The sequence below is a fragment of the Pan troglodytes genome, chromosome 9 (assembly GCF_028858775.2).
Source record: "Pan troglodytes isolate AG18354 chromosome 9, NHGRI_mPanTro3-v2.0_pri, whole genome shotgun sequence".
NCBI classification, from domain to species: domain Eukaryota; kingdom Metazoa; phylum Chordata; class Mammalia; order Primates; family Hominidae; genus Pan; species Pan troglodytes.
The window spans coordinates 57496794-57568882 of record NC_072407.2 but is presented as its reverse complement, the minus strand read 5'-3'; the positions used below and the strand labels follow the sequence as shown (position 1 = coordinate 57568882).

The 72089-nt window shown below is 36.8% G+C and overlaps 1 protein-coding gene and 3 pseudogenes across 1 annotated transcript; all 4 read right to left on the bottom strand.

Moving 5' to 3' along the window:
- Window positions 1–5426: 5426 nt before the first annotated feature.
- On the bottom strand, window positions 5427–6411 carry LOC100614880 (olfactory receptor 4A16-like). Its single transcript, XM_009440394.1, is given in 3 exon segments — window positions 5427–5452; window positions 5455–5670; window positions 5673–6411. Coding segments are annotated over 3 exon segments (981 nt in total).
- Window positions 6412–26496: 20085 nt separating this feature from the next.
- Window positions 26497–37757, bottom strand: LOC100613703 (olfactory receptor 4A5-like; annotated as a pseudogene).
- Window positions 37758–54163: 16406 nt separating this feature from the next.
- LOC746740 (olfactory receptor 4A5-like) lies at window positions 54164–55076 on the bottom strand (annotated as a pseudogene).
- Window positions 55077–62693: 7617 nt separating this feature from the next.
- On the bottom strand, window positions 62694–71974 carry LOC100613533 (olfactory receptor 4A5-like; annotated as a pseudogene).
- Between the last annotated feature and the right edge of the window lie 115 nt (window positions 71975–72089).

Sequence of the window (72089 nt, the reverse complement as noted above, 5' to 3'; positions counted from 1 at the left end):
CCAAATCAAAGGGGCTACACAGCCAATGCAAGTCCGAAATCCAGCAGGGCAGTCAAATCTTACAGCTCCAAAATGATCATCTCTTTTGACTCCATGTCTCACATCCAGGTCATGCTGATGCAAGAGGTGGGTTACCATGTTCTTGGGCAGCTCCACCATGTGGTTTTGCCCTCTTCTCACAGTTCCAAAGCTCCCCTATGCAGGGACTCTGTGTCAGGGTTCCAACCCCACATTTTCCTTCTACCCTGCCCTAGCCAAGGTACTCCATGAGTGCCCCAGCCCTGCAGCAAACTTCTGCCTGGACATCCAGACGTTTCCATTCATTCTCTGAAATCTAGGCAGAGGTTGCCAAACCCCAATTCTTGACTTCTGTGCACCTACAGGCTCAATGCCATGTGGAAGCTGCCAAGGCTTAGGGCTTGCACCCTCTGAAAACATGGTCTGAACTGTACCTTGGCCCCTTTTAGTCACAGCTGGAGCAGCTGAGATGCAGGGCACAAACTCCCTAGACTGCACACACCAGAGGAACCCTGGGCCAGGCCCATGAAAACTTTTTTTTTCTTCTAAGCCTCCAGGCCTGTGTTGGGAGGGGCTGCTGCAGAGTTCTCTGATATGCCTAGGAGACATTTTCTACAGTGTCTTGATGATTAACATTTGGCTTGTGACTTATGCAAATTTCTGCAGCTGGTTTAAATTTCTTCTTGGAAAATGGAATTTTCTTTTCTATCACTATTGTATAGAAAGGCTGCAAATTTCTTTTCTATCACTATTGTAAGGCGGCAAATTTTCCAAACTTTTATGCTCTGCTTCCCTTATAAAACTATTGCTTTCAACATCACCCAAGTCATCCTTTGAATGCTTTGCAGATTAAAAATTTCTTCTGCCAGATACCATAAATCATCTCTCTCAAATTCACAGTTCCACAGATCTCTAGGGCAGGTGCAAAATGCCACCAGTGTCTTTGCTAAAATGTAACAAGAGTCACCTTTGCTCCAGTTCCCAAGAAGTTCCTCATCTCCATCTGAGACCACCTCAGCCTGGATTTCATTGTCTACACCATTATCAGCATCTTGGTCAAAGCCATTCAACAAGTCTCTAGAGAGTTTTAAACTTTCCCATGTTTTTCTGTCTTTTTCTGAGCCCTCCAAACTGTCCCAACCTCTTCCTGTTACCCAGTTCCAAAGTCACTTCCTTATTTTCGGGTATCTTTTCAGCAGTGCCCCACTCTCGGTACTAATTTACTGTATTAGTTTATTTTCACACTGCTGATAAAGATGTACCCAAGACTGGGCAATTTACAAAAGAAAGAGGTTTAATAGACTTACAGTTCCACATAACTATGGAGGCCTCCCAGTCATGGCAAAAGGCAACTAGGAACAAGAGATGTCTTATATGAATGGCAGCAGACAAGCTTTCTGACAGCTTGTGCAGGGAAAGTCCTCTTTATAAAACCATCAGATCTCATGAGACTTACTCACCATCATGGGAACAGCAGGAGAAAGACTTGCCCCCATGATTCAATTACCTTCCACCAGGTCCCTCCTACAACACGTGGGAATTCAAGATGAGATCTGAGTAGGGACACAGCCAAACCATATCAGATTTGAGTAAGCATTTCTCTAAACACGACATAAAAATGACCAATATGTGTATAAAAATGCTCAAAATCACTAATCATCAGAGGAATGCAAAATAAAACCACAATTAAATGTTACCTCACACCTATTAGACTGGCTATTATCAAAAAGACAAATGACAACAAGTGTTGGTGAGGATGTGGAGAACAGAGAACCCTTGCACACTGTTACTAGTAATGTAAATTAGTACAGCTATTATGGAAAACAGCATGAAGCGTTCTCAAAAATTAAAGCTATCATATGACCCAGCCATCCCATTGCTAGGTATATATTATTTTTTAAAAAGAAAATCACTATGGTGGGCGCACTGGTTCACACCTGTAATTTCAGCACTCTAGGGGGCTGTGGCAGGCGGATCACTTGAGGTCAGGTGTTCCAGATCAGCCTGGCCAACTTGGCCAAATTCCATCTTTACTAAAAATGCAAACAAAAATTAGTCAGGTGTTCTGCTACATGCCTGTAATCCCAGCTACATGGGAGGCTGAAGCAGGAGCATTGTTTGAACCCAGGAGGCAGAGGTTGCAGTGAGTTGAGGTCACGCCATTGCACTCCAGCCTGGATGGCAAGAGTGAAACTCAGTCTCAAATTAAAAACAAAGAAAAATTAAATTAAAAACTCAGTCTCAAATTAAAAACTGAGAAAAATAAAGAAAATCAGTATGTCAAAGAGATATCTGCACAACTACATTCATTGCAGCATTATTCACAATAGCCAAGATACAGAATCAACTGAAGTGTCCACCGGTGGATGAATGGATAAAGAAAATGTGGTACATATACACAATGAATACTATTTAACCTTTAAAAGGAAGGAAATCTTGTCATTTGTGGCAATGTGGATGAAACTGGAGGACATTGCATTAAGCGATAACCCAGGCATAGGAAGACAAATATCACATAATCTCACTTATATGTGAAATCCAAACAAGTTGAACTAATAACAGTAGAAAGTAGAATCGTGGTTACCAGGTGTGTTGGGGAGATTTTGGTCAAAGAATACAAAATTTCAATTGTATAGAAGGAATGAATTCAAGAGATCTATTGTACAACATGGTGACTATAGTTAGTAACAACCTATTCTTGAAAATTGCTAAGACAGTAGATTTTAAGTGTTTTCATCACAAAAATGTGATGACTATGTAAGGCAATGCATATGCTAAATAGCTCAATTTAATCCTTCCCCAATGTATACATGTTTTAAGACAACATATTGTATATAATAAATACATGCAATTTTTGTTTGTTTAATAAATAAAGAAAAAATGAAATCATGAGGCTTTTATTCATCAAATGAAATGAGAAGTGTAAAAAAGGAAATCACAAACTGAGAAAATGTTTGCAATACATATAAACAATAAGGATTCAATACACAGGTTTCCTAAAGAAGTCCAATAAATTAAAAATAATAGAAAACAACCAGTAGAAAAGTTGGTAAGATATATAAATACACATTTCATAGAAAATTAGAAAAAAATGAGATTCAATAAACACGTTAAGAATATACTCAACTTCAGTGGCAATAAAGACTGCAAATTAAAACCACAATGAACTTACAGCCTTAAAGCTATTACATTAGCAAAAATATCAAACATCTCACTATAGTGAGGTGTTGGTAAGGATGTAGAGCAATGGAACTGTTATGCACTGTTGGTAGAAGTAACTTAACTGGTTAAGGCGGTGATTAATAATACATTAGAAAAAAATGCAGTAATCTGTAAAAGTGTATAAGCATTATTTTTAACACAAAATAATTTTTTCAGGATGTCCATAGCAGCATATTGTGCAACATGAATTAAAAAAAAAAACATAAACACTGCAAATGGCCTCTGATTGAACTGATGCATAATTGGTGGTATATTCACACATGGAATAATATACAGCAGGGAAAATTAAGAGACTAAAGCAACATACAGTAATATAATCAAATCTTAGAATGTTTACATTGTGAAAGAAAGTAAAATTCAGAAAGCTATGGACAATATAATTTTAATAAAGGCAAGGAATATGAAAATCTAAACAATATCTTTTAAGGAAAAGTACATATGTAGTTAAACTATTTTAACTATGATTAACAAAAACTTTAGTGTTTGGTTTATCCCTGGGGAGAAAAAGAGGAATGGCATCAGGGTGGTAGACACAGGTAGTTTCAATTACATTGATAATATTCTGAATTTCACATATCATTTGATGTGCATACAAATTATAAAATTTTCAAGTAATTTAAGTTATAAAATATGTTTTCATTTAGAAAAGTAAATTCTTGTACATGAGGTCTCTAGACTTGCTCATTCTTCATTTCTTCTTCTGTTACATTATATCCTCTGACTAATGTACAACATGAGGACTATAGGTAATAAAATTTTACTGTATTTGGTATTCATGCTAAAAGAGTAGATGTTATCTGCTTTTCCACAAAAAGTGAGTATTTTAGATGATGCATATATTAATTTGCTTCACAACAGTAACCTTTTTACTCTCTACATGTATCCCATAACATCATGTTGTATATTCAACATACAAAAAAATTAATTTTAAAAAACTAACTCTTACAAAGCATAGATAATGTTCTATATTATAATGAAAACAATTCAACCTTCTTGTTTTCTAATGTCCTAAGGTGGCTGCACACTGAGAAAAACTTGTTTTTTATCATGAAATTGAAAACCAAAATTTTGCTTACACAACAAATCTATTTAAGTCTATTAGCAGTTTAAATTAAATACAACATTTAGAAAACATGTTGCTTATGCTAAATAACACTTTTCCTTATCCATATTTTCAGCATCATGAATATAAGAAGCTTTGCCTTTTCTTCAGAGAGTGGCAAAAAAGCACATGAGAACAAGCAAGGAAAATCATAAAAATGTGTTTATAACTTGAATTAGTATGATTCTAAAAACTAAAGTATTTTTTTCCTGCAGGAAAGAACTAGCATCTGTTTTCATCATTATCTACATTACATCTTACAAAATTGGTCACTAAGAGTGCCTTTTTTTTTTTTTTTGATGGAGTCTCACTCTGTCACACAGGCTGAAGTGCCGTGGCACAATCTTGCCTCACTGAAAGCTCCACCTCCCGGGTTCAAGCAGTTCTCTGCCTCAGCCTCCCAAATAGCTGGGATTACAGATGCCTGCCACCAATCCCCAGTAATTTTTGTATTTTTAGTACAGATGGGGTTTCATCATCGTGGCTGGGCTGGTCTTGAACTCCTAACCTTGTGATCCACCTGCCTCGGCCTCCCAAAGACCTACGATTGCAAGTGTGAGCCACTGCACCTAGCCAATCCTGTCTTTCATTAAAGACAATATCATCTGTCATCCAAATATCCTGAACTGGAAATGAATAGACATGACCTGCGGAATGGAAGCAACCTTAAAACAAAATTAATAACACAGAAAACTGCTTTACTAATAGAATAATAAAAAATAAGATTTAAAAACAACTCTCTTTGCCCCAGAAATTTGTTTTAAGTATTAGCCAAATTGCTTTCTCATGAATTTGGGTAAAAGTACATCTACAGAAATGGCTTGTGTTTTCTCTTTTGAAAATAATCAATAACTTTAAGTCCTATTTCAATATAAACTGAGAAAAATAAAGTTACAAGGTGAGCTTGGTTTTATTTTTACTTGTACCAAGACCTTTTATTCAGTACCTATGATTTTATTCATTCTCCAAATTTCTCTATTAGATTTATTCTAGTCTCAGTGGATAATTTATACTACTTTTCTGATGGCTTTATGTAGATAGAGAGAAGCATCCCTACAGAATCTGTTGAATTGACTGCAGTATTTTACTGCCTATTTGTTGCCTTAGAACTGGAACAAATATGTTCAGTGTGGGAGATACTCTTTTTCTAACTATACTTAACTTTTCACACCAGAGATTTTTCATAGCATTTTTCATCTCTGATTTTCTCAACGAGTATATTAAAGGATTCAACATGAGTGTGATAATTGTATAAAACACAGTCATGAATTTATCAAAGGGAAAGTTGGAAACGGGTCTAACATACATAAAAATACAGGGAACAAAAAGAGGGCAACCACAATGATGTGGGAGATGCCGGTAGACAGGGCTTTATGCCTCCCTTCCTGACTGTAAGTTTTAAGGAAGTTTAGGATGACTCCACAGGAGATTAGCAGAAAGGTAAAGATGACCACACAAATTATTCCACCATTGGCAACCACAGTGAGTCCTATAAAGTAGGTGTCAAGGCACACCAGTTCCAATAATGGGTACATGTCACAGACAAAGTGGTCAATAACATTGGGGCCACAGAATGGTAGACTGTACAGAAAGACAATTTGAACCACAGAGTGCACAAAACCTCCAATCATGGCTACCACCAGCAGAAGGATGCAAACCAGTCGATTCATGATGTTCAAATAGTGCAGTGGCTTAGAGATGGCCACATAGCGATCATAGGCCATCACCACCAAAAGGAAGACCTCTGCACCACCAAGTAAGTGTTCTATGAAGAGCTGACCCATGCAAGCTGACAAGGAAATAGTGATTTTATCACAGAGTAAGTCTATCATCAATTTGGGTGACATGGCAGTGGAATATATGGCATCCATAAGTGACAAGTAGGCAAGGAAGAAGTACATTAGGGAGCCCAAGGAGGGGCTGCCAATAGTAGTCACCCAAATGAGGAGGTTTCCCACCATTGTCACAACGTATATGAGTAAAAACATGACAAATAATGCTTTTTTTACATCAGGATCCTGAGTGAGGCCCAGGAGGACAAATTCTGTAACATTGCTGCTTGGTCTCATTTACTCTTCTTTCAAGCTTATATCAGAAATGAGAGCTCAGGAGAACAGGGACTGTAATGAAATAGTGAAGAGAAAAATAAATACATCCATTATGTCACAGAGCACATCTACATCGTTATATCTTCCACGGTCATTTATACTAAATAAACGTTTACTAAGTCTCTATTGAGTTCCTCATCCAAACTGTCCAATAGGCCTTCCCTTGAAAATTCTATATCCCTCAGAAGATTTTGTTTTCAGCCAACAGGTAAATGATCTAACTCTAAGTCTTAGTGGGTATTCTGTACAGGAAAATAGTTAAAAGTGCAACTATCATTCATACTTTAATAACTTCTTATTTAAAACATATTACTTTTTTGCACCCCAATCAGCTTTGATGGACAGGGAACTGTTTCCCACTCTCAAGAAACTTACTCTTATAAACTTGTTATGAGTTAATGAGTGCAGCACACCAACATGGCACATGTATACATATGTAGCTAACCTGCACGTTGTGCACATGTACCCTGAAACTTAAAGTATAATAAAAAAAATTATAAACTTGCAATAACTAAATTAGCATAGATTCAGTCCTTCACATTTGTAGTAGTTGCAGGGACTTTACAATATGACCTGTGTAGCAACAAAATTAACCATCTTCTGAAATATCTCACATAGTACTATAACATTCCACTGTTAAACATTCAGACCTCCATGTCTCAAAAAAATAAACAGTTTTCTTTAATCTCTCATTAAATTTCAAGAGACTGGACTTTTACCAGTATAAATAACCACAAAATCTCTGACTGTTCGAGTTCTAGGGAGTTGCAATTCTTTCCATTACATCCTTGCCTATACCACAATCCAAACACATTTACTATTCTAATTTCAGCATAGTTTAAACTGAACTAAACTAACTCATCCCTGTCACCAGCCACTACATCAGCAACTAGAGGGTTTTTTTGTTTGCTTTTTTGGCAGAACTCATGCAGTGAGCTGGATAGTGAGAGAGGAGAAAATGTACAATGAAGAGAGAGGTAAAAAATGGTGAAACATAGTTTTATTTATAATGTTGTTCAGGTACTAAGAGTGCTCAGAAATACAACCTCAGCATCCAGACTAAAAAAGAAAAAATACTGAAGGAGAAATTCCAAGTTCAATGTAAGAAAGCATGGGTTCAGTCATTTTCTTTCCTTTGTTTTTTTTGAGATGGAGTCTCGCTCTGTCATCCAGGCTGGAGTGCAGTGGTATGATCTTGGCTCACTACAACCTCCACCTCGTGGGTTCAAGTGATTTTCCTGCCTCAGCCTCCTGAGTAGCTAGGACTACAGGTGCGTGCCACCACACTCAGCTAATTTTTGTATCTTTAGTAGAGACAGGGTTTCATCATGTTAGTCAGGATGGTCTTGATCTCCTGACCTCGTGATCCACCTGTCTCCATCTCCCAAAGTGTTTGAGTCATTTTCTATGTGTAATTACACATTTGTCTCAATTTGCTCACTGGAAAGCGATGGGATTGAACTAGATGAACTCAGAATCCTTTCCAGTCAAACTACCTATGATAGTGCAGCCCTACCTTATACTTATTAATTATAATAATTATAATTAAGTCTGTACTTATTAGTGCAGCCTTACCTTATACTATTCTGCTGACAATTTTTTATTTTTCATATTTTTATAATGAAGTAATTACAAAGCATATTATACTTACTTGAAAAATGTTAGCCTGTGGTACATGGGATTTCATAAATACAATGAGCAAATAATGACTATAAGTTTTCTGCTCAGTGTGTCCCTATTTAAGAACCAAGACTTATTTGGAGAGAGGGTGCAGCACTGTGGTTAATAATGTGGACCCTGGAGCCACACTGCCTCTGCTGCAATCCCAGCTTCACCACTACCGCTTACCATGTGACTTTGGGGCACTTACTAAAACTCTCTGTGCCTTAGTTTTATCATTTTTAGAATGGAGATAACAACAGTCCTTACCTCTTAGAGTTGTTGTTTTATTACAACAAAGCAAAGTGCCAAGAACACTGGCTGGCACCTGATAAGGGCTCAATAAATGATAGCTATTATTAGTGTTCTTCAGTGATTCACTGTGAACATAGAATCAGAACAAATATGCAGATCTTTGTCAACTTGAAAAGATTTATAGACATAGCCCAGGAAAAAAGGGATAGGATACCTATATTTCAGGAAAGCCTTTTGGAATCACACAATAAAATTGTATGTCTTACAAAATAATGATTTAATTATTTGAGTAGTAATTTTACCTGTGATGGAATGTAGCTTGACAAGAAACAAGCAGAATTATAGTAAAAAAAAAAAAAAAAAAATGGACCCACCATTTGGGAGAGCTCAGGAAATGAAAAGAAGGCTAAAATCAGAGAACAGAGAACTGTAGTTAATAAATGAGTATCCACAAGCTGTAAGAAGGTTAATGGGATAGTTAAGTGAGGCTGGTATTCTTTTACAATCTTCTTCAGAAAGATTCTTTAGTGATGAAATACAGGAAGTGCAACCTCCTGTGGGTCCCTGGGGTGACTTAGTCACAGTTTTATAAATCTATTTAAATGACAGTAGACTAGATACTTTCCTGAGCATATTTATCTATGAGTATGTTTGCTGGGATTATTTTTAGATTTATAAGTAGAAACCCATATTGCGCTTCCAGAACATAACAGGCATTGGTTCCTTCACACTCTAACACACTTGACATAATCTGCAATTTTAAACTCTCTAATCAATATATTTGAGCAATTGTACACTTTTATTAACATATTATATAAATTATAACATCCCATAAACTAAGATTATGATTATAAATCTATTGGTCTATTATACATGAAATATAAAACATGTTTTTCTTTTTATTTGGCAAATAGAAAAGGAAAACAAATTGGGCTATGTATTATAAAACCAAATATACATTGCATATTCTGAAAAATTTTCAGGTTTGCTAGCTTTATTTTCCCAATTAGAATTCCTGCAAAAAAATCATATGGTATTTAAGACATTAGCTGCATTTCAACATATCACAGGATTTTTTTTTTTTTTTTTTTGAGAGGGAGTCTCACTCTGTCTCCCAGGCTGGAGTGCAGTGGCACGATCTCGGCTCACCGCAAGCTCCGCCTTCCGGGTTCACGCCATTCTCCTGCCTCAGCCTCCCGAACAGCTGGAACTACAGACGCCCATCACCACACCCGGCTAATTTTTTCTACTTTTTAGTAGAGACAGGGTTTCACTGTGTTAATCAGGATGGTCTCCATCTTCTGACCTCGTGATCCACCCGCCTTGGCCTCCCAAAGTGCTGGGATTACAGGCGTGAGCCACTGCGCCCGGACAGGAATTTTCAATCTATATCTCTTGTCAGTGATTTCAAATACTCACATTTTGGTCCAGAAAAGCAACGCTTCTTTCAGTGAACGTTAAAGTAGATGCCTCAGGCATCTATGTGTGATCATAAAGCACAGGAATATACATGGCTGATCCATGAATTTTGAACTAGTTCCTGCTGGCTACAGTTTCCACAGTTCCACGCAGGCTTCTCATTATCTCAGTTGTTAGAGAAGTATGGCACTATCCAAAGCAGAAGATGAAAATGTAAAGATGCTTAAATATAATGTACAAATGTAGTTGAATACTCTCACCTCCTGGAAAATTTCTTCATAGAAAAACAAAGCTATTATATTTCCCTGACTATGTAAAATTTGACCTAATTGGTGGAAATTAACCTGGAAAAGCCCCTTATTTTGTGACACAACCAAACAAACATGTACCAACGCTAAAATTTGTTACGTGAAAGTTTCCTCAATTATGGCAAAGCAACCATAAGTACTTTACTGTGATTGAGGACTTATGATAACATTCATGTCCCCAGCTATTATGCTTTGTACCTAGCAAAGAAAATGCTGAAATTTAACTCCATGGAAAAACCGATGACAGAGCTTTCTCACAGGCAGAAGCCAAACTCTTCAGTCTTTTGGTCATTCAAATATCATTCAAACAGCATACCCCGAAGTTCACTTCTTTCGTAATTAAAAACATGTCCCTGTATCTCCCCTACCTCATCCCAGTTACTTGACCCTACCTCATCCCAGTTACTTGACAACTTTCACAAATTTTTGCAAATAAATGGAGAATATGACAAGAAAACATCACACCTAGAGGACTAGATACCAACTGAAGTCATACTCTACCTTGGGCAGAAATTTAACTCTTCAGATACCTGCTGGGTTATTCTATCAGGAAAATAATTATTCCATTTATGGGTAGAAATGATATATGACTTTTACATCATCAGTATTTTAAATAAAAGAGTCAGTAAGGCTGTTATAGATTAGTTAATTTGAATATTTGGAATAAATTCAAATGAAGTAATCTCTCTGAACACTTTTCTTCCCCTTAGAAAATCCCTAGAGGAAAAAGACTTGTGTCTCACCACGGAAGAGTAGCTAAATGCCAAATAATGTGAAAAGCCTTTAATGTGAAAAAAAAATTCTAAAATAAATTCAACAATAATCTATGAGTTTCACATCATGAAATACTGAGCTAAAGCAAGTAATATTTCATCCAGAATGAAGGGGGAACCAGCCCCATGTCCTCTTCCCTAAGCATATTTCATGAAATTCTATGCCCAAGTAGTGCTGAGGCTCAGAGGCAGAGAGACTAAGAAAGGAAGCTGACATTCTGATTCTTGAAAAAGTAGGTAATCATAGTTCTGCAGTTTCAGGTTAGAATACAGGCTTTGATCAAGTCCTGAATCGATGTCACATATAACCATAATGATCTGTAGGATTCATTCAATCCATTATCAATTCCAATGATATTGGAATTCCAATATCAATTCCAATATCAATTCAATAACTACTTCTACAATAAAGAAATTTGTATTAGCCTGCAAGGGAGCAGTGCTTTGGGCTTCCACTGCTATTTCTGATGACTCAGCTTACCATTGGCTCCATGGAACACCTTCATTGCATCACATGTTTAGTTAAATATTGGATCTTCTGTATCATAAAAGCCTTAGATAAAGAGTCACATAAACACTTATCTGAACCAGCTAAGGAGTTTATCATGTAATGGGCTACACTAAAATTGGTCATTTTCAACTTACCTAATAAATTGATTAAATTCATCTACCCCAAATGTATTATGTATCACTTCTAAAATTTGAAAATCATGTCTATAAGTATTGTGCTCTCCTACTGGTAAGTGGTAAAGGATGCACAAACATATACTTAATTCTGAAAAACTATCAGATATGACCAAATGTACTGTGAATTAAATTGTGACCTCAAGATGGAGAACTAATATAAAAATAAGCCATAATTATCTATGTCCCTTCTAGCTTAATTCAAATAACTACTAACGCTTTCCACTTCTCTGAGTGATGTACAAGCATTTTTCAGATCAGATGATGCCTACGACAGCCCAGAATCTGAATTTATTTGCTTCAATAATAAAAAGTACATAAAAATATTAACTAATGTTAATATGCCATAGTCCATAGCAATTCATTGCAATCCATAGCTATTACCAAACTAGAAAGTTACATATAGATACAATATATATATATTTATTTATTTAAAAGGAGAAATACATGTTTCTTAGTTCATTCTCACATTGCTATAAGGAAATACCTGAGACTGGGTAATTTATAGAGAAAAGAGGCTTAATTGACTCACAGATCTACATGGCTGGGGAGGCCTCAAGGAATTTACAATCATGCCTCTTCACAGGGCAGCAGGAGAGAGAATGAGTGCCAGCAGGGGAAATGCCAGACACTTATAAAACCATCAGAACTCATGGGAACTCAGTCAGGATTATGAGAACAGCATGGGGGGAAACCATCCCCATAATTCAATTACCTCAATTACCTCCCACCTACCTGGTCCCTCCCACGACATGTGGGCATTACAGGGATTACAATTTAAGATGAGACTTGGGAAGGGACACAGCAAAACCATATCAGCATATTATGTAGTCCCAGCTATTTTTAAGACTGAGGTGGGAGAATCCCTTGAGCCCAGTAGTTTGAGTCCAGCTTGGGCAACATAGAAAGACCCTGTCTCAAAAAAGAAAAGGAAAGCTGAAGAGCAGAAACCCAAATTTGGAGTCCCTTCCTCCAAAAGCATGAAATACTTCTAAAAGTCATAAATGAAAGCCTGAAAAGTTGGGTGAAACTTTCCATAGATGCTTTACCCTAAAGGACATCATGTAACATTGAAGGTCTACCAAGGAAAAGAGTCTTTTGTAAATAGCAAGGCTTTCTTTTGAGACCACAAGAGAATTTACTCTTGGATTAGGAATGCACAGACAATGGGGCAGTCTTCAAAGGAACTGAAGTCCAGCTTGCATCATCTAATACCTTGAGTAGATTAAGACTATCTAAGAATTTTTTTACTTCTCCAATCTCAACTCTCGAGTAGAAATACAGGAAATTCTCTCTTAGAGAAAAAAAAGGAATTGCTCCCTTAACTTTTCATATGCAAAATTAGGCACTCAAAAAAAGTAACAAAGTATAGAAGACATGGCCTGATGGAAAGGCAAGTGCAATAAAAACAAACGTAGCTTTTCCAGATAATGAAAAATAAGCATTTTAAAATAAGCTTAGTATGTACAAATATTAAAACACTAGATAGATCATAAAATAAACCAAGTAAATTGAAGAACTAAAATACATAATAAAAAGTTAAAAATTCAATGGTTGGATTTAACATCAAATTAGAGACAAAAAAATAGAGAATTAATAAATTGCAAGAAATATTAGAAGAAAATATGCAGACCAAAGTGGAGTGCAAAAAAAAGCAAATGCAGAAAGTAGTATAAAAGAGATATAAAGGACACAATGCAAAACTCTGACATACTTTTAATTAAATTACAATTCCAGAAAAAGAAGAGAAAGAGAATCAGGTAGGCAAAATATTTGAAGAGACATAGCTCAAAATTCTCTAAAACTACTGAAAGATATTAAGCTGTGAATTTATAAAGTGTTAAGAATTTAATGAAGAATGAATTTTAAAAAGAATAATTTGTTTAAGAAGGATAAACAGAAAAGATATAGCAGAATAAAAGCAAAATACAGACAAAAATTTTAAAAACATACCTCATTCAAGAAAATAATAATAAGGCCGGGCACAGTGCCTCATGCCTGTAATCCCAGCATATTGGGAGGCCAAGGTGGGTGGATCACTTGAGGCCAAGAGTTTGAGAACAGACTGACCAACATAGTGAAATCCCATCTCTACTAAAAATACAAAAATTAGCCAGGTGTGGTGGCAGGCGCCTGTAATCTCAACTACTCAGGAGGCTGAGGCATGAGAATTGCTTGAACTTGGGTGGTGGAGGTTGCAGTGAGGGGAGATATTACCACTGTCCTATAGCCTGGGTGACAGAGCATGTCCCTGCCCCCTCATCCCCTCAAAAAAGAAAAGAAGAAAGAAAGAAAAGAAAATAATAAGACTGACAAACTATTTCTTAAAGAAGCAGTGAAAACAGAAGACAAAGGAAATACATCTCCACAGTGCTAAATGAATATAAATGTCAACACAGAATCCATTTAAAATCTCACAGAAGTGAATGTAAAATGCAGAGTTTTCTGACTAATTAAAAAAAGAATACTTAGAGACTCTGGAACCAACCACAAACTATAGAATCAGAACTCTAAAGAATGATCTTCCGAAAGAAGGAAAAAGCTCTGATATGGAAAAAAGGAAATGCAGGAAAGAAGGAAGACTAACTAAAAGAAGAAATACAGGATTAAATTATATGAATATTAATTATACATAACATAAACAAACACAAAACCAAGAGGAAGTGGTGGATTTAAATCCAATACATAATTAGTTTTATTTTTTGAATGAGCAAATTTCAACTATTTAAGAGTAATTACCAATATGTCTCAGTTTGCTAATTGGAAAACAGTGGGATTGAACTAGATGAACGCAGTATCCTCCCAGTCAAATTACCTAGGACACTATTAGTGCAGCCCTACATTATTCTATTCTTCTGACATTTTTTCATTTTTCATATTTTTATTATTAAATAACAATTTTCAAGCTTATGACAGTTACATGAAAGATGTTAGCCTTTATATGTGAGATTTGACAAATACAGTGAGCAAATAATGATTATATGTTTCTCATGCACTGTGTAGCTATTTAAGATTCAAGGCTTCTTTGGAGAGAGAACAGAGCACTGTGGTAAATACTGTGGACCCTGGAGCCACACTGCCTCTGCTGCAATCCCAGCTTCACCAATTACTATGTGACTTTGGGCCACTTAGTGAAACTCTTTGTGCCTCACTTTCATCATTTATAGAATGGGGATACCAATAGTCCTTACCTCTTATAGTTTTTATTGTATTACGACAAATAAAGTGTCTAGATCACTGGCTGGCACCTGATAAAGGCTCAATGAACTGATAGCTATTACTAGTGACATTGAACGCTCTACTGTGAACACTGGATCAGAATAAAACATTCAGATCTTTGTCAACTTGATATGATTTATAGACATAGTCCAGGATTAAATGAATAAGACAATTGACCTCATGAACACTTTGAGGGGCATACATGCAATAAAATTGTATGTCTTAGGAATTATTGATTTAATTATACATGAGTAATAATTTAACTGTAATGTAATGTATCTTGATGGGCAATAGCTGGAAACATTACCTTTGAAAACAGGCACAAGACAGGGATGTCCTCTTTCACCACTCCTATTCAACATAGTGTTGGAAGTTCTGGCCAGGGCAATCAGGCAACAGAAAGAAATAAAAGATATTCAATTAGGAAAAGAGGAAGTCAAATAGTCCCTGTTTACAGATGACATGATTGTATATTTAGAAAACCCCATTGTCTCAGCCCAAAATCTCCTTAAGCTGAACAGCAACTTCAGCAAAGTCTCAGGATAAAAAATCAATGTGTGAAAATCACAAGCATTCTTATACACCAATAACAGACTCCCATTCACATTTGCTACAAAGATAATAAAATACCTAGGAATCCAAGTTATCAGTGATGTGAAGGACCTCTTCAAGGAGAACTACAATCCACTGCTCAATGAAATAAAAGAGGACACAAACAAATGGAAGAACATTCCATGCTCATGGATAGGAAGAATCAATATTGTGAAAATGGCTATGCTGCCCAAGGTAATTTATATATTCAATGCCATCCCCATCAAGCTACCAATGACTTTCTTCACAGAATTGGAAAAAGTTCATATGGAGCCAAAAAACAGCCTGCATTGCCAAGACAATCCTAAGCAAAAACCACAAAGCTGGAGGCATCATTCTACCTGACTTCAAACTATACTACAAGCCTACAGTAACCAAAACAGCATGGTACTGGTATGAAAACAGAGATATAGACCAATTGAACACAACAGAGACCTCAGAAATAACTCCTCACATCTACAACCATCTGATCTTTGGCAAATCTGACAAAAACAAGAGATGGAGAAAGGATTCCCTAGTTAATAAATGGTGCTGGGAAAACTGGCTAGCCATATGTAGAAAGCTGAAACTGGATCCCTTCCTTACACCTTATACAAAAATTAATTCAAGATGGATTAAAGACTTAAATGTTAGACCTAAAACCATAAAAACCCTAGAAGAAAACCTAGGCAGTACCATTCAGGCCATAGGCATGGGCAAGGACTTCATGACTAAAACACCAAAAGCAATGGCAACAAAAGCCAAAATTGACAAATGGGATCTAATTAAACTCAAGAGCTTCTGCACAGCAAAAGAAACTGCCATCAGATTTAACAGGCAACCTACAGAATGGGAGAAAATTTTTATGATCTACCTATCTGACCAAGGGCTAATATCCAGAATCTACAAAGAACTTAAACAAATTTACAAGAAAAAAACAGACAACCCCATTAAAGTGGGCAAAGGATATGAACAGACAATTTTCAAAAGAAGACATTTATGCAGACAACAGACACATGAAAAAATGCTTATCATCACTGGTCATGAGAAAAATGCAAATCAAAACCACAATGAGATACCTTCTCACACCAGTTAGAATGGTGATCATTAAAAAGTCAGGAAACAACAGGTGCTAGAGAGGATGTGGAGAAATAGGAACACTTTTACACTGTTGGTGGGACTGTAAACTAGTTCAACCACTGTGGAAGACAGTGTGGTGATTCCTCAATGATCTAGAACTAGAAATACCACTTGACCCAAGGATACCATTACTGAGTGTATACCAAAGGGATTATAAATCATGCTACTATAAAGACACATACACACGTATGTTTACTGTGGCACTATTCACAATAGCAAAGACTTGGACCCAAACCAAATGTCCGTTAATGATAGGCTTGATTAAGAAAATGTGGCACATATACACCATGGAATACTAGGCAGCCATAAAAAGATCAGTTCATGTCCTTTGTAGGGACATGGATGTAGCTGGAAACCATCATTCTGAACAAACTATCTCAAGGACAAAAAACCAAACACTGCATGTTCTCACTCATAGGTGGGAATTGAACAATGAGAACACTTGGACACAGGGTGGGGAACATCACACATTGGGGCCTGTCATGGGGTGGGCAGATGGGGGAGGGATGGCATTAGGAGAAATACCTAATGTAAATAATGAATTAATGGGTGCAGCAAACCAACATGGCACATGTATACATATGTAACAAACCTGCATGTTGTGCACATGTACCCTAGAACTTAAAGTATGATAAAGAAAAGAAAAGGATATGAATGGAAAGTTCATTAAAAAACAGAAATCGTATTATGCTTCCAGAACCTAATAGTCACTGATTCCTTTACACACTAACACATTTGTCATGATATGCAATTTTAAATTATTTAATCAAATATATCTAAAAGTAATTCTTTATTAACATTTCATGTAAAATATTATATCCTATAAATTAAGATGATAAATCTGTCTATTTATTACGGATGTAACATGGAACATATTTCTCTACTTAATGGCAAAATGGAAAATAAATGCCTATCAGACTGCATTCTAAAACCAAATATACTTTGTATACTCCCTTAAGGTCTGTGTTTTGCTAGCTTAATTTTCTCAATTAGAATTCCTCCAATGAAAACATGTAATAGTTAAAACATTAGCTGCATTTAAACATATCAAAGGAATTTTTAATGAATATCCCTGTCGGTGATTTCAAGAATTCACATCATGAGCTTTGTCCTTGGTCAAAAAAATCAATGCATCTTTTACTGAGGGTTACTGTAGATATTTCCTGCATCTATGAGTGATCATAAAACATGAAAATCAATGGTTTATCCATGGATCTAAAAATAGATTTAGTTTCTAGTTTCTGTATTTTCACACAGGTTTCTCATTATTTCAGTCTTTCAGAAAAGTATAAAAGTATTCAAAGCAGGTGCCAAAAATATAAAGATGCTTAAACATAATCTCAATATTTACTGTATAAAGGTAGTTGAATATTCTCACCTGCTGAAAAAATTTCTTCATAGAAAAACAAATATTCAGCATTTGCATGACTTACAAAAATTGACATAACAGGTGGAAATTAACCTGGATGAGTTCATTATTTAGTGGCACAAATAAACACAATATTTAGCAACACTAAAATTCATTACCTGAATGTTTCTCTTCTCATTCAATTATAGTGAAGCACCCATAAGTACATTACTATGATTGAGGATTTATGATAACTCTCATGTGCCTAGCTATTAAGCTCTGTAGCTAGCAAGGAAAATGCAGGGAATTAACTTTGCAAAAAAGTCAATGACAGAGTTTTCTCCTGCTTTTAAATAGGAAAGAAGTGGTCTTCGAAATAAGCTCTTTGAATGACTAAAAGGTTGAAGAGTTCTGCTTAAATTAAACCTTTCAGTCATTCAAATAGCACATCCCTAAGACACTTCTTTCCTAATTAAATGCAGTTTTCCATATCTACCCAATCTCATTCCAGGAAATTGAGACCTTTCATAAATTACTACAAGCAATGGTGGATATAACAAGAAAACATCACACCTAAAGAACTAGATACCAAGTGAAGGCATACTTTATCTTTGCAGGGAGTTTAACTCTTCAGATATCAGTTGAATTTTCCTACCAGGAAAATAATTCTTCAATTTATGTGTGTAGACACAGTCTATGACATTTACATCATCACTATTTTAAATTAAAGAGGTCAATATAGATTACTTAGAATATTCAGAACAAATTCAAATGAAGTTATCTCTCCAAACACATTTTTCCCTACAACAATCTCTAAGAAAAAGGACTTGGCTCTTGCCAAGGAAGACTAGCTGAATGCCAAGTAATGTGTAAAGTCTGTAATGTAAATAAGCAAATTCTAATGTAAATGGAAAAATAAATATGACTTTCATATTATGAAATATTTATGGAAAGCAAATCATTCATTCAGCCAGAATGAACCAGACTGATATTTACTTACCCAATTATAAAACCAGCAAAGAGCCGCCTTCCCTTTGCTATTAGGAGTCTGTGCCCAAGAAGCCCTGAAGCTCAAAGGCAGAGATCCTTGGAATAAAGTTGATGTTCTACTTATTGGAAAAACAGGTAGTCACAGTTCTGCAATTTTAGTTAGACTACAGGATTTTGATCATGGCCTGAATTTGTGTCAGATGAAACCATAATGATATGTAGTCCATTAATTAGATCCCTTAATTTTAGTCCAATATTAATTCAATAACTATTTTTACAAGAAAGAAATTGTAATTTTCCAACAAGAACATCATTCCCTAAGGATTTACATTGCTCTTTCCATAAATTGGCTTGTCATTGGCTCCACTGAGTACATTTACTTCACTATATTTTTAGTTAAATACTGGAACTTCTGTGTCATAAGGGCCTTACATATAGAGTCTCATAAATACTTACCTGAACCAGCTAAAGATATTTATCATGTAATAGGCACCACTTAACTTGATTTATCATGTAATGGCCTCCATTAAAAGTTGGCAGTTTTCAACTTGCCTAATAAATTGATTAAATCTAGCCACCCAAAATGCAATTTGGATCACTTCTAAGATTTAAAGGGCACATCAAGATGCTATTTTCTCCTATTAGTAAGTGGTAAAAGATGCACAAACATATCTTTAATTGTGAATAATGATCTGATGTGAGCAAAGGTACTATGCACTAAATTATGACTCCAAGATGGAGAACTAATATACAAGGAAGGCATAATCCTCTATGTCCCTTCCAGCTGAAGTCAAAGAACTACTAATGCTTTCCATTTTCCTGAATGAGGCAAAAGTGTTTGCTAGCTCAGATGATGATTACAACAGTCCAGAATTTGAATTTATATGCTCTATTGAAAAAATACATTAAACACATTAACTGATTAACTGATGCAGATGTTGCCTCAAAATATGCCATAGTCTACAGTAATTCACTATAACCCACATTTATTTCCAAAGCAGACAGTAAAATATAGATACAATATATATTCATCTTCTAAAAAAAGCAGAAGTCGCTTGTTTTACACCAAATTTAAAATTAGAAAAAGTAGAAGAGCTAGAAAAATATGAAATACATGCACTTTAAAGCATTTAAATATTTTAATAAGTAAAGAATTTTTGGTGATAACATTTCAAAGAAAAGCCAGAGTGCTAAACCCTGCCTTTGGGTTCTTTAAGAGTGCAGAGTAAACCTAAAGCCACAAATGAAAGCCTGAAAAGTGGGGTGAACTTTATATTGTTGCTGTTCCCTGAAGAATAAGTGAAATTCAAAGTCTACCAACGAAAAGAGTCCTTTGTAAACAACGAGGCTTTCATTTGAGACTACAGAGGACTTTAATCTTGGAGTAGTGATGAATAGACAAAGGAGTAGGGATGAATCGACAATGGAATAGTATGCAAAGCAACTCAAGCCCAGCTTAGGTTATCTCATTTCTTCATTGGATTAATATTGTCTGGGATTTTTATATCTTCAATCTTAGCTGCTGGCTAGAAAAATATTCAATCCTCTTTTAAAGAAAACCAACAAAATAAAAGTCTTAATATGCCTTACAATTTTTATATGCAAAATGCAGCACTAAAAAATAACAAAGTATAGGAGAAGACAAGGCCTGATCATAAGGCAAAAGCAAAATAAAATGAATATAGATTATTCAAATAATGAAAAACAAGCATTTAAAAATATGCCTCGTGTATGGAAATAATTAAAACACAAGATGCATAATACATTGAACCAACTAAATTTGAAAACTAAAACATAAAATAAACACAATTTAGAACTCAATGGTTGGATGTAACAGAAGATCAGAAACAGTTAATGAGAGAAATAGTCAATTAGAGGAAAGATTATAAGAAAATATGCAGAACAAAGCAGAGAGCAATAAAGTAAATGCAGAAAATGGCATTAAAAGAACTATAAAGTTCACAGTGCAAAATTCTAACATACATTGAATTATAATTGCAGAAAGATGATAGGCAAAGATGATAGGTTCTTCTGGTTTAGCCTGAACAACCAGTCTTATCTCCCACTTATAAGTAAGAACATGTAGTATTTGTTCTAGTTTGCTTATGATAATGGCCTCTGGGTCTATCCATGGTGCTTTGCACACGGGTCCATCATGTGCAAAGGACATGATCTCAATGTTTTTATTACTGCATAGCATTCTGTGGTGTACATGTACCAAATTTTAAAAATCCAGTCTACTGTTGGTGAGCATTTAGTTTGATTCTACATCTTTGCTACTGTAAATATTGCTATAATGAAAATATGTGATATGGTTTGTCTGTGACCCCACACGGATCTCATCTTGAATTCATAGGTGTTGTGGGACAAATGAGTGAAAGGTAACTGAATGATTGACTAGGTCTTCCCATGCTGTTTTCTTGATTGTGAATAAGACTCACAATTTTTGATGGTATTATAAGGGGAGTTTGCCTGCACAAGCTCTCTCTTTCCCTGCTACCATTCATGTAAGACATGACTTGTTTCTCTTTGCCTTCTACCATGATTGTGAGGCCTCCCCAGCCACTGGAAACTGTAAGTCCATTAAACCTTTCTTTAGTAAATTGCCCAGTCTTGGGTATGTCTTTATCAGCAGTGTGAAAATTGACTAATACAGTAAATTGGTACCAGTAGAGTGGGGCACTGCTGAAAAGATACCAGAAAATAAGGAAGGGACTTTCAAACTGGGTAACGGACAGAGGTTGAAAGAGTTTTGAAGGTTTGGAAGAAGACAGGAAAATGTGGACAAGATTGGAATTTTTCTAAAGACTTGTTGAATGGCTTTGACTAAAATATGGATAATGGTATGGCCAATGAAATCCATGCTGAGGTGGTCACAGATGGAGATGAGGAACTTGTTGGGAACTGGAGCAATGGCAACCCTTGTTATGTTTTCTTTTTTTTTATTTTAATTTTTAATTATACTTTAAGTTTTAGGGTACATGTGCACATTGTGCAGGTTAGTTACATATGTATACATGTGCCATGCTGGTGCGCTGCACCCACTAACTCATCATCTAGCATTAGGTATATCTCCCAATGCTATCCCCCCCCTCCCCCCTCCCCACCACAGTCCCCAGAGTGCGATATTCCCCTTCCTGTGTCCATGTGATCTCATTGTTCAATTCCCACCTATGAGTGAGAATATGCGGTGTTTGGTTTTTTGTTCTTGCGATAGTTTACTGAGAATGATGGTTTCCAATTTCATCCATGTCCCTACAAAGGACATGAACTCATCATTTTTTATGGCTGCATAGTATTCCATGGTGTATATGTGCCACATTTTCTTAATCCAGTCTATCATTGTTGGACATTTGGGTTGCTTCCAAGTCTTTGCTATTGTGAATAATGCCGCAATAAACTTACGTGTGCATGTGTCTTTATAGCAGCATGATTTATAGTCATTTGGGTATATACCCAGTAATGGGATGGCTGGGTCAAATGGTATTTCTAGTTCTAGATCCCTGAGGAATCGCCACACTGACTTCCACAATGGTTGAACTAGTTTACAGTCCCACCAACAGTGTAAAAGTGTTCCTATTTCTCCACATCCTCTCCAGCACCTGTTGTTTCCTGACTTTTTAATGATTGCCATTCTAACTGGTGTGAGATGATATCTCATAGTGGTTTTGATTTGCATTTTTCTGATGGCCAGTGATGATGAGCATTTTTTCATGTGTTTTTTGGCTGCATAAATGTCTTCTTTTGAGAAGTGTCTGTTCATGTCCTTCGCCCACTTTTTGATGGGGTTGTTTGTTTTTTTCTTGTAAATTTGTTTGAGTTCATTGTAGATTCTGGATATTAGTCCTTTGTCAGATGAGTAGGTTGCGAAAATTTTCTCCCATGTTGTAGGTTGCCTGTTCACTCTGATGGTAGTTTCTTTTGTTCTGCAGAAGCTCTTTAGTTTAATTAGATCCCATTTGTCAATTTTGTCTTTTGTTGTCATTGCTTTTGGTGTTTTGGACATGAAGTCCTTGCCCACGCCTATGTCCTGAATGGTAATGCCTAGGTTTTCTTCTAGGGTTCTTATGGTTTTAGGTCTAACGTTTAAATCTTTAATCCATCTTGAATTGATTTTTGTATAAGGGGTAAGGAAGGGATCCAGTTTCAGCTTTCTACATATGGCTAGCCAGTTTTCCCATCACCATTTATTAAATAGGGAATCCTTTCCCCATTGCTTGTTTTTCTCAGGTTTGTCAAAGATCAGATAGTTGTAGGTAAGCGGCATTATTTCTGAGGGCTCTGTTCTGTTCCATTGATCTGTATCTCTGTTTTGGTACCAGTACCATGCTGTTTTGGTTACTGTAGCCTTGTAGTATAGTTTGAAGTCAGGTAGTGTGATGCCTCCAGCTTTGTTCTTTTGGCTTAGGATTGACTTGGCAATGTGGGCTCTTTTTTGGTTCCATATGAACTTTAAAGTAGTTTTTTCCAATTCTGTGAAGAAAGTCATTGGTAGCTTGATGGGGATGGCATTGAATCTGTAAATTACCTTGGGCAGTATGGCCATTTTCACGATATTGATTTTTCCTACCCATGAGCATGGAATGTTCTTCCATTTGTTTGTGTCCTCTTTTATTTCCTTGAGTAGTGGTTTGTAGTTCTCCTTGAAGAGGTCCTTCACATCCCTTGTAAGTTGGATTCCTAGGTATTTTATTATCTTTGAAGCAATTGTGAATGGGAGTTCACTCATGATTTGGCTCTCTGTTTGTCTGTTGTTGGTGTATAGGAATGCTTCTGATTTTTGTACATTGATTTTGTATCCTGAGACTTTGCGGAAGTTGCTTATCAGCTTAAGGAGATTTTGGGCTGAGACGATGGGGTTTTCTAGATAAACAATCATGTCGTCTGCAAACAGGGACAATTTGACTTCTTTTCCTAATTGAATACCCTTTATTTCCTTCTCCTGCCTCATTGTCCTGGCCAGAACTTCCAACACTATGTTGAATAGGAGTGGTGAGAGAGGGCATCCCTGTCTTGTGCCAGTTTTCAAAGGGAATGCTTCCAGTTTTTGCCCATTCAGTAGGATATTGGCTGTGGGTTTGTCATAGATAGCTCTTATTATTTTGAAATACGTCCCATCAATACCTAATTTATTGAGTTTTTAGCATGAAGGTTGTTGAATTTTGTCAAAGGCTTTTTCTGCATCTATTGAGATAATCATGTGGTTTTTGTCTTTGGTTCTGTTTATATGCTGGATTACATTTATTGATTTGCATATATTGAACCAGCCTTGCATCCCAGGGATGAACCCCACTTGATCATGGTGGATAAGCTTTTTGATGTGCTGCTGGATTCGTTTTGCCAGTATTTTATTGAGGATTTTTGCATCAATGTTCATCAAGGATATTGGTCTAAAATTCTCTTTTTTGGTTGTGTCTCTGCCAGGCTTTGGTTTCAGAATGATGCTGGCCTCATAAAATGAGTTAGGGAGGATTCCCTCTTTTTCTATTGATTGGAATAATTTCAGAAGGAATGGTACCAGTTCCTCCTTGTACCTCTGGTAGAATTCGGCTGTGAATCCATCTGGTCCTGGACTCTTTTTGGTGGGTAAACTATTGATTATTGCCACAATTTCAGCTCCTGTTATTGGTCTATTCAGAGATTCAACTTCTTCCTGGTTTAGTCTTGGGAGAGTGTATGTGTCGAGGAATGTATCCATTTCTTCTAGATTTTCTAGTTTATTTAAGTAGAGGTGTTTGTAGTATTCTCTGATGGTAGTTTGTATTTCTGTGGGATCGGTGGTGATATACCCTTTATCATTTTTTATTGTGTCTATTTGATTCTTCTCTCTTTTTTTCTTTATTAGTCTTGCTAGCGGTCTATCAATTTTGTTGATCCTTTCAAAAAACCAGCTCCTGGATTCATTGATTTTTTGAAGGGTTTTTTGTGTCTCTATTTCCTTCAGTTCTGCTCTGATTTTAGTTATTTCTTGCCTTCTGCTAGCTTTTGAATGTGTTTGCTCTTGCTTTTCTAGTTCTTTTAATTGTGATGTTAAGGTGTCAATTTTGGATCTTTCCTGCTTTCCCTTGTGGGCATTTAGTGCTATAAATTTCCCTCTACACACTGCTTTGAATGCGTCCCAGAGATTCTGGTATGTTGTTTGTTCTCATTGGTTTCAAGGAACATCTTTATTTCTGCCTTCATTTCGTTATGTACCCAGTAGTCATTCAGGAGCAGGTTGTTCAGTTTCCATGTAGTTGAGTGGCTTTGAGTGAGATTCTTAATCCTGAGTTCTAGTTTAATTGCACTGTGATCTGAGAGATAGTTTGTTATAATTTCTGTTCTTTTACATTTGCTGAGGGGAGCTTTACTTCCAACTATGTGGTCAATTTTGGAATAGGTGTGGTGTGGGGCTGAAAAAAATGTATATTCTGTTGATTTGGGGTGGAGAGTTCTGTAGATGTCTATTAGGTCCGCTTGGTGCAGAGCTGAGTTCAATTCCTGGATATCCTTGTTGACTTTCTGTCTCATTGATCTGTCGAATGTTGACAGTGTGGTGTTAAAGTCTCCCATTATTATTGTGTGGGAGTCTAAGTCTCTTTGTAGGTCACTCAGGACTTGCTTTATGAATCTGGGTCCTCCTGTATTGGGTGCATATATATTTAGGATAGTTAGCTCCTCTTGTTGAATTGATCCCTTTACCATCATGTAATGGCCTTCTTTGTCTCTTTTGATCTTTTTTGGTTTAAAGTCTGTTTTATCAGAGACTAGGATTGCAACCCCTGCCTTTTTTGTTTTCCATTTGCTTGGTAGATCTTCCTCCATCCTTTTATTTTGAGCCTATGTGTGTCTCTGCACGTGAGATGGATTTCCTGAATACAGCACACTGATGGGTCTTGACTCTTTATCCAACTTGCCAGTCTGTGTCTTTTAATTGGAGCATTTAGTCCATTTACATTTAAAGTTAATATTGTTATGTGTGAATTTGATCCTGTCATTATGATGTTAGCTGGTGATTTTGCTCATTAGTTGATGCAGTTTCTTCCTAGTCTCGATGGTCTTTACATTTTGGCATGATTTTGCAGCAGCTGGTAGTGGTTGTTCCTTTCCATGTTTAGCGCTTCCTTCAGGAGCTCTTTTAGGGCAGGCCTGGTGGTGACAAAATCTTTCAGCATTTGCTTGTCTGTAAAGTATTTTATTTCTCCTTCACTTATGAAGCTTAGCTTGGCTGGATATGAAATTCTGGGTTGAAAATTCTTTTCTTTAAGAATGTTGAATATTGGCCCCCACTCTCTTCTGGCTTGTAGGGTTTCTGCCGAGAGATCCGCTGTTAGTCTGATGGGCTTCCCTTTGAGGGTAACCCGACCTTTCTCTCTGGCTGCCATTAACATTTTTTCCTTCATTTCCACTTTGGTGATTCTGACAATTATGTGTCTTGGAGTTGCTCTTCTCGAGGAGTATCTTTGTGGCATTCTCTGTATTTCCTGAATCTGTATGTTGGCCTGCCTTGCTAGATTGGGGAAGTTCTCCTGGATAATATCCTGCAGAGTGTTTTCCAACTTGGTTCCATTCTCTGCATCACTTTCAGGTACACCAATCAGACGTAGATTTGGTCTTTTCACATAGTCCCATATTTCTTGGAGGCTTTGCTCATTTCTTTTTATTCTTTTTTCTCTAAACTTCGCTTCTCGCTTCATTTCATTCATTTCATCTTCCATTGCTGATACCCTTTCTTCCAGTTGAGGCTCCTGAGGCTTCTGCATTCTTCACGTCGTTCTCGAACCTTGGTTTTCAGCTCCATCAGCTCCTTTAAGCACTTCTCCGTATTGGTTTTTCTAGTTATACATTATTCTAAATTTTTTTCAAAGTTTTCAACTTCTTTGCCTTTGGTTTGAATGTCCTCCCGTAGCTCAGAGTAATTTGATTGTCTGAAACCTTCTCTCAGCTCGTCAAAATCATTCTCCATCCAGCTTTGTTCCGTTGCTGGTGAGGAACTGCGTTCCTTTGGAGGTGGAGAGGTGCTCTGCGTTTTAGAGTTTCCAGTTTTTCTGTTCTGTTTTTTCCCCATCTTTGTGGTTTTATCTACTTTTGGTCTTTGATGATGGTGATGTCCAGAAGGGTTTTCGGTGTGGATGTCCTTTCTGTTTGTTAGTTTTCCTTCTAACAGACAGGACCCTCAGCTGCAGGTCTGTTGGAATACCCTGCAGTGTGAGGTGTCAGTGTGCCCCTGCTGGGGGGTGCCTCCCAGTTAGGCTGCTCGGGGATCAGGGGTCAGGGACCCACTTGAGGAGGCAGTCTGCCTGTTCTCAGTTCTCCAGCTGCGTGCTGGGAGAACCACTGCTCTCTTCAAAGCTGTCAGACAGGGACATTTAAGTCTGCAGAGGTTACTGCTGTCTTTTTGTTTGTCTGTGCCCTGCCCCCAGAGGTGGAGCCTACAGAGGCAGGCAGGCCTCCTTGAACTGTGGTGGGCTCCACCCAGTTCGAGCTTCCCGGCTGCTTTGTTTACCTAATCAAGCCTGGGCAATGGCGGGCGCCCCTCCCCTAGCCTCGCTGCCGCCTTGCAGTTTGATCTCAGACTGCTGTGCTAGCAATCAGCGAGACTCCGTGGGCGTAGGACCCTCCAAGCCAGGTGTGGGATATAGTCTCGTGGTGCGCCGTTTTTTTAAGCCGGTCTGAAAAGCTCAATATTCGGGTGGGAGTGACCTGATTTTCCAGGTGCGTCCGTCACCCCTTTCTTTGACTCAGAAAGGGAACTCCCTGACCCCTTGCGCTTCCCAGGTGAGGCAATGCCTCGCCCTGCTTTGGCTCGCACACGGTGCGCGCACCCACTGGCCTGCGCCCACTGTCTGGCACTCCCTAGTGAGATGAACCCGGTACCTCAGATGGAAATGCAGAAATCACCCGTCTTCTGCGTCGCTCACGCTGGGAGCTGTAGACCGGAGCTGTTCCTATTCGGCCATCTTCCCCTTGTTATGTTTTAAGAAAGAGTCTGGCAGCATTTTGCCCCTGCCCTAGAGATTTGTGGAATTTTCAACTTGAGAGAAGTGATTTAGAGTATCAGTTGGAAGAAAGATTTTAAGCAGCAAAATATTCAAGAGGTGGCATAGGTGCTGTTAAAGGCATTCAGTTTTATAACGGAAGCAGAGCATTAAAGTTTGAAAAATTTGCAATGTGACAATGTGATAGAAAAGTAAATCCCATTTTCTGAGGAGAAATTCAAGCAGCCTGCAGATATTTGCCTAAGTAATGAGGGGTGAATATTAATGCCCAAAACAATGTGCAAAATGTCTCCAGGGCATGTCTGAGAATTTTTTGCCAGCCTCTCCCATCTCTGGCCCTGAGACCAAGAAGGAAAAATGGTTTCATGGGTCTGACCCAGCATCCCTCTGCTGTGTGCAGTCTAAGGATTTGGTGCACTGGATCACAGCTGCTCCAGCCATGACTAAAAGGGGGCAAGGTACAGTTCAGTCTGTAGCTTCATAGGCTGCAAACCCCAAGCCTTGGCAGCTTCTTTGGGTGTTGAGCCTGTGGGTGCACAGAAGTCAAGAATTTAGGTCTGGAAACCTCCACTTAGGTTTCAGAGGATGTAAGAAAATACCTGGATGTCCATGCAGAAGTTTTCTGCAGGGCAGGGAATTAATGGAGAAGCTCTGCTAAGGTAGTGTGGAAAGGAAAAGTGTGGTCAGAGCCCCCACAGGGAGTCACAACTGGGGTGCAGTCCTTGAAGCTGTGAGAAGAGGGCCACCGACCTCCAGACTCCAGAATAATAGATACACTGACAGCTTGCACCATGCACCTGGAAAAGCCATAGACACACCAGCCCATGAAGCCAGCCAGGAGGAAAGCTATGCCGTGCAAAGCCACAGGAAGAGAGCCATAGAAGACCATGGGAATCCACCTCTTCCATCAGCATGACCTGACTGTATTTACCCAATGCCTGTACCCCCATTGTATCTAGAAAGTAACTAACTTGCTTTTGATCTTACAGGCTCATAGGCAGAAGGGACTAGCCTTGTTTCAGATGGGACTTTGGGCTATGGACTTCAGAGTTAATGCTGAAATGAGTTAAGACTTTGGGGGACTGTTGGGAAGGCATGATTCGTTTTGAAATGTGAGGACATGAGATTTGGGAGGAGCCAGGAGGCAGAATGATATGATTTGGCTCTGTCTCCTACCCAAATCTCATCTTGAATTCCCACATGTAGTTGGAGGGACCTGATAGAGGTAATTAAATTATGGGAGCAGGTCTTTCCCATGCTGTTCTCATGATAGCGAATAAGTCTCAGAACATCTGATGGTTTTATATGGGGGAGTTTGCCTACAGAGCTCTCTCTTTGCCTGCTGCCATCCATGTAAGACATAAGTTGCTCCTCCTTGCTTTCTGCCATGATTGTGTGGCCTCTACAGCCTCTTGGAACAGTAAGTCCATTAAACCTCTTTCTTTTGTAAATTGCCAAACTCGGGTATGTTTTTATCAGCAGTGTGAAAACAGACTAATACTATATGCATTGATATATTTTTATATAGAACAATTTATGTTCCTTTGAGCATATAATCAATAATGAGAATGCTGGGTGAAATGTTAATTCTGTTTCTATGTCACTAAGTGGTTGTCACACTGCTTTCCATAAAGATTGAATGAATTTACACTCCCACCACTAGTATATAAGCGTTCTGTTTTCTCTGCAACATTACTAGCATCTGTTATTTTTTTTTACAATTTAATAATAACGGTTTTGACTGGTGTGAAATGGTTTCTAATTTAATTTTGATATGCATTTCTCTAACATTTGATGAAGTTGAGCATTTTTTCATAAACTTGTTGGCTGAATGTGTGTCTTCTTTTGAGAAATGTCTGTTTATGTTCTTGGCCCATTTTTAATGAGCAAAGGACCATTTTAACATTTGTGTTTTGCTTGTAAGTGTATTAAAAATCAATGTGCAAAAATCACAAGCATTGCAATACACCAATAATAAACAAACAGAGAGCCAAATCATGAGTGAGCTCCCATTTAAAATTTCTACAAAGAGAATAAAATGCCTAGGGATACAGCTTACAAGAGACTTGGAAAACCTCTTCAATAACTACAAACCACTGCCCGAGAAAATAAAGGAGGATACAAACAAATGAAAAACAATTCCAACCTCATGGAGAAAAAGAATTAATATCATGAATATGACCATACTGCTCAAAGTAATTTATAGATTACATGCTATTCACCTCAAGCTACCATTGACTTTCTTCACAGACTTAGAAAAAACTACTTTAAATATCATATGGAACTAAAAAAGAGCCCATATACCCAAGACAATTCTAAGCAAAAAGAACAAAGCTGAAGGCATCACGCTACCTGACTTCAAACTATACTACAAAAGTACAGTAAACAAAACAGCACATCACTGGTACCAAAAAAAAAAAAAAAAAGATATGTAGACCAATGGAAGAGAACAGAGTCCTCAGAAATGACACCACACATCTGCAACCATCTGATCTTTGACAAACCTGACAAAAACAAGCAATGGGGAAAGGATTCCCTATTTAATAAATGGTGCTAGAAAAACTGGCTGGCCATATGTAAAAAACTGAAACTGGACCCCTTCCTTACAACTTATACAAAATTAACTCATGATGGATTAAAGACTTAAACATAAAACATAAAACTATAAAAACCCTAGAGGAACACCTAGGCAATATCATTCAGGACATAGGCATAGGAAAAGACTTCATGACAAAAACACCAAACAAAATTGCAGCAAAAGCCAAAATTGACAAACGGGATTTAAATAAACTAAAGAGCTTCTTCACAACAAAAGAAACTATCAAAAGAGTGAACCAGCAATGTACAGAATGGAAGAAAAATTTTGCCATCTGTCCTTCTGACAAAGGTCTAATACCCAGAATCTACAAGAAACTTAAATTTACAAGAAAAAAAAACAACAACCCCATCAAAAAGTTGGCAAAGGATATGAACAGACACTTCTCAACTAAGACATTTATGCAGCAACAAACATATGAAAAGAGCTCATTATCACTGGTCATTAGAGAAATGCAAATCAAAACCATAATGAAATATCACCACATGTCAGTTACAATGGCAATCATTAAAATGTTAGGAACAACAGATGCATTTATTTACATTAGTCTAACATTTGATGAAGAAATAGATAACACTTTTAAACTGTTGGTGGGAGTGTAAATTAGTTCATCCATTGTGGAAGACAGTGTGGGGATTCCTCAAGGATCTAGAACCAGAAATACCATTTGACCCAGTAATCCCATTACTGGGTATATACCTAAAGGAACATAAATCAATCTACTATGCAGACACAAATATGTTCATTGCAGCACTATTTACAATAGCAAAAACTTGGAAACAACCCAAATGACCATCAATGATAGACTGGATATAGAAAATGTGGTACATATATACCATGGAAAACTATGCAGCCATAAAAAAGAATAAGTTCATGTCCTGTGCAGGGACATGCATGAAGATGGAAACCATCATTTTCAGTAAATTAACACAGTAAAAGAAAACCAAACACCGCATATTCTCGCTCATAAGTGAGAGTTAAAAAAATGAGAATACATGGACACAGAGAGGGGAACATCATACCCTGGAGACTGTTGGGGGTGGGGGAAAAGGGAGATATAGCATTAGGAGAAATACGTAATGCAGATGATGGGTAGATGGGAACAGCAAACCACCATGGCGCATGTATACCTATGTAACAAAGCTGCATGTTCTGCACATGTACCCCAGAACCTAAAGTATAATAATAATAAAAAGGAAACCTACAGCTAGACACATCATGGTAAAACCAAAGACAAATATAATGGAATAATGTAATGCAATAAAAGTGAAATAAATACTGGTATACAAAAAAAAAAAAAAAAAAGAAAGAAAGAAAAGAAAATACTAGCTAACCATATCTACCATGTCCAAAGAATAATCCACCATGGTCAAGTGGGTTTCAAACAAGGGATGAAGGGATGGTTTAAAATACACAGGTCAATAAATGGAATGAAACACCCAAACAGAATTAAAAAAAAAAAAAAATCACGTGATCATTTCAGTAGGTGCAGAAAAAATATTCAACAAAATCCAGTTTCCATTTACGATGAAAACTCTCAGCAAAATCAGCATACAAGGGACATATCTTAATGTAATAAAAGCCATCCATGACAAACCCACAGCCAACACAATACTGAATGGGGAAATGTTGAAAGCATTCTCTCTGAGAACTGGAACAAGATAAGGATGCCTACTCTCACCACTCCTCTTCAACATAGTACTGGAAGTTCTAGTCAGAACAACCAGACAAGAGAAAGAAATAAAGGGCATAGAAATTGGTAAAGAGGAAGTCAAACTGTCTCTGTTTGCTGATGATATGATCATTTACCACAAAAACCCTACAACTCCTCCAAAAAGCTCCTAGAACTGATAAAAAGAGTTAAACAAATTTTCCGGATACAAGATTCATTTACACAAACCAGTAGCTCTTCTATACCCCAACAGTGACTGAGCAGAGAATCAAATAAATAACTAATCCCTTTTACAATAACTGCAAAAACTCAAAAATAAAATACTTAGGAACATACCTAACCAAGAAGTCAAAAGACCTCTACAAGGAGAACTACAAAACATTGCTGAAAGAAATCATTGACTACATGAACAAATGGAAACACATCCCATGCTCATGAATGAGTTGAGTCAATATTGTGAAAATGACCATACTGCCAAAAGCAATCTACTAATTCATTGCAATTCCGATTAAAATACCAACATCATTCTTCACAGAAATAGAAAAAAACAATTCTAAAATTCATATGGAACCAAAAAAGGGCCCGCATAGCCAAAGGAAGACTAAGAAAAAAAAAAATTCTGGAGGCATCACACTATCTGATTTCAAAGTACACTTTAAGGCCATAGTCAACAAAACAGTGTAGAACTGGTACAAAATTAGGCACATAGACCAATGATACAGAATAGAGAGCCTAGAAATAAACCCAAATCCATACAGCCAACTGATCTTCGACAAAGCAAACAAAAACATAAAGTGGGGAAAGGATATCCTTTTCTACAAATGGCACTGGGATAATTGACTAGCCGCATGTGCAAGAATGAAACTGGATCCTCATCTCTCATCTTATACAAAACTCAACTCAAGATGGATTAAGAACTTAAACCTAAGACCTGAAACTATAAAAAATCTAGAAGATAACATTGGAAAAACCCTTCTAGACATTGGCTTAGGTAAGATTTGATTACCAAGAACCCAAAAGCAAATGCAATAAACACAAAGATAAATAGCTGAAACCTAATTAAAATAAGAGCTTTGCATGGCAAAAGGAAATCAGCAGAGTAAACAGACAACACACGGGGTAGGAGAAATCTTCACAATCTATACATCTGACAAAGGACTAATATCCAGAATCTACAATGAACTCAAACAAATCAGTAAGAAAAAAAACACAATCCCATCAAAAAGTGGGCTAAGGACACGAGTAGACAATTCTCAAAAGAAGATAGACAAATGGTCAAAAAAAGTATGACAAAATGCTCAAAATCACTGATGATCAGGGGAACGCAAATCAAAACTGCAATGTGATACCCACCTCACTCCTAAAAGAATGGCCATGTTCAAAAATCAAAAAGGAGTTCAAATTGGCATAGATGCAGTGAACAGGGAACATTTTTATACTGCTGGTGGGAATGTAAACTAGTACAGCCACTATGGAAAACAGTGTGGAGTTGCTTTGAGGATTAAAGTAGAACTACCATTTGATCCAACAATCCCACTACTGGGTATCTACAATGAGGAAAAGAAGTCATTACAAGAAAAAGATACACATGCATATTTATAGCAGCACAATTCACAATTACAAAATCACAGGACCAACCCAAATGCCCATTAATCAATGAATGGATTAAGAAACTGTGATATATATATATGATGGAATAGTACACAGCCATAAATAGGAATGAATTAACATCATTTGAAGTGGCCTAGATGAGACTGGAGACTATTATTCCAAGTGAAGTAACTCAGGAATGGAAAATCAAACATCATATGTTCTCACTGATATGTGGGAGCTAAGCTATGAGGATGCAAAGGCATAAGAATGATACAATGGACTTTGCATACTTGGGGGGAAGAGTGGAGGAGGTTGAGGAATAAAACACAACCGATATGGTTGTGTAGATGGTGTAAGAAAATCTCACAAGTCACCACTAAAGAAATTATTCATGTAATCAAATACCACCTGTACCACCTGTACCCCAATAACATATAAAAAATAAAAAATAAAAATATCCAGAAATTTCTGCATATTTGAAAAATAAGTAAATCACTTTTTAACAAACTATTGGTAAAATAAATTACCATGGAAATTATAAAATATTTTGAGCTTAATGTTTATAAAAATACAACCTACCAAAGCACATAAAAGTCAGCTAAAATCTTAGTTGTATTAATTGGAAAATGATAAAGACTGAAAAACTAATGCACTAAACGTTCATTTAAGAATTCATTTCATGTAGCATAATGCACTCCAGGCTCATCCATGTTACTGCAAGTGATCTCAAAACATCACATCTTACCCTTTACATACATAATATTATTATTCATCAATTAAAAGTAAAATAAAATACTGAAATTATTCAAGTCCTCCAGGTCTAAAGACACTGAAGGGGCTATCATCTGAATGCTGTCTACTAACAGCACACCCAACAGCTAGAAAAATGAATTATTCTTTCCTAAATGAAGGGCAGGGCACTGCCTCTTCATATAGGCCATAATATACCCCTTATGCCAATTGAATTTATATATTCTTATACATTATCAGAACAGCTTTTTTAGAATTATCTTACTTGAGGGGAACTAAAATATAAAGGTTCAATGACAAACTATGTCTCTTGCCACTGCCACTGATCTCAGAGCTGCAACTGCTATTTACCATCTTCTTCCTTATCAATTTTTTCCCACTTCACTTTCTGCTAGCATCTTTGCAGATCTTCTAAGTTATTTAATGGGATAGTCCAGACTTTCATCCTCAAAATATCTCATCCCTGTTCATTATACCCATTCAGGAAAGACCTCCTGCACTTTCTCATTTATTATCACTATTGGAAAAGGAAATGGCAAGATGTGCTCAGGTAAGTCACCTGGAAGAAAAAAGTATTATTTCTTGCAACCATTGTGTTATAACATCTCCATTCCACATCACAATCAGGTTAATTATCTCTGTCACAGATGTGGGAAGAGCGTTCTGTAAATCATTACAGATAGCAACCCTTTTGTGATAGGAGAGCCAGATTTAATTAATATTGTGACTCATGGGACAAATAAACAAAGAAAAGTGTTCTTTAAAAACATAATTGATCCATTTTATCAACTCACCTTGACTATTTTCATAATATTGAAAAGTGCATTCAGGCTAGCCAATCAATAAATATTTTTATATTTCAAAAAAGTTTGAATTCAGTGTTCTATTATTTGAACCAAAAACATGCTAACTGAAACAGTTGCATTTTAAATGTGTTTATGGAATGGTTTCAATTTACAAGTACTTTTATTTACTTATCTTTATATTTCAAACAGCACCATATTATTTTAATTTTTATAAAATTGTAATATGCCTTATTCAGAATAACTCATTAGTCTTTCAAAATTTTAGTTACAAATCTTATATATTTGGACTTCCAGAACAACTTTTAGGATTAAAGGAATATCCAGAATAGTTGCTTTTATGTGTAAAGAAATGCAACATATGGTTGCCATTTTCCCCAAAGACATACACTTAGCATAATGCCATAATTTGGTGAAATGAAACTTAGACATGAACATAATCAAAATAAATTAATTCATTTCTTTGATAATATTGTAGTAATTTCTTCCTCAGAAGAAGGAACGTGGAAAAGTACGGGAACTATGGTAAATATTAGTAGTCAAATGTGATTTATCAGTCTGGTCAACAAACAAAGCTTAGACTAATCATGCAAGATTTTGAGAACAGCATGGTTTGTGACCATCAGAGATATTTCACAAACCTTAGCAATCATTCCACTAGATCTGCAACATACAATAATGAGAAATAAATGACAAGGGCTCTAGAAGATTCATAATGGAAAGTTGCTCATGCAATGCCATTAGAACCAAGAACCTAATGCACAGTCATTTTTGAAAGTGTATATATATGAACATATGCAGACTGACGGCTCTTGCAGAAACCTACTCCTGCTACCCTGTGATGATTATTGGGATTTGAGATTCAGTAATTCCTGATACGTGTCCAGAGGAAGGCCATTGGAAAGGCAACTACTCAGAAGTTATTGGGCTTGCACAGAGACACAACTTAATGTCATTAATGGCTTAGCATATCAAAATATCTTAATAAAATGGAAATAGGATGTGTAGAAACATATTTTAGAAGTGGCTCTGGGAAGTATATCATATTCATAAGTATAACTTCAGAATAATAGGAACTTCTCACAGAGGTTTCCAGTCCTGTTGCTCAGTGGTATGAATGCAATTATACATTTCCAGTTTCAAAGCTATTTGTGAGTATGGTGCTTATATATTCTACAAAGTCTTCAGGTAAATCACACTGAAGAAAGCACCATCATCTTCCCTTGTGAACAGGAGCACCTATTTTAATTGCCTAGCCCTATCTTTCTCTATTGTGTGCTGGGCATTTGGAAGAAATTCCTTGTCTCGATAGACAATTAAAATGGAATTGTAATTCCACTGGATGACAGTGACTCTGTCACCCAGGCTAGAGTGTAGTGGCACAATCTCGGCTCACTGCAACCTCCACCTCCCGGGTTCAAGTGACTCCTGCCTAGCCTCCTGAGTAGCTGGGACTACAGGCGTGTGCCACCATGCCCAGCTAATTTTTGTATTTTTTAGTAGAAATGGCGTTTCACCACATTGGCCAGGGTGGCCTCAAATTCCTGACTTTGTGATCCACCTGCTTCGACCTCCCAAATTGTTGGGATTACAGGCGAGAGTCACCACACCCAGCCAGAACACCCTTATTCTAAATATAGTTAAGTTTTTACACCAGAGTTTTTTCATAGCAATTCTTATCGCTAAATTTCTCAGTGTGTATATTAATGGATTCAACATGGGTGTGACAACTGTATAAAACACAGTCATGAATTTATCAATAGGAAAGTTTGAAACAGGTCTAACATACATGAAAATACAGGGAACAAAAAAGAGGACAACCATGGTAATGTGGGAGCTGCAGGTAGATAGGGCTTTACGCCTCCCTTCCTGACTATAAGTTTTAAGGGAGTTTAGGATGACTCCATAGGAGATTAGTAGAAGGATGAAGATGACCATACAGATTGCTCCACCATTGGCAATCACAGTGAGGCCTATAAAGTAGGTGTCAGTGCACGCCAGTTCCAATAATGGGTACATGTCACAGACAAAGTGGTCAATGACATTAGGGCCACAGAAAGGGAGACTGTACACAACAAAAATTTGAAACATAGAATGCAAAAAACCTCCAGTCACGGCCACCACCAAGAGAAGGATGCAAACCTGTCGATTCATGATGATCAAATAGTGCAGTGGCTTACAGATGGCCACATAGTGATCATAGGCCATCCCCACCAAAAGAAAGACCTCAACACCACCAAATAGGTGGTCTGCAAATAGCTGGCCCATGCAAGCTGGGAAGGAAACAGTCTTTTATCACAGAGTAAGTCTATCATCAATTTAGGAGAAAAGGAAGTGGAATATACAGCATCCATAAATGACAGGCAGGCAAGGAAGACGTACAGTGGGGAGCCCAAGGAGGGGTGGCAATAATGGTCACAACAATGAGCAGGTTGCCCGCCGTAGTTACAACGTACGTGAGTAAAAACATTACAAATAATGCTTTTTGCAATTAGGATCCTGAGTGAGGCCCAGGAGGACAAATTCTGTAACATTGTTACTCAATCCCATTTACTCTTCTCTAAGGCTTGTATCAGAGTTGAGAACTCAGGAGGCAGGACCTGTAATGAAACAGTGAACAGGAGCATGAATACATCCATGATGTCACAGAGCACATCTTCATCTTTATGTCTTCAACAGTGGTTTATGCACAATAAACATTTAGTGAATCTCCATTGAGTTGCTCATCTCCTCAAAGATTATAGGTTGAGCCTACAGGTAACAGCTTCTGTCTCTAAGTGTTAGTGAATATTCTGTACAGAAGAAGAGTTAAACACCCAACAGCCATTCATACGTTTCATAACTCCTTATTTAAAATATATTTCTTGGCACAACAGATAGCTATGGTGAATAGGAAATAGATTCTTGGTCTCAAGAAACTTACTTTATGGTGGTGGTAATAAACTCTAAATAAGTAAATTGACATAGATTCAGTCCTTTGAGTTTGTAGTTGTTGTGGAATCTTTACTTTATGATCGGTGTAGCATCAAAAATAACATCCTCTGAAATATCTCACTCAGTACTATTGAATTCCACTATTAGACATTTGGTCCTTCACGTCTCGAAATATGTTCAGTCTTTATGAATATCTCACTAAATGTCAAGCTACTGGACATTAACCTGTATAAATAGTAAAATATTATTTATCACATTATTCCCTGTAGCAATTACTTAGTCTGATTGTCTGTTCACCTTATAAGGATCTATTAATGGTCTAGATCATATTCTTGCCTGTTTCATAATTTTTTGTCACACTTACAACAATATCCTGATTTTCAGCAACTAATTTTGAACTTCAGTGAACTAACTCATAATTATCATCAAGTGTCACATTAGTAGTGAGTATTTTTTTCTGAATTCTTGGGGTGAACTACATAGTGAAAGAGGAAAAAACAGACACTGTACAAAGAGGCACAGAACAGGGGACATGGTTTATTTATAACACTATCTAGATACTGAGAGCACTCAAAAATAGAACCCTAGTGTCCAGATTTTTTTTTAAAAAGCATACTAGAAGAAAAATTCCAAATTCAATGTAAGACTGCATGAATTTCAGTCATTTTCTGAATGCATTTAAAAATTTGTTTGTGTTTTCTTAGTGGAAAATAGTTTGATTAAATTAGATAAACTGATAATCCTTTCTAGTCAACCATCTAGGAAACTATTAGTACACCTCTCCCTTATTCTATTCTGCTGACTTTTTTATTTTTCATATATTTATAATTAAATAGCAATTTCAAAGCTCAAGACTGTTACATGAATAACTGTAGTCAGTGGTAGATGTTTCATGATTAGTGTGAGTAAATAATGACTACAGATTTTTCATTCAATATGCATATTTTTGAGATTCAAGACATCCATGGAGAGAAAGCGTAGCATGTGGTGAATAACGTCGACATTGGAGCCACAGTGACTCAGCTATAACCCCGGTTCACCACTTACTGTGTGACTTTGGGCCACTTACCAAAACTCTCTATGCCTCACTATGATTTAAGACCTCTTAAGGTTGTTTTATTACAACAAAGTAAAGTGCCTAGAACAATGGCTGGCACCTCATAAGGGCTCAGTACATGTTACTGAATGCTTCATTGTGAACATTGGATCAGAACTCATCATGGGGATATCTGTCAATTTGAAAAGATTTATAGACATAGTTCAGGGAAAAAACAGGCAGACACCTGTAATTCAGGAAAGGCTTTTGGGGAACACAATATAATTGTATGTCTTAGGAATTATCTATTTAATTATGTATGAGTAGTGATTTTATCTTGATGAAACATATTTTGACAAGATCAAGCAGAATTATAGTAGAAAAGTCAGACCCCTCATCAGAGGTAGAGCTGTATGGTAAAAATGAAAGAAAAAGGGGTTAAATAAGAAAACAGAGTAATTATAATAAATAAGTTATATCCACAGGTAATCAGAAGATTAAGATTAATGTGATAATTGAGGCAAGTATTCTTCAAAACATTTTCTTCAGAAAGATTTTTCTCAAGAAAATAATGGAAGTACAGCCTCTTGTGGGATGCTGGGAGAGTCAAGCATCTTCTTGGGGTAGCCAAACAAACACAGCTCAGATCCTAGTAAACAAACAGATAAACAAAAACAAAAACAAAAAGAAAGAAAGAAAAGAAAAAGAAAGAAAGAGAAGAAAAAAAGAAAACTCAGAAGAAAAACAAAAATATCTCAAAGTCTCTAGATCTGATGGTTAAGGACAAACTTAAATTACAGACAACAATGGGAAAAGTAGAGATACAAACTTAAACTTTCTGATAATTCACTGGTAGGAAAACTGAAGAATTACTACACCTCAAATGTAGACAAGATGATTCCATTTACATAGATCTGGCAGTCAAGGAGGATGTGTGCAGAAGGAATTTGAGCTTCCTCTAAACACCAACTGTGATGAAGATTCCACATGTCTCCTTCACATTACCATTTCCAGCTGATTCCAGAGTTCTGTCATATTGAAGCTATAGACTGATAGAGACACACTTGCTAAAGAACACAAGTGTATAATGTAGTTATAGACAATTATATTATTTTTTCACACCTTACTTGCTACGAGGTTTAGGGCCTTTTCTCCGTTTCATCATCAAAAGTAGATTTCGAAAGGATAATTATATTTGGCAATTTAATGTTTACTTGTAAAAAATAGAGTATGTAAACTATCCCTTATAGTTTAAATAATTTAAAATATAATATTTTATATGCTGAAACATAGCGTTATTAGGCTTTCAATGTAGACTTCTAAGTTAACGTTGTTCTAGAAAAAAATGATTTAATATACTTTACTAAGAACATGTCATTTTCAAAAGATAAAATTCCATAATAACAAAAACCTCTATAATATTATATTTCACAGTCACAGTTTATAAATCTATTTAAATGACAGTAGACTAGTACCTTCCTGACCATATATATCTACTAGTATGTTTGCTGGGATAATTTTTAGATTCATAATTAAAAACCCATATAATGCTTCTAAAACATAACATGCATTTATTCCTTTGCACTCTAACACAATTGACAAGATCCGGAATTTTAAATTCTCTAATCAAATATATCTAAAAGTAATTATACACCTTTATTAATACATCATGTAAAATATAACATCCCATAAACTAAGATTATACACCCATTGGTTTATTTATTATACATGTAATATGGAACATGTTTCTCTTCTTATTTGGCAAATGGAAAAATACAACCAATTAGGCTGTGTATTAAAACAAGTATACATTTTATATTCTTGTAAATTTTCATATTTCTAGCTCAATTTTTCCAATTAGAATTTATCTAATAAAACCATTGATTTTTAAGACACTAGCTATATTTCAACATATCACAGGAATTTTCAATGTATATCTCCTGTCAATGGTTTCGAACACTCACATCTTGGTCCAGAAAAGCAATGCTTCTTTCACTGAGGATTAACATAGATACCTCATGCATCTATGTGTGATCATAAAACACAAGAATATAAATGGCTGATCCATGGATGTAGAATTAGTTCCTAGTGGCTACAGTTTCCATAGTTTCACCCTGGCTTCTCATTATCTCAGTCATTAGAGAAGTATAGCACCAAAGCAAATGACCAAAATATAAAGATGCTTTAACATAATGTTAATATTTACTGTACAAAGGTAATCAAACATTCTCACCTGCTGGAAAATTTCTTCAGATAAAAACAAACAGATTGTCTCCGTGTGACTATTTAAAAGTTGACATAATTAGTGAAAATTAACCTGGACAAGACCCTTATTATGTGACACAAGTATCAACACTAAAATTTGTTACTTGAAAGTTTTCTTTATAAATTATGTTGAAGCAACAACCATAAGGACTTTACTGTGATTGAGGATTTATGATAACATTCCTGTGCCCACCTATTAAGCTTTGTACCTAAAAAGGACAATGCTGAGACTTAACTTCATGGAAAAAAAATGACAGAGCTTTCTCACAGGTAGAAGCCAAACTCTTCAGTCTTTCAGTCATTCAACTAGCATATCCCTAAGACCACTTCTTTCCTAAGTAAAAGCATGTCTCTATATCTCCCCAAACTCATCTCAGGAAATTGAGACCTTTCACACATTTTTACAAGCAATGGTAGACATTACAAGAAAATATTACACCTAGAGGACTAGATACCAACTGAAGACATACGCTACCTTGAGCAGAAATTCAACTTTTATGATATCTCCTCGGTAGTTCTATTAGGAAAATTATTCTTCCATTTATGTCTGTAGACAAAGTCTATGAGTTTCACAGCAACAATTTTTAACAAGAGACAGTAAGGTCATTATAGATTAGTTAATTAGAATTTTGGAACAACTTCAAATGAAGTAACCTCTCTGTAAACTTATTTCTTAGAAAATCCCTAGATGAAAAAGACCTGGCTCTTGCTAAGGAAAAGTAGTTAAATGCCAAATAATGTGAAAAGACTGTAATATGAAAATAAAATTCTAAAGTAAATTGAATAATAAATTATGAGTTTCATGTTACAAAATGTTTAGGTAAGGCAATTAATATTTCAGCCAGAATGAAAGGAGAATGAGCCCCAGATTCTATTCTCTAAAAATATTCTCAGTAAGGAGGGCCTTACCCATCCTGTTCCACATGACTGGGGAGGCCTCAGAATCAGAGGCTCAGAGGCAGAGAGCCTAAGAATGGAAGTTGACATTCTGATTCTTGCAAAAATAGGTAATCACAGTGCTGTAGTTTTAGGTTAGAGTACACACTTTTGTTCAAGACCTGTATCTATGTCAGATATAACCATAATGATCTGTAGTCCATTGATATGATTTGGCTGTGTCCCCAACCAAATTTCAACCAGAATTGTGTCTTCCTCATTTTTCTCTTGCCACTGCCATGTAAGAAGTGCCTTTCACCTTCCACCATGATTCTGAGGCCTCCCCAGCTGTGTGGAACTGCAGGTCCAATTAAACCTCTTTTTCTACCCAGTCTTGGGTATGCCTTCATCAGCAGTATGAAAATGGTCTAATACAACCATTAACTCAATTTTTAAATTTTGTTCCCATATCAACTCAATAACTGTTTCTATAATAAAGAAATTTTGAATTTCCAACAAGGGAACAGTGTTTAAGGGCTTCCATGGTTATTTCTGTGACTTGGTTTACCATTGGCTCCATTGAACATCTTCTTTTCATTATACATTTAGTTAAATATTGGATCTTTGTGTCATAACAGCCTCAGATAAAGAGTCTCATAAAGACTGCTGTGAAGTAGCAAAAGTTTTTATCATGTAATGGGCTCCATTAAAAGCTGGTCATTTTCAACTTACCTAATAAATTGATTAAATTCATTCAACACATATGTAATATATATTACTGGCAGAATTCAAAGAGCATGTCTATAAGCACTGTGCTGTCTTACTGGTAAGTGCTAAAAAATGCACAAACATATCTGTAATTCTGAAGAACTGTCTGATATGAACAAAGGTACTATGGTTTAAATTATGACTCCAAGATGAAGAACTAATATAAAAATAGGACCTAATTCTCTATGTCCCTTCCAGCTGAATTCAAATAACTACTAATACCAACACCCAGCATAGAAGTGTACCCTTCCTCAGCCAAGCTTTCATATGAGCTTGTAGTTTCAAAAGCACCTTGATTACAGCTTTGTGAGAGACTTTGAAGCATGGGAACATGCTAAACCATCCTTGGTTTCCTCACCTACAGAAATTGAGAATGAGTACATATTGTTTGAATCACTGAGTTTTGAAATAATTTGCTATGAATAAATAGATAACTCATAAATATATATAGAGTATGCTTCAAATATTTGGAAACATGCCAATAAATATTTAGTCAACCTCTGAATCCAGGAAAAAGGTATAATGGAAATAAGCCAATATTTAGAACTCAGCAATAATGAAAACATATCAAAATATATGAGGTTTTATCAAAACAGTACTTAAACAAACATGTACACTGATAAATGCTTACATTTAAAATAAATGTTTAGGTGGATCCAAGATGGCTGAATAGGAACAGCTCCAGTCTAGAGCTCCCAGCATGAGCAACACAGAAGATGAGTGATTTCTGCATTTCCAATTGAGGTACCGGGTTCCTCTCACTGGGGAGTGTCGGACAGAGGGTGCAAGGCAGTGGGTGCAGTGCACCATGCATGAGCCAAAGCAGGGCAAGGCATCACCTCACCCGGAAAGTGCAAGGGGTCAGGGAATTCCCTTTCCTAGTCAAAGAAAGGGGAGACAGACGGCACCTGGAAAATCAGGTCACTCCCACCCTAATATTGTGCTTTTTCAATGATCTTAGTAAACGGCACACCAGGAGATTATATCCCACGCATGGCTGAGAGTGTCCTACGCCCATGGAGCCTCACCCATTGCTAGCACAGCAGTCTGAGATCAAACTATAAGGTGGCAGCCAGGCTGGTCGAGGGGTGCCTGCCATTGTGGAGGCTTGAGTAGGTAAACAAAGTGGCAGGGAAGCTCAAACTGGGTGGAGCCCATCACAGCTCAAGGAGGTCTGCCTGCCTTTCTAGACTCTACCTCTGAGGGCAGGGCATTGCCAAACAAAAGGCAGCAGAATCCTCTGGAGACTTAAATGTCCCTGTCTGACAGCTTTGAAGAGAGTAGTGGTTCTCCCAGCACGCAGCTGGAGATCTGAGAACGGAGAGACTGCCTCATCAAGTGGGTCCCTGACCCCCGAGTAGCCTAAGTGGGAGGCACCTCCCAGTAGGGGCAGACTGACACCTCACATGGCCGAGTACACCTCTGAGACAAAACTTCCAGAGTAATGATCAGGCAGCAACATTTTATGTTCACCAATATCCACTGTTCTGCAGCTGCCGCTGCTAATACTGAGGCAAACAGGGTCTGGAGTGGACCTGCAGCAAACTCCAACAGACCTGCAGCTGAGGGTCGTGACTGTTAGAAGGAAAACTAGCAAACAGAAAGGACATCCACAACAAAACCCCATCTGTACATTACCATCATCAAAGACCAAAGGTAGATAAAACCACAAAGATGGGGAAAAAACAGAGCAGAAAAACTGGAAACTCAAAAAAGCAGAGTGCCTCTCCTCCTCCAAAGAAGTGCAGTTCTTCACCAGCAATGGAACAAAGCTTGATGGAGAAAGACTTTGACGAGTTGAGAGAAGAAGTCTTCAGACAATCAAACCACTCCGAGCTAAAGGAGAAAGTTCGAACCCATGGCAAAGAAGATAAAAACATTGAAAAAAAATTAGATGAATGGCTAACAAGAATAACCAATGCAGAGAAGTCTTTAAAGGACCCAATGGAGCTGAAAACCAAGGCACGAGAACTATGTGACAAATGCACAAGCCTCAGCAGCCAATTCGATCAACTGGAAAAAAGTGTATCAGTGACAGAAGATCAAATGAATGAAATGAAGCAAGAAGAGAAGTTTAGAGAAAAAACAATCAAAATAAATGAACAAAGCCTCCAAGAAATATGGGACTATGTGAAAAGACAAAATCTACATCTGATTGATGTACCTGAAAGTGACGGGGAGAATGGAACCAAGTTGGAAAACACTCTGCAGGATATTATCCAGGAGAACTTCCCCAATCTAGCAAGGCAGGCCAACATTCAAATTCAGGAAATACAAAGAATTCTACAAAGATACTCCTCAAGAAGAGCAACTCCAAGACACATAATTGTCAGATTCACCAAGGTTGAAAGGAAGGAAAAAATGTTAAGGGCAGCCAGAGAGAAAGGTCGGGTTACCCACAAAGGGAAGCCCATCAGACTAACAGATGATCTCTCGGCAGACACTCTACAAGCCAGAAGAGAGTGGGGGCCAATATTCAACATTCTTAAAGAAAAGAATTTTCAACCCAGAATTTCATATCCAGCCAAACTAAGCTTCATAAGTGAAAGAGAAATAAAATACTTTACAGACAAGCAAATTCTGAGAGATTTTGTCACCACCAGGCCTGCCCTAAAAGAACTCCTGAAGGAAGCACTAAACATGGAAAGGAAAAACTGGTACCAGCCACTGTGAAAACATGCCAAATTGTAAAGACCATAGAGACTAGGAAGAAACTGTATCAACTGATGAGAAAAATAACCAGTTAACATCATAATGATAGGATCAAATTCACACATAACAATATTAACCTTAAATGTAAATGGGCTAAGTGCTCCAATTAAAAGACACAGACTGGCAAATTGGATAAAGACTCAAGAACCATCAGTGTGCTGTATTCAGGAAACCCATCTCACATGCAGAGACACAAATAGGCTCAAAATGAAGGGATGGAGGAAGATCTACCAAGAAAATGGAAAACAAAAAAGGGAGGGGTTGCAATCCTCGTCTCTTATAAAATGACTTTAAACCAACAAAGATCAAAAGAGACAAAGAAGGCCATTACATAATGGTAAAGGGATCAATTCAACAGGAAGAGCTAACTTTCCTAAATATATATGCACCCAATACAGGAGCACCCAGATTCATAAAGCAAATCCTTAGAGACCTACAAAGAGACTTAGACTCCCACACAATAATAATAGGAGACTTTAACACCCCATTGTCAACATTAGACAGATCAATGAGACAGAAAGTTAAGAAGGATATCGAGGAACTGAACTCAGCTCTTTGCCAAGTGGACCTAACAGACATCTACAGAACTCTCCACCCCAAATCAACAGAATATACACTCTTTTCAGCACCACACCACACCTATTCCAAAATTGACCACATAGTTGGAAGTTAAGCACTCCTCAGGAAATGTAAAAGAACAGAAATGATAACAAACTGTCTCTCAGACCACAGAACAATAAAACTAGAACTCAGGATTAAGAAACTCACTGAAAACTGCTCAACTACATGGAAACTGAACAACCTGCTCCTGAATGACTATTGGGTACATGATAAAATGAAGGTGGAAATAAAGATGTTCTTTGAAACCAACGAGAACAAAGACAAAACATACAAGAATCACTGGGACACATTCAAAGCAGTGTGTAGAGAGAAATTTATAGCACTAAATGCCCACAAGAGAAAGCAGGAAAGATCTAAAATTGACACCCTAACATCACAATTAAAAGAACTAGAGAAGCAAGAGCAAACACATTCAAAAGCTAGCAGAAGGCAAGAAATAACTAAGATCAGAGCAGAACTGAAGGAGATAGAGACACAAAAAACCCTTCAAACAATCAATGAATCCAGGAGCTGGCTTTTTGAAAAGATCAACAAAATTGATAGTCTGCTAGAAAGACTAATAAAGAAGAAAAGAGAGAAGAATCAAATACATGAAATAAAAAATGATAAAGGGGATATCACCACCGATCCCACAGAAATACAAACTACCAACAGAGAACACTATAAACACCTCTATGCAAATAAACTAGAAAATCTAGAAGAAATGAATAAATTCCTCAACACATACACCCTCCCAAGACTAAACCAGGAAGAAGTTGAATCTCTGAATAGACCAATAACAGGCTCTGAAAATTGAAGCAATAATTAATAGCTTACCAACCAAAAAAAGTCCAGGACCTGATGGATTCACAGCCGGATTCTACCAGAGGTAGAAGGAGGAGCTGGTACCGTTCCTTCTGAAACTACTCCAATCCATAGAAAAAGAGGGAATCCTCCCTAACTCATTTTATGAGGCCAGCATCATCCTGATACGAAAGTCTGGCAGAGACACAACAAAAAAAGAGAATTTAAGACCAATATCTCCGATGAACATCAATACAAAAATCCTCAATAAAATACTGGCAAACTGAATCCAGCAGCACATCAAAAAGCTTATCCAGCATGATCAAGTTGGCTTCATCCCTCGGATGCAAGGCTGGTTCAAAATAAGCAAATCAATAAATGTAATCCAGCATATAAACAGAACCAACGACAAAAACCACATGATTATCTCAATAGATGCAGAAAAGGCCTTTGACAAAATTCACCAACCCTTCATGCTAAAAACTCTCAATAAATTAGATATTGATGGGACATATCTCAAAATAATATGAGCTATCTATGACAAACCCACAGTCAATATCATACTGAATGGACAAAAACTGGAAGCATTCCCTTTGAAATGTGGCACAAGACAGGGATGCCCTCTCTCACCACTCCTATTCAACATAGTGTTGGAAGTTCTGGCCAGGGCAATCAGGCAGATGAAGGAAATAAAGAGTATTCAATTAGGAAAAGAGGAAGTCAAACTGTCCCTGTTAGCAGATGACATGATTGTATATCTAGAAAACCCCATCGTCTCAGCCCAAAATCTCCTTATGCTGATAGGCAACTTCAGCAAAGTCTCAGCATACAAAATCAATGTGCAAAAATCACAAGCATTCTTAAACACCAATAACAGACAGAGAGCCAAATCATGAGTGAACTCCCATTCACAATGGCTTCAAAGAGAATAAAATACCTAGGAATCCAACTTACAACGGACGTGAAGGACCTCTTCAAGGAGAACTACAAACCACTGCTCAATGAAATAAAAGAGAATACAAACAAATGGAAGAACATTCCACGCTCATGGGTAGGAAGAATTAATATCGTGAAAATGGCCATACTGCCCAAGGTAATTCATACATTCAATGCCATCCCCGTAAAGCTACCAATGACTTTCTTCACAGAGTTGGAAAAAAAAAATACTTTAAAGTTCATATGGAACCAAAAAAGAGCTGGCATCACCAAGTCAATCGTAAGCCAAAATAACAAAGCTGGGGGCATCACGCTTCCTGACTTCAAACTATGCTACAAGGCGACAGTAACCAAAATGGCATAGTACTGGTACCAAAACAGAGATATAGACCAATGGAACAGAAAAGAGCCTTCAGAAACAATGTTGCATATCTGCAACCATCTGATCTTTGACAAACCTGACAAAAACAAGAAATGGGGAAACGATTCCCTATTTAATAAATAGTGCTGGGAAAACTGGCTAGCCATATGTAGAAAGCTGAAACTGGATCCCTTCCTTACACCTTATACAAAAATTAATTCAAGATGGATTAAAGACTTAAATGTTAGTCCTAAACCCATAAAAACCCTAGAAGAAAACCTAGGCAATACCATTCAGGACATAGGCATAGGCAAGGACCTCATGTCTAAAACACCAAAAGCAATGACAACAGAAGCCAAAATTGACAAATGGGATCCAATTAAGCTAAAGAGCTTCTGCACAACAAAAGAAACTACCATCAGAGTGAACAGGCAACCTACAGATTGGGAGAAAATTTTTGCAATCTACTCATCTGACAAAGGGCTAACATCCAGAATCTACGAAGAACTCAAACAAATTTACAAGAAGAAAACAAACAACCCCATCAAAAAGTGGGTGAAGGATATGAACGGACACTTCTCAAAAGAAGACATTTATGCAGCCAAAAGAAACATGAAAAAATGCTCATCATCACTGGCCATCAGAGAAATGCAAATCAAAACCACAATGAGATACCATCTCATTGGATACCATCGCCATAATGAATGACGATCATTAAAAGTCGGGAAACAACAGGTGCTGGAGAGGATGTGGAGAAATAGGGACAATTTACAAGTTGGTGTAAACTAGTTCAACCATTGTGGAAGTCAGTGTGTCGATTCCTCAGGGATCTATTATGAGAAATACCATTTGACCCAGCAATCTCATTACTGGGTATATACCCAAAGGATTATAAATCATGCTGCTATAAAGACACATGCACACGTATGTTTATTGAGGCACTACTCACAATAACAAAGACTTGGAACCAAGCCAAATGTCCAACAATGACAGACTGGATTAAGAAAATGTGGCACATATACACCATGAAATACTATGCAGCCATAAAAAAGGATGAGTTCATGTCCTTTGTAGGGACATGGATGAAGCTGGAAACCATCATTCTCAGCAAACTATCGCAAGTATAAAAAACCAAACACTGCATGTTCTCACTCGTAGGTGGGAATTGAACAATGAGAACACATGGACACAGGAAGGGGAACACCACACACTGGGGCCTGTTGTGGGGTGGGGGAAGGGATAGCATAAAAGATATACCTAATGTTAAATGAGTTACTGGGTGCAGCACACCAACATGGCACATGTATACATATATAACAAACCTGCACATTGTGCACATGTACCCTAAACCTTAAAGTATAATAAAAACAATAAAAATAAAATAAAATAAAATAAATGTTTAAAAGCAGCCATCTCAGCCTTCACTTTAAGAAGGTAAAACTGGAAGAGTAAATAAAAGCCAAGGCAAGTAAACAAAAGGACATAAATTTAAGATCAAAAACCAATGAAATGGAAAACATAGAAATAATTAAAATAACCAAATTTGATATTTTTGTAATGAAATTGATAAACTGTTATCAAGAGTGATTAAGAGAAATCAAAGATAAATTCAAATTACCAAGATCAGAATTCATAAAACAAGTAATGATCCCACAGATCTTTTAGACTTTAAAATGTTAGAAAAGTATTGTTATGAAATACATTATTTCAATAATTTGACAGCTTAGATGAAATGGGCAAACTGTACAGAAAGGACAACCTTCCTGAAATGATACAAAGAGAAACTGAAACCTCCTATATCTTTCAAAGTAATGAGCTATCCTTTCTTGTAGATAACATGATAGCGTTTCAGAAAACCCTCAAGAATCTACAGACATACCTCCGTTTAGGAATAAGAATTAAACATAGCAAGTTTACAGGGCCCAACTGTCAAATAAAAAATTCAATTTTTTGTATGTACTAGAAACAATGACAATTGGAATTTTTTAGCAATTAGAAACCTGTGATGAAATCTGAAAATACAAATACTTAGGAATAGATGAGGAAGATCCCAACACTAATAAAAACTACAAAACTCTTCAAAAATAAATATTTAAAATTCCTAACAGACATATTGTATTCAGGAATTAGAAAACGCAATAGTGTGAACATGTTGCTAGTACAAATGATTTATGGATCCAACTTAAAATGAATAAAACTCCAATATGCCCTTTTAGAGATGTGGATAATTGTTCTGCATGCTGCTCTGCAAACTGACTTTGCCACTTCCCCATCAAGGGTTATCTTCTGTTTCTGTAAAACCCCAAATCTGGAGTGGTATGTGACCACTCATGATGAATAGAATATGATGCAAGTGACATTGTGCCAGTTCTGGACATAGCCCTTATCTGGCCAGACCCATCTACTTTCTCCCACTGGGATCTCTGATCACCATTCTCTGTGCTTGCTGTCACAGCTTTCACCAGACATCACTTCCTCATGTAAAAGCTTTGATTATTCTCTGGAGTGATCTTGTCGTCCTTCATCTAAATATATAGGAAGAGGGACCCAGTGGGTCTCTTACTGTCATCCCTTCCACTATGCTATAAATGTGAATTAAGTCACCCTGCATCTTACACAAAACTCAGATATCAGCTGAATAAGACAGTGATTTCAGTCCTTGACACACAAAACAGAAGAAATACTCAGGCAACAACTGCCTGAATTCCTAGCTCAAAAAATTTTAACATAAAATAAAATGATGGTTGTTTTAACTCACAAAAACTGTGGAGCCCTGTATCGTGCATGAAGACAGGACCAGAATAAAAAGTGGCACCTCAAGGCATGGTGTTTCCATAACAACAATTTAAAGTGTATGGTATTGGCTTTAGTGCCCAAAAATAGGGACCTCCAGGATATTGTCAGTAAAGGCTGAAAAGACAGATGTAACTGTTCCAAAAGCTGTGAAAAAAGTGAATTGCTAGCTAGGGCTGAAAAAATTTAGTAAGGTAGAAAATAAAACATGTACTTAAGTGAATAGGTGGACTTGGCTAAGATTTCCAAATAGAATATTGAAAGTTACAGCTGTTTCCTATAGCATTGTATCTTTTAGTAAGTCATAGATTTTTTAATTACTTAAAATATTAACTGTTACATTTTCAGACAGAACTTACAAGAAGCATAAAAGAGCCAGAACTTCCTGGTTTCAAAGATAAAACTGGTTTCACCTTCCAGTCTCTGCAAAGAGCTAAGTACTCTAAAAGTAAGAAAGGTCATAAAAATAGATGACATTTCTTTTTTTTTTAAAGTTTATTATTATTATACTTTAAGTTTTAGGGTACATGTGCACAATGTGCAGGTTAGTTACATATGTATACATGTGCCATGCTGATGTGCTGCACCCATTAACGCGTCATTTAACATTAGGCATATCTCCTAATGCTATCCCTCCCCCGTCCTCCCACCCCACAACAGTCCCCAGAGTGTGATGTTCCCCTTCCTGTGTCAATGTGTTCTCATTGCTCAATCTCCATCTATGAGTGAGAACATGCGGTGTTTCGTTTTTTGTCCTTGTGATAGTTTACTGAGAATGATGATTTCCAATTTCATCCATGTCCCTACAAAGGACATGAACTCATCAGTTTTTATGGCTGCATAGCATTCCATGGTATACATGTGCCACATTTTCTTAATCCAGTCTATCATTGTTAGACATTTGGGTTGGTTCCAAGTCTTTGCTATTGTGAATAGTGCCACAATAAACATACGTGTGCATGTGTCTTTATGGCAGCATGATTTAAAGTCCTTTGGGTATATACCCAGTAATGGGATGGCTGGGTCAAATGGTATTTCTAGTTCTAGATCCGTGAGGAATCGCCACACTGACTTTCACAATGGTTGAACTAGTTTACAGTCCCACCAACAGTGTAGAAGGGTTCCTATTTCTCCACATCCTCTCCAGCACCTGTTGTTTCCTGACTTTTTAATGATTGCCATTCTAACTGGTGTGAGATGGTATCCCATTGTGGTTTTGATTTGCATTTCTCTGATGGCCAGTGATGATGAACATTTTTTCATGTGTCTTTTGGCTGCATAACTGTCTTCCTTTGAGAAGTGTCTGTTCATATCCTTTGCCCACTTTTTGATCGGGTTGCCATAAAAACCCTAGAAGAAAACCTAGGCATTACCGTTCAGGACATAGGCATGGGCAAGGACTTCATGTCTAAAACACCAAAAGCAATGGCAACAAAAGCCAAAATTGACAAATGGGATCTAATTAAACTCAAGAGCTTCTGCACAGCAAAAGAAACTACCATCAGAGTGAACAGGCAACCTACAAAATGGGAGAAAATTTTCACAACCTACTCATTTGACAAAGGGCTAATATCCAGAATCTACAATGAACTCAAACAAATTTACAAGAAAAAAACAAATAAATGTCATTTCAAAGTAGTGGATATTAACACTCTTTGAAAGACTTTAGAACAATTTAAAAGTGTGTATCATAAGTAATTTAAACTAAACAAATTTAATTCTAAGATTCTTAAGAGTATTATTGGAAGTCAATGTGACGATTCCTCAGGGATCTAGAAATAGAAATACCATTTGACCCAGCCATCCCATTGCTGGGTATATACCCAAAGGACTATAAATCATGCTGCTAGAAAGACACATGCACACGTATGTTTATTGAGGCACTATTCACAATAGCAAAGACTTGGAACCAACCCAAATGTCCAACAATGATAGACTGGATTAAGAAAATGTGGCACATATACACCATGGAATACTATGCATCTATAAAAAATGATGAGCTCGTGTCCTTTGTAGAGACATGGAAGAAATTGGAAATCATCATTCTCAGTAAACTATCGCAAGGACAAAAAATGAAACAATGCATGTTCTCACTCATAGATGAGAAGTGAACAATGATAACACATGGACACAGGAAGGGGAACATCACACTCTGGGGACCATTGTGTGGTGGGGGGAGGGGGGAGGGATAGCATTAGGAGATATATCTAATTCCAAATGACGAGTCAATGTGTGCAGCACAGCAGAATGGCACATGTATTCATATGTAACTAAACTGCACATTGTGCACATGTACCCCAAAACTTAAAGTATAATAATAATAATAATAATAATAATAATAAAGAAAACCAGGCTATTTGTTACAAAAATATAATAGTCCTAAGTTAGGTTTTAGTTTGTTTACTTACCAAGTTAGACTGTGGTTTGTTAGGTAGGAATTTAAAATATGAGGACAGGCTCAGACTAATGGTATCCTGCTTATTTAATGGTAAATACAATATTTTTATGGTATTTATATATTACTTGATAGTTTTTACATTTTATGTACCCCATTTTAATAATAAAAACAACTCTTTGAGAAAAAAAAAAGAGTATTATCCGACTGCAATAGAGTTTCATCCCAAGTCTGAGAAGGGCCAGTTTCAAATATATTTGTGAATATGGTGGTTTTATATTCCACAAAGTCTTTAAATAAATTACACAGAAGGTAGCATCATAGCCTTCACTTTTGAACAGGAGCATCTATTTTAATTACCTATTACTCCGAATCTCCATTCTGTGCTAGGCATGTGGAAGAAAACCACACTGAGAAGATGTTGTCTACATACCTCCTTATCTACATGAGGAGGGACACTCTTATTCTAACTACAGTTAGTTTTTACACAACAGTTTTCTTATAGCACTTCTCATCTCTGAATTTCTCAACGTGTATATTAAAGGATTCAATATGGGTGTGATAACTGTATAAAACACAGTCATGAATTTATCAATAGGGAAGTTTGAGACAGGTCTAACATACATGAAAATACAGGGAACAAAAAAAGAGAACAACCACGGTAATGTGGGAGGTGCAAGTAGAGAGGGATTTATGCCTCCCTTCTTGACTGTAAGTTTTTAGGGAGCTTAGGATGACCCCATAGGAGATGAGTAGAAGGGTGAAGATGACCATACACATAGCTCCACCATTGACAACAACAGTAAGACCTATAAAGTAGGTGTCAGTGCAAGCCAGTTCCAATAATGGGTACATGTCACAGACAAAGTGGTCAATGACATTGGGGCCACAGAAAGGGAGACTGTACACAACAACAATGTGAAACACAGAATGCAGAAAACCTGCAGTCACAGCCACCACCAAGAGAAGGATGCAAACTTGTCGATTCATGATGGTCAAATAGTGCAGTGGCTTACAGATGGCCACATAGCGATCATAGGCCATCCCCACCAGAAGGAAGATCTCAGTACCCCCAAACAAGTGGTCTATAAATAGCTGGCCCATGCAAGCTGGGAAGGAAATAGTCTTTTTATCAAAGAGTAAGTCTACAATCAATTTGGGAGAAATGGTAGTGGAATATGCAGCATCTATAAATGACAGGCAGGCAAGGAAGAAATACATTGGGGAGCCCATGGAAGGGCTGGCAATAATGGTCACCACAATGAGCAGGTTCCCCACCATTGTCACCAAGTATGTGAATAAAAACATGACAAATAATGCTTTTTGCACCTCGGGATCCTGAGAAAAGCCCAGGAGGACAAATTCTGTAATATTGTTCTTCTGTCTCATTTGTCTTCTTTCTGGCTTGTATCAGAGAGTGAACAGGAAAGTAATTACATCCATTGTGTCGCAGAGCATATCTTCATCGTTGTATCCTCAATAGTTATTTACACACAATAAACATTTAGTGAGTCTCTATTGAGTTCCTCATTCAAAGAGCCCATCCTGCCCTGATGATTCTATTTCTCCTCAATGTTTTTAGTTTCAGCCACAGGTAAATGCTTCTACCTCTATGTTTTAGTGAATATTCTATACAGAAGAAGAGTTAAAGTCCCAACAGCCATTCATAAATTTCATAACTTCTTATTTAAAACATTTTTCTTGGCACAGAAATCAGCTGTGATGAATAGGCAATGTGTTCTTCATCTCAAGAAACTTACTTTCTGATGGTGGTAATAAACTCTAAATAAATAAATTGACATAGATTTAGTCCTTTGTGTTTGTATTTGTGGTATTTTTATAATATATTCTGTGTAGCACCAAAAATAGCATCTTCTGAAATATCTCACACAGTACTCTGTCTTCTACTGTTAGACCTTGATATTATTTATCACATTGTTCCCTGTAGCAATTACTTGGTCTGACTCTCTGTCCACCTAATAAGGAGCTGTGATTATCTCCATTTTATCCTTGCCTATACACTAATCTTTATAGAACTTACATATAATATTCTAATTATCAGCAATTAATTTTGAACTCAAGTGAACTAACTCATGACTATCACCAACTGCCAAAAAGCAGTGAGTATTTTTTTCTCAATTTTTGAGATGAGGCAGGTCCTATAAGATGAGAAAATAGACACTGAAGAAAGAGGTGCAGAACAGTAGGACATGATTTTATTCATAACACTATTTAGATACCAAGAGTACTCAAAGATAGAATCTTAGTTACCAGATACGAACAGAAGCATACTCTAGGAGAAATTCCAAGTTCACTGTAAGAAGGCATGGATTTGAGTCATTTTCTGAATGCATTTACAAGTCTGTCTCAGTTTACTCACTGCAAAACAGTGGGATTAAACTTGAGGAATTCAAAATCCTTTCTAGTCAACTACACACAGAACTATTAGTGCACCTCTCCTTTATGGTATTCTGCTGACATTTTTTTCTTTATATAAATTATAAATAAATAAAAATTTCCAAGCTTATGTCTGTTACATGAAAAATGGTCATCAGTGGGACACGGGGTATCACGACTACAGTGAGTAGTGACTACAAGTTCTCACCCAGTATGTACCTATCTAAGATCCAAGACATCTTTGGAGAGAAAGTGTAGCATGTGGTGAATAATGTGGACACTGGAGCCACACTGCTTTAGCTACAACCTCAGCCTCACCATTGTTTATGAAACTTTGGGCCACTTACTAAGGCTCTCTATCCCTTACTTGCATCCTTTTTAGAATGGGGATCCCAATACCCCTTACCTCTTTGAGTTATTGTTTAATTAAAACAAAGTAAAGTACCTGGAACACTAGCTGGTGCCTCTTAAGGGCCCATAAATGATAGCTATTATTAGTGTTTTTGTATTCTTCACAGTGAACATAGAATCAGAACCAAATATGCAGATCTCTGTCAACTTGAAAAGATTTACAGACATAGTTCAGGATAAATATATAATTCAGTAAAGCCTTTTGTAGGCAAACAATAAAATTGTATGTCTTAGAAAATAATAATTTAATTATATGAGTAGTAATTTTACCCACGATGGAATGTATCTTAATGAGAAGCAAGTAGAATTATAGCACAAACTTGGACCCACCATGGGGAAGAGCTCAGGAAATGAGAAGGCTAAAATAAGCAAAAAGAGAAATTGTATTTAACAAATGAGTATCCACGGCAATAAGATTAATGGGATAATTAAGTGAGGTTAGTATTCTTTTAAAATTCTCTTCAGAAAGATTCCATTTATGAAGTAATACTGAAAGTGCAACCTCCTGTGGGTCCCTGGGGAGACTCAGGAGGTTTTTTTGTGGTAGCGAAAACAAACAGAACAGGTCCTAGTGAGAAAAAAAAAAAAAAAAAGGAAAAAGAATAAAAGAAGAAAATTCAAAAGAAAAAAATATTTTTTTTTCTCTAAATCTCTAGATCTGACGGTTAAGGACAAACCAATTACATAGAAAAGTGGGGCAGGTAGAGATGCAAACCCAGACTTTCTGGTTATTCACTGCTGAGGAAAACTGCAGAATTACTAAACCTCAAATGTAGACAGGATGAATCCACTTACATAGATCTGACAGTGAAAGAAGATGTGTTCAGAGAGAGTTTAAGCTGTCTCTAAAAGCCAGCTGTGATGAACATTTCACATGTTTCCCTCACATTACCATTTCCAGCTGATTCCAGAGTTCTGGAATTGTTGAAGCTATGGACCGATAGAGATGCCTGCTGAAGAACACAAGGGAGTAATGTAGTCTATAGCCTATTCTGTTATTTACTCACGGCTTACTTTCTGCAAGATTTAGTGACTTTTCCCCCTTTCATCACCAAAACTAGATTTCAACAGGATAATTCTTTTGGTAATTTAAATGTTTTCTTGTAAAAATAGGGTATGTAAACTATTCTCTATACTTCAAGTAATTAAAAATGGAACACTTTAGAAACTGAAAGATAACATTACAAGGCTTTCAATGTAAACTGCTAAGTTAATGTTTTTCTAGAAAAAAATTGATTTAACATAGTTTCCTAAGAACATGACATTTTCAAAAGATAAAACACTATAATAACTAAAAAACCTCTATAATATTATATTTAACAGTCACAGTTTTATAAATCTATTTAAATGACAGTAGACTGGGTATTTTCACCGCATATATATCTACTAGTATGTTTGCTGGGATATTTTTAAGATTCATAGATAAAAACCCATATTATGCTTCCAGAACATAACAGGCATTTGTTCCTTTACATTCTAACACACTTGACATGATCTGCAATTTAAAACTCTTTAATCAAATATATCTGAAAGTAATTGTACACCTTTATTAATATATCATATAAAATATAACATTCCATAAACTAAGACTGTGATTATAAATCTATTGGTTTCTTACACATGCAATATGGGACATGCTTTTCTTCTTATTTAGCAAGCAGAAAAGGAAAACAAATTAGGCCATATATTAAAATGAAATATACATAGTGTATTCTGAAAAGTTTTTATGTTTTCTAGCTTAACTTTCCCAATTAGATTGCTTCAACAAAATCATATGGTATTTAAGACATTCCTACCTTTCAACATATCACAAGAATTTTCAATGAATATCTCTTGTCAGTGGATTCAAATACTCACATCATGGTCCAAAAAAGCATTGCTTCTTTCACTGAGCATTAATTTTGATCCCTCTTGTATCTATGTGTGATCATAGAACACATGAATATGAATGGCTGATCCATGGATATGGAATTAGTTTCTAGTGGCTACAGTTTCCACAATTCCAAACAGGCTTCTCATCATCTTGGTCAATAGAGAAGTATGGCACCATCCAAAACAGATGACCAAAATATAAAGATGCTTAAAGATAATGTAGAAAGGTAGTTAAATATTCTCACCTGCTGGAAAATTTCTTCATAGAAAAACAAAGATACTATCGATGCATAACTGTGTAAAAATATACTTAATTAGTGGGAATTAACCTGGACAAGACCCTTATTTGGTGACACAAGTGATTAAAAATGTACCAACACTAAAACTTGTTATGTGAAATTTTCCTCAATTATGGCAAAGCAACCAGAAGTACTTTACTGTGATTGAAAATTTATAATAACATTCACATACCCCACTATTAAGCTTTGAACCTAGCAAGGACAATGCTGAAATTTAACTTCATGGAAAAACCAATGACACAGTTTTCTCACAGGCAGAAGCCAAACTATTCAGTCTTTCAGTCATTCTAACATCATTCACATAGCATACCCATAAGTCCACTTCTTTCTTAATTAAAAATGTGTCTCTATATCTCCCCAACTTCATCCCAGTAAATTGAGAATGTTCACAAATTTTTACACGAAATGAAGGATAGGACAAGAAAACATCACACCTAGAGTACTAGATTCCAACTGAAGACACACTCAATCTTGGGGAGAAATTTAACTCTTCAGATATCTCTTGGGTTATTTTATCAGGAAAATAATATTTCCATTTATGTGTGCAGACACAATCAATGACTTTTACATCATCACTACTTCAAATAAAAGAGAGAGTAAGGTCGTTATAGATTATTTAATTTGAATATTTGGAATAAATTCAAATGAAGTAAACTCCTTGAACCCTTTGTTTTCCCTTTAGAAATTCCCTAGAGTGAAAAGACTTGGGTCTCACCAAGGAAGATTAGGAAATGCCAAGTAATGTGAAAAGCCTATAATGTGAAAAGAGAAATTCTAAAATAAATTGAACAATAAATTATGAGTTTCACATTATGAAATACGGATGTAAGGCCAGTGCTATTTAAGACAGAATGAAGGGGGAAACAGCCTCAGGTTCTCTTCCCTAAGCATATTCCCAACAAGGAGGACCTTACCCTTCCTGTTAGAAAGTCCATGCTCAAGAAGCCCTGAGGCTCTGAGGCAGAGAGCCTAAGAGCAGGAATTGACATTCTGATTCTTGAAAAAGTAGGTAATCATAATTCTGCAGTTTTAGGTTAGAATATAGGCTTTTGATCAAGGTCTGAATCTATGTCAAATATAACCATAATAATCTGTAGTCCATTAATTCAATCCTTTAATTTTATTCCAACATCAATGCAGTAACTGTTTCTACAATAAAGAAATTTGTATTTGCCAACAAGGGACCAGTGCTTAAGGGCTTCCATTGTTATTTCCATGACTTGGTTTACCATTAGCTCCATTGAACAACTTCATCTCATCATATGTTTAGTTAAATATTGGATCTTCTGCATCATAAGAGCCTTAGATAGAGTCCCATAAATACTTATCTGAACCTGCTAAAGTCTTTATCACTTAATGGGTTTCACTAAAAGTTGGTCATTTTCAACTTACTTAATAAATGGATTAAATTCATTCACCTCAAATGTAATATGTATCACTTCAAAAATTTGAAGAGCATGTCTATATATATAAGCACTCTCTTATTGGTAAGTGGTAAAAGATGCACAAACATAACTTTAATTCTGAAGAACTATCAGATATGATAAAAATAACATGGATTAAATTATGATGCCAAGATGGAGAAGTAATATGAAAATAAGCCATAAATCTCTATGACCCTTCTAGCTGAATTCAAATAACCACTAATGCTTTCAACTTTTCAGAATGACACAAAAGTGTTTGTTAGATCACAGGATGCCTACAACAGCCCAGAATCTGAATTTATTTGCTCCAATAATAGAAAGTACATAAAAAATTAACTAATGTAGAAATTGCCAAAAATGTACCGTAGTCCATAGTAATAATCTGCAATCCATACTTACTACTAACCTAGAAAGTAAATATAGTTACAATATAAATTTATTTTTTAAAGGAGAAATGCATTTATATTAGTCCACCTAGCATTGCTATAAGGAAATATCCAAGATTGGGTACTGTATAAAGACAAGAGGTTTAATTGACTCCCAGTTCTGCATGATTGGGAAAGCCTCAGGAAACTTACAACCATGCCTCTTCAGAGGGTGGCAGAAGAGAGAATGAGTGCCAGCAGGGGAAATGCCAGACACTTATAAAACCATCAGAACTCATGAGAACTCATTAACAATTATGAGAACAGCATGGGGGAAACCAGCCCCCATGATTCAATTACCTCCCACCTGGTCCCTTCCACCGCACATCAGGATAATGAAGATTACAATACAAAATGACATTTGGGTTAGGACACAGCCAAAATATATCAGAATGTTATGTAGTCCCAGGTATTTTTAAGGCTGAGGATTTCAGGGATAATGGTGGACAGGAGGCAGAACTAGATTGCAACGATAGACGAAGAAGCTTATGCAGGCCTGCATTGTGAATTTTAGCTCCAGATTGACTGCAAGAACAAACCAGCCATCCTGAGAGGACCCACAGACCCTCTGAAAGAGGCAGACTGCTCCTGCAGGACACAGGAAGCACCTCAAATACTGTGAGTGCCTCAACCGCAGAAGTGGGAAAGGGAGACCCTCCTTTCTCGAAAACACACCTGCACTGGGGAAGCTGAAGGTCTGTTTGTCGGAGAAGTTCTCAACTTTACCTGGAGCTGAGTCAAGTTAGAAAGCCAAGCCAAGAAAAATACAAGGGTAGAAGAAACAGCAGAAAGGCCCTGGGAGCTCACTGGATCCCCAAGCAGCCCATTCCCACCTGGCATCACAGGCATCCATCATGAGGGTGGCCAGAGGACCAGAGGGTGAAACTCCCCAGGGAGAAGGACTTCTCTAGCTGAACTTTGTAACAATTTGAAAGGGATGAGAAGCCTCATGGCCAGAACTTGGGGGAGGACTCAAATCTGGTTTGCAGACTTCACAGGTGGGGGAAGAACTAAAGCCCTTTTGTTTCACAGATGGGAGGCAGAAAGCCTCAGGCAAGTTTTCAAGCCTGACTTGCCCTCCACCTGGAAACAGGCTTGGGCTGCTGAGTGGGGGACACGGTGGGAGTGAGACCAGCCCTTCAGTTTGCATGGGAGCTGGGTGAGGCCTGTGACTGCTGGGTTTCCCCCACTTCCCTGACATCCTGCATGACTCAGCAGAGGCACCCACAATCCTCTTAGGTACATAAACCAGTGACCTCAGAATATCACAACCATCCCTCACAGCAGCCACAGAAAGACCCACCGAAGGAGAGTCTGAGCTAGGACACACCTAGCCCCACCCCCACCTGATGGTCCTTCCCTATCCACACTGGTAGTGGAAGACAAAGGGCATATAATCTTGGGAGTTCTAGGGCCCCACCCATGGCTGGTCCCTCTTCACACTACTACAACTGATGCTTTCTGGAAAGTGCCACCTCCTGGCAGGAGGCCAGCTGGCAGAACAACAGAGCATTAAACTACCAAATCTAAAGACCCCCATGGAGTCCATTGCACCCCCTGCCACCTCCACTGGAACAGGTGCTGGTATCCACAGCTTAGAGACCCACAGATGGTTCAAATCACAGGACTCTGTGAAGACAGCCTTCAGTACCAGCCCAGAGCAGGGTAGACATGCTGGGTGGCTATATCCAGAAGAGAGACAACAATCACTGCAGGTTGGCTGACAGAAAACCACATCCAAAGGAAAAAGGAGAAAATACTACATCAAGCGAACACCTCATGGGACAAAAATATCTGAATAACAGCCTCCAGCCCTAGACCTTCCCTCTGACAGAGCCTACCCAAATGATAAGGAATTGCTAGAGACCTAGACATGCAAATACAAGAAACACAAAGAATACCGGGAAATTTATCTAACAAAGAGATCTTGGCCTAAGCACATTGTCATCAGGTTATCCAAAGTTAAGATGAAGGAAAGAATCTTAAAAGCTGTGAAACAGAAGCCTCAGGTAACCTAAACAGGAAAACCTATCAGATTAACAGCAGATTTCTCAGCAGAAACCCTACAAGCTAGAAGGGACTGGGGCCCTATCTTCAGCCTCCCCAAACAAAACAATCATTAGCCAAAAATCTTGTAGCCAGCAAAACTAAGTATCATGTATCAAAAGACAGTCTTTTTCAGACAAACAAATCATGAGAGAATTCGCCGTTATCAAGACACCACTCAAGAACTGCTAAAAGGAGCTTGAAATCCTGGAACAAATCCTGGAAAGGCAATGAAACAGAAACTCTAAACCATAAATCACACAGGACCTATAAAACAAAAATACAAGTTAAAAAGCAAAAACAAAGGAACCAAAGTACACAGACAACAAAGAGCACAATTAATGCAATGGTACCTCTCATTTCAATACTAACATTGAATATAACTGGCTTAAATGCTTCACTTAAAAGATACAGAACAGACGAATGGATAAGAACTCACCAACCAACTATCTGTTAGCTTCAGGAGACTCACCTAGCACATAAGGACTCACATAAAATAAAAGTAAAGGGGTGGAAAGAGGCATTTCATGCAAATGGACACCAAAAGCAAGAAGGAGTAGCTAGTCTTATATCAGGCAAAATAAACTTTAAAGCAATGGCAGTTAAAAGAGACAAAGAGGGACATTATATAATAGTAAAAGGCCTTGTCCAACAGAAAAATATCACAATCCTAAACATATATGCACTCAACACTGGAGCTCCCAAATTCATAAAACAATTACCAATAGACCCAAGAAATGAGATAGGCAGCAACACAATAATAGTGGGAGACTTCAATATTTCACTGACAGCACTAGACAGGTCATCAAGACAGAAAGTCAACAAAGAAACAATGGATTTAAACTATACCTGGGAACAAATGGACTAACAGATATATACAGAATATTTCATCCAACAACTGCAGAATGCACATTCTATTCAACAACACATGGAATGTTCTCCAAGGTAGACAATATTATAGGCCATAAAATGAGCCTCAATACATTTAAGAAAGTTGAAATTAAATCAAGCACTCTCTCTGACCACAGTGGAACAAAACTGGAAGTCAACTCCAAAAGCCACCTTCAAAACCATGCAAATACATTGAAATTAAACAACCTGCTCCTGAATGATCATTGGCTGAAAAAGGAAATCAAGATGAAAATTAAAAAATTCTTTGAACTGAAAAATAATAGTGACACAATCTACCAAAACTTCTGGGATGCAGAAAAGGCAGTGGTAATAGGTAGTTTATAGCCCTAAATGCCTCCATTAAAAAGACAGAAAAAACACAAATTGACAATCTAAGGTCAAACCTCAAGGAACTAGAGAAACACAAACAAACCAAACCCAAACTCAACAGAGGAAGTAAATAACAAAGATCAGAGCAGAGCTAATTGAAATTGGAAAAAACAAAAAATACGGAAGATAAATGAAAAAAAAAACAAACTAGTTCTTTGAAAAGATAAATAAAATTGATAGACCATTAACAAGATTAACCAAGAAAAGAAGAGAGAAAATCCAAATAACCTCACTAACAAACAAAACAGGAAATATTACAATCTACACCAGTGAAACACTAAAGATCATTCAAGGCTACTATGAACACCTTTATGCACATAAACTAGAAAACCTAGAAGAGATGGAGGAAATTCCTGGAAAAATACAACCCCCCTAGTTTAAATCAGGAAGAGTTAGATACCCTGAACAGACCAATAACAAGCAGCAAGATTGAAATGGTAATTTAAAAATTACCAGCAAAAAGAGTCCTGGACTCTGGCTGACAATATGATCATTTATATTGAAAATCCTAAGGACTCCTCCAGAAAGCTCCCAGAACTGATAAAAAAGAATTCAGCAATGTTTCCAGATACAAGATTAATGTACGCAAATCAGTAGCTCTTCTATACACCAACAGCAACCGAGCAGAGAATCAAATCAAGAACTCAACCTCTTTTAAAATAGCTGCAAAAAAAAAAAAAAAAAGGAATATAGTTAACCAAGGAGTCAAAAGACCTCTACAAGTAAAACTCTGCTGAAAGAAATCATAGATGACATGAAAAAACAGAAACACAGCCCATGCTTATGGATAGGCAGAAATCATATTGTGAAAATGACCATACTGCCAAAAGCAATCTACAAATTCAGTGCAATCCCTATCAAAATTCCACTATCCTTCTTCACTGCATTAGAAAAAACAATTCTAAAATTCATATGGAACCATAAAAGAGCCCACATATCCAAACCAAGGCTAAGCAGAAAGAACGAATCTGGAGGCATCACACTACCTAATTTGAAACTATACTATTTGGCCGTAGTCCCCCAAACGTCATGGTAATAGTACAAAAATAGGCACATAGACCATTGGAACAGAAGAGAACTCAGAAATAAACCCAAATGCTTACAGCCACCTGACCTTCAACAACAACAACAACAATGACAACAACAAAAATTAAAACATAAAGTGGGGAAAGGGCACCCTTTTCAACAAAGGGTGCTGGGATAATTGTCTAACCACTCATAGGAGAATGAAACTGAATCCTCATCTCTCACATTAAACAAAAATCAACTGAAGGTGGGTTAAGTACTTAAACCTAAGAGCTGAAATTACAAAAATTCTAGAAGATAACATTAGAAAAACCCTTCTACACATTGGCTTAGGCAAGGATTTTATGGCCAAGAACCCAAAAGCAAATGCAATGAAAGGAAAGATAAATACCTGTGACCTAAAAAAAATACAAAGCTTTTGCATAGCAAAATGAACAGTCAGCCAGAATAAACAGTCAACCCACAGAGAAAGAGAAAATCTTCACAATCTGTACATCTGACAAAGGGCCAATATCCAGAATCTACAACAAGCGCTAACAAAACAGTAAGAAAAAAACAATCCCATCAAAATGGGCTAAGGACGTGAATAGGCAATTCTCCAAAGAAGACATACAAGTGACCAACAACATGACAAAACGCTCAACACCTCTAATGATCAGGAAAATGCAAATCAAAACCACCATGCACTACCACCTCACTCCTGCAACAATGGCCATAATCAAAAAATAAAAACAAAATAGTTGGTGTGGATGCAGTGAATAAGGAACACTTCTACACTGCTGGTGGGAATGCAAACTAGTACAGCTGCTGTGGAAAACAGTGCTGAGATTCCATAAAGAACTAAAGGTAGAACTACCATTTGATCCAGCAATCCCACTACTGGGTATCTATCCAAGAAGAAAAGAGGTCATTGTACAAAAAAGATACTTGCACATGCATGTTTATAGCAGCACAATTTGCAATTGCAAATTTGCAGAACCAACCCAAATGTTCATCAATCAACAAGTGGATAAAGAAATTGTGGTATACATATATATACATATGATGGAATACTATGCAGCCATAAAAAGGAATGAATTAACTACATTTGCAGTGGCCTGGATGAGATTGGAGATCATTATTCTAAGTGAGGTAACTCAGGAATGGAAAACCAAACATCATATGTTCTCACTGATATGTGGGAGCTAAGCTCTGAGGATGCAAAGGCATAAGAATGATACAATGGATTTTGGGGACTTGGGAGGAAGAGTGGAAGGGTGGTGAAGGATAAAATACTACACATATGGTGCAGCGTATACTGGTTGGGTGATGGGTTCACCAAAATCTCACTAATCACCACTAAAGAACTCACTCATGTAACCAAATACCACTTGTACCCCAATATCTTATGGAAAAATTAAAATATAAAATATAAAACAAAATAAAATTCATTAGAAATTTCTGCATATTTGAAAGTTAAGTAAATCACTTTTTAAAAACCTATTGGTGAAAATGGAAATAAGAAAATACTTTAAGCTTAATGTTTATAAAAATGCAACCTACCCAAGCTTGTAAAAGTAACCTAAATCTTAGTTGTATTATTAGAAAATAATGAAGACTGAAAAATTAATGCACAAAACATTCATCGAAGAACACATTTCACTTAGCATAATGCCTCCCAGGTTCATCCATGATACTGCAAGTTATTTAAAAGCATCATATTGTACACTATAAATATATAATATTATTATTTACCAAATAAAAGTGAAATAAAATAATGAAGTTATTAAAGTCCTCCAGTTCCATACACTTTGTCAAAAATGGCAGGATTTTCTTCTTTTTAAGGTTAAATAATATGGTAGTTTATATATATAGTATAAGATAGTATTACATCTATGGGCATAAATTTTGAGCTATACAGAATGAATAAATTCTGGTAATGTAAGGTACAGCAATGATGCTTGTAATTAATAACATAATATTAGGTATATATATGTGTATATATATATATACATATATATACACACACACACTTAAATATTCTACATTGGATGCATATTGTCTTTACCCATTCATCTTTGATACATTTTGTTTTCATACCTTGACTATTGTGAATAATGCTGCACTATACATGGAAGTGAAGGCATCCTGCAAGATATTGATTTCATTTCCTTTACATGTATTAGAAAAAGTAACATTGCTAGATCATATTTTTGATTTTAATTTTTTGAGGAACTTCCATAAAGTTTCCTATAATGGCCATAGCATTTTACATTTCCAACAACAGTGCACAAGGGTTCTCTTTCCTCCACTGAAACATAAATGCCACATCATCTCACTTATATGTGCAATCTAAAAAATGTCAAACTCATAAAAGCCAGGGAGAATGGTGGTTTCCAGGGACAGGGGCTGAAGAAAATGAGATGTTGGTCAAAGGGTACAAGGTTTCAGTTATGTGGTATGAATAAATTCTGAAGAGCTCAGGTACAGCATGTTGATCAAAATTAGTAATAAATATTGGATACATGAAATTTGCTAAGTGATATGCCTTAAATGTTCTTGTCACAAATAAAGGTAACTATGTGAGATAATGGATTCATTAAATAGCTACATAGTGTAATCACTTCACAATGTATACACTTATCAAACATCTATTGTATACTTTAAGTACATAAAATATATGTGAAGTATAACTCAATAACACTAGAAACAACAAAAACAAACTATGTTTGAAAGACAACAACAAAATACGTTACCAACATGCTTGGTATGGCAAAAGCAGGTGAAACTGGACTGTCAGTGCTCACGGTCCAAAATGCCATCAACAATGTCCATCATTGCTCCCTACCTTAGAGTAAATAGCCAGGGAAACCACCAACAACCTTGTGATAGCTTACTTCATTGCAAATCTCAATGTGGTGGAAATAGCATCTTGTCATTATATTATATATTTGGGTTATATGATTGTCCCAGTACTTTAGTCTTATTTATTACTCATGTGGAGTAATCCATTGTCAATTGCCATTGTACAACAAACATTGTCATTTCTAAACAGAGGATACCTTTTCCAGTAAATGAAGTAAAGCAAATCACTCACCACAGTAGAATTCACCACTATGACCACATTTCCCATTACCAAGAAGCTATTGTCTAGTTAGAATATTGGAATACCTCCTAAAGGGTGAGTCATAGTGCCATGACTCATGGTTTAATACCACTCCCTTTGGTGCTGTCAACATGACAGTAAGTTCTCATGAGATCCTGTCATTTATAATTGTGTGTTACTTTCCCTGCTTGCTCCTGCTGCTGTCTAGTAAGATGTACCTGTTCCCACTTTGCCTTCTGCCATGATTGTAAATTTCCAGAGGCCTCCTCAGAAATCAAACAGATGCCAGAATCATTCTTCCTGTAAAGTCTGTGGAACAATGAGCTAACTAAACCTCTTTTCTCTACAAATTAACCAGTTTCAAGTATTAATATTTTTATAGCAATCCAAGTATTCACTAATACAAGGAATGTCTAAAAATTTGATAGTGTAATTCTTAATTTGGGGATGTAGTCATTAATGATGAGACACATATCTGCTTAAGATTCAGTGGAAAGCTGAAGTATTTAATAAGTGACTCTAACCATGCAGATTGAACTCCAAACTTTTTTTTCACCCCTCTGAACTGCTAATATTTCTACTCACTCTTTCAAGCTTTCACCTATTTGGGGAATTAGAAGGGAGAAATGAATGTAGTCTCAAGATATCTCTATGCTACTCAGTAATAAGCTAAGTATTTGAGCGGTGGGAAAAGTCATCATAACCAGTGGACCCACATTACAAATAATACCAAAAAAATTTCCTCAGCACAAAGAAAGCAATATTACTTGAATATCACATTTATTGAAAATAATGAAGATAGTAGAAATAGTATATGCAGAGTAAATATTCTTCTCTTGATTTATAAAATTAATTGTTTAAGGTGAGATTAATAACAATACATTCTGAAGTTTATAACATGTAGCAGTAAACTATAAAAAACAATTTCAAAATGCTGTGGGATATAAGAATAATTACATATTCCAAAGATTTTTCATTTCTATTTAGAAACTGAATGCTGCCAACAGCCAGCTGGAAGGGGATCCTTCCTCAGCCAAGCCTTCATATGAGACTCTAGTTGAGCCAGCACCATGATTAGAGCTTTGCGAAAGACATTGAAACACAGGAACCAGCTAAGCCATTCTCAGTTTCCTGACCTACAGAAATTGAGAATGTGTACATATGGTTTGAATCACTAAGTTTTGGAGTAATTTGTTATGATTAAATAAGTAACTCATAAATATATCTAGAATATTCTTCAAATATTAAAAATTATGCCATAAATATTTAGTGAACCTATGAATCAAAGAAAAATGTATAATGGAAATAAGCAAATAGTTAGAAATAAGCAATAACAAAAACATATCAAAATGTGTGAGGTGTGATTAAAACAGTACTTAAAGAAAAATGTATAGCAAAAATGCTTACATTTAAAACAAAGGTTTAAAAGCAGCCATCTGAGCCTTCACCTTAAGAAGCAAAAACAAGAAAAGCAAATAAAAGTCAAGCTAATTAAACAAATGGACATAATAAACATAAGATTAAAAGTCAATAAAATGAAAAGCATGAGATAGAATAAATAAATTAGCCAAAATTTGGCACTTTTATAATAAAATTGATAAATTTCTAGCAAGAGTGATCAAGAGAAAACAAAGAGAAATTCAAATGACCAGTATCAGAAATAAACAAATCATCCCTTAGATCATTTAGACTTTAAAAGGGTAGAAAAAGATTGTTATGAAAAACATTACTTCAATTAATTCGACAGTATAGATGATAGGTAAAATGTAGGAAAAGTACAACCTTCTGAAAATGACACAAAGAGAAATTGAAACACTTCTATATCCTTCCATGTAATGAGCTATACTTAATTGTAGAGAACATGATAGTGTTTTAGAAAACCCTAAATAATCTACAGAAATAACTTTGTAGGAATAAGAACTGAATTTAGAGATCTTATGGAACTCGAGTGCCAAATAAATAATTCAATTTCCTTTACATATACTAGCGACAATAAAAATTGGAATTTTGTTTTAAAATAAAAACCTGTGATGCAATCTGAAAACATAAATACTTTGGAATAGATCAGGAAGATCCCTACACTAATAAAAACTGCAAAACTCTCCAAAAATAAATATTTAAAATACCTATTAGATACATTGTATTCAGGAATTAGAAACCCAATGTTGTTAAGATGTTGTTAGTGCAAGATGATTTATGGATCCAACTCAACATGAATAAAATTCCATTACACTCTTTTTGAGATGTAGACAATTCTTCTGCATGCTGCTCTGCAAAGTGACTTTGCCACTTCCCCATCAAGGGTTACCTACTATTTCTTTAAAACCTCTTATCTGCGGTAGACATGGGACCTGTCTGACTAATAGAATATGGTGCCAGTGACATTGTGCCAATTGTGGACATAGCCGTTAACTGGCCTGACACCTCTACTTTCTAATAATGGGATCTCTGAGCACCATGTAAAACGCCTGACTCCCCTTTTGGTTCTTCTGGTTTTCATCTAAATGGATAGGAAGGGGGACCCAGTGGATCTCCTACAGTCATCTCTTCCAATATACTATAAATGTAAAGCAAGTTAAACTGCATCCTACAACTACCCAGTTATCAGATGAAAAAGACAGTGACTCCAGTCCTTGCCAAACAAAATAGAAGAAATACTCAGCCAACAACTGCCTGAATTCCTGGCCCCCTAAAAATTGAAATAAATTAAATGGTGGTGGTTTTAACTCACAAAAACTGTGGAACCTTGCACCATTCATGAAGGGAGGACCAGAATAAAAAGTGGCACCTCGGCTGGGCACGGTGGTTCATGCCTGTAATCCCAGCTCTTTAGTAGGCTGAGGTGGGTGGATCACGACGTCAGGAGTTTGAGACCAGACTGGCCAAGATGGTGAAACCCCATCTCTACTAAAGATGAAAAAAAAAATTAGCTGGGCATGGTGGCAGTTGCCTGTAATCCCAGCTATTTGGGAGGTTGAGGCAGAGAATTGCTTCAACCTGGGAGATGGAGGTTGCAGTGAGCCGAGATCATGCCACTGCACTGCAGCCTGGGCAATGGAGTGAGACTCCATCTCAAAAAAAAAAAAAAGTGGCACCTCAATGTGTGATGATTCCATAACAATCTAACAATCTCATGGGAAAGACGTTGTCTACATATACCTACATAAAAGACGAGGAACACTCTTAATCTAACTGCAGTAAAGTTTTTACACCAGAGTTGTTTTTAAGGCAATTCTCATCTCTAAATTTCTCAGTGTGTATATTAATGGATTCAACATGGGTGTGTGTTAACTGTATAAAACACAGTCATGAATTTATCAATAGGAAAGTTCAAAACAGGCCTAACATACATGAAAACACAGGGAACAAAAAAGAGGACAACCACGGCAATGTGGGAGATGCAGGTAGACAGGGCTTTACGCCTCCCTTCCTGACTGTAAGTTTTAAAGGAGTTTAGGATGACTCCATAGGAGATTAGTAGAAGGGTGAAGATGACCATACAGGTTGCTCCACCATTGGCAATCAAAGTGAGACCTATAAAGTAGGTGTCAGTGCACGTTAGTTCCAATCATGTGTAAATGTCACAGACAAAGTGGACAATGACAATGGGGCCACAGAATGGGAGACTATACACAACTGCAGTTTGAAACACAGAATGTACAAAACCTCCAGTCACAGCCACCACCAAGAGAAGGATGCAAACCTGTCGATTCATTATGGTCAAATAGTGCAGTGGCTTACAGATAGCCACCTAGCGATCATAGGCCATCACCACCCAAAGGAAGATCTCAGCACCACCAAATAAGTGGTCGATAAATAGCTGGCCCATGCAGGCTTGGAAGGAAATAGTCTTTTTATCAGAGAGTAAATCTACAATCAATATGGGAACAATTGTGGTGGAATACACAGCATCTGTAAATGACAGGCAGGCAAGGAAGAAGTACATTGGGGAGCCCAAGGAGGGGCTGGCAATAATAGTCACCACGATGAATAGGTTCCCCACCATAGTCACAATGTATGTGAGTAAAAACATGACAAATAATGCATTTTGCATATCAGAATCCTAAGCTGGGCCAAGGAGGACAAATCCTGTAACAGTGTTACTCAGTCCTACTTAGTATTTCTCTAAAGCTTGC